The sequence below is a fragment of the Aedes albopictus genome, chromosome 1 (genome assembly GCF_035046485.1).
Source record: "Aedes albopictus strain Foshan chromosome 1, AalbF5, whole genome shotgun sequence".
Classification (NCBI taxonomy): Eukaryota; Metazoa; Arthropoda; class Insecta; order Diptera; family Culicidae; genus Aedes; species Aedes albopictus.
The window spans coordinates 95,335,807-95,407,895 of NC_085136.1; the positions used below are offsets into that span (position 1 = coordinate 95,335,807).

At 42.9% G+C, this 72,089-nt stretch overlaps 2 protein-coding genes across 2 annotated transcripts; one reads left to right on the forward strand and one right to left on the reverse strand.

Moving 5' to 3' along the window:
* Positions 1-1,070: 1,070 nt before the first annotated feature.
* LOC134288756 (nucleolar protein 58-like) lies at positions 1,071-48,486 on the reverse strand. Its single transcript, XM_062854593.1, has 5 exons — positions 48,351-48,486; positions 47,268-47,414; positions 42,532-42,621; positions 21,930-22,217; positions 1,071-1,603 (listed from the first exon to the last, which is right to left on the reverse strand). The coding sequence occupies exons 1-5, from the start codon at positions 48,484-48,486 to the stop codon at positions 1,071-1,073; spliced, it is 1,194 nt and encodes a 397-aa protein (XP_062710577.1).
* Positions 48,487-49,326: 840 nt separating this feature from the next.
* LOC134285057 (uncharacterized protein K02A2.6-like) lies at positions 49,327-54,631 on the forward strand. Its single transcript, XM_062845057.1, has one exon. The coding sequence runs from the start codon at positions 49,731-49,733 to the stop codon at positions 54,321-54,323; it is 4,593 nt and encodes a 1,530-aa protein (XP_062701041.1). The 5' UTR covers positions 49,327-49,730; the 3' UTR covers positions 54,324-54,631.
* Positions 54,632-72,089: the final 17,458 nt, after the last annotated feature.

The window sequence follows — 72,089 nt, forward strand, 5'->3', positions numbered from 1 at the left end:
TTTAGGGGAGTTTCAGGCTGTTTTAAGAAGAGGCAGTACTACTTCAGGTGGTTTTAGGGGTTTAAGAAGCGTTTTTGGAAGCTTCACTGTGGTTTCAGTAACATCGTAGTGGGTTTCAGCGGGTTCAGAAGCATTTTGGGGGTTTGTAAGGCGTTTCGAAAGGTTTCAGTGACGTTGCAGGGTATACCAAAGGGTATAGGATGCGTATTAGTGGGTTCACGGCTGTTCATGGGGTTTTAGTTACGTTTCATAGAGTTTCACGAGGTTTCGTGAGTGTTTCAGGAGGTTTTGAGGGCATTCTAGGCAGTTAAGTGGGGTTTCAGAAGCGTTTCACGGAATTACATTGACGTTTCATTGTATTATAGGGATTTTAGAGGGTTTAAGAGCTTTTACCGGAATCTCAGAAGGGTTTTAGAAGCATTATAGAAGGCTTAAGAGGTTTTCGAAGATGTTACGACGTTGAAAGAGGCTTAAGAGGGTTTCTATGGGTTTCAGGAGCGTTTTAGTCGGTTTCAGGATTGTTTTAGTGGGTTTCAGAGGGTTTCAGTACCGTGTCAAGGTGTTTTAAGGTATTGGTGGATTGGTTTATGGGATTACAGAAGTGCCGTAAAGAATTTCAGGGGAGTTTCAGGGCTACAAGTTTCAAGTGGTTTCAGAGCTGTTTCATGAGAGTAGAGCTTCAGGGCAGTTGTGATGCGTCCAGGCCCTGGAGTCCTTTTAAACTCCGCCTGCAACCCTTGGAATTCCAAAATGTTGGGGACCCGAATTACCTCCACCTTCTATAGTTTCCCTTTGTTGTTGGCTTTCCAACACTCGTAGGATATCTTTCCGTTTCTTCCTAGGCGGCCAATTTGGTTGGCTTACGGTTACAAAACACTAACACCCTGAAACTAGTTGAACCCTCTTGAAACACTTCTGAAGCTACCAAACACGCCCTAAAACATCCCTTAAAACATCTTTAAACCCCCTGAGACGTCCTCAAACGATTTTTATCTCTTTAAAAGTACTCTGAAATCTCCTAAAATGCCACTAAAACCCTTGAAATTGCCCTGGAATCCTTAAAGATAGCCTTAAAGAATTCGTTTATCGTGTGTCGTTTGTCGTTTGTCGTTTGTCGTTTGTCGTTTGTCGTGTGTCGTTTGTCGTTTGTCGTTTGTCGTTTGTCGTTTGTCGTTTGTCGTTTGTCGTTTGTCGTTTGTCGTTTGTTTCGTTTGTCGTTTGTGTCGTTTGTCGTTTGTGTCGTTTGTCGTTTGTGTCGTTTGTCGTTTGTGTCGTTTGTCGTTTGTGTCGTTTGTCGTTTGTGTCGTTTGTGTCGTTTGTCGTTTGTGTCGTTTGTGTCGTTTGTCGTTTGTGTCGTTTGTCGTTTGTGTCGTTTGTCGTTTGTGTCGTTTGTCGTTTGTGTCGTTTGTCGTTTGTGTCATTTGTCGTTTGTGTCGTTTGTCGTTTGTGTCGTTTGTCGTTTGTGTCGTTTGTCGTTTGTGTCGTTTGTCGTTTGTGTCGTTTGTCGTTTGTGTCGTTTGTCGTTTGTGTCGTTTGTCGTTTGTGTCGTTTGTCGTTTGTGTCGTTTGCCGTTTGTCGTTTTTCTTTTGCCGTTTGTCGTTTGCTGTGTGTCGTTTGTCGTTTGTCTTTTATAGTTTGCTAAGGCATTTCACCTCACTCATCCCGCAAACCCAAGTGGAAACGAAGAAAACTGAAAAACACAACAAATGACCGTACAATTGATTTAAGTTAAAAGGATACACCTCTCTCGTTTCGGGCAGTGAGTGGGGAAAATTGTATGCCTCAATGGGGAGAGGCGAATGGAAAGACGGGGGAAAAGTGATGATTGAGGTTCGGATCCGGGTTTTGTTTTTCAAGTGGTGCTGCCGGGTCGAAATCCTGGCAGCAATGCGAAAAAGGATATCACCATCATCATCGTCGTCGGACCCGCCCGACTCATGATCTCCAGAATGGAAATAAGTTTTCCCAACTCGACTATTTCGGGTTGGCCGGAGAGTGCCAATAAAGCCGGCGTGCGGTGGAGGTGGTAGAAGTTTCCAATTGGCTCTTGAGTGTGGAGAGGAAAGGTGAATAGAGGGTACATAAGTGAGGGAATTCAAATCATGTTCATTCAATTCAATATACGTGCTGCAATAAATAAGATTCCGATCTCGAGATCCATTCAATTCTATCAAACGATGAAATTGAATAATTGGTTGAATATCAGAGAAAGACTGACTTAAAGGATTAGAGTCGATTCAGGAAACTGAAACTCGGTTGAGGTGGGGATCGTCTTCGTAGTGCTTATGTTTGGGTTTATAGAACCTTACCTAGTTTTTCTTATTTCGTCGGAACAAATCTGATATCATTAGCGAAATTATTTCGCATTTTCAGCGAATAAAAGTAATTTCCACGTAGTGGATGAAGCTTACATCGCCAATAACAGCCGTTCCTGGGCGAGCTCATTAGTAAAGTGCAGGCATTTAGTTTCACTTTCTTCCACTTACCCTGCGAAAGTTTTTTTTTCCTGGCATTTCAGAAGAGGTTTTCAAACGGAGTTGAAAAATTTCGTTTATGCATGTTGAGGAGGTGAAATAGTTTTATTTTTAGTTTCTCTGGGGGTCGCCTATCCTGTTCGCTATTTTAGTCGAATGTTAATCTTTATCCTTCAGTCGTTACCCCGAAATAAACACTCATTATGGAAGTGGAACTTTACGAGAATTTAATGAAGTACTTCACGCTAATCGTAGATTGAAGTCAATATCTATGGAGGTATTTGGAACACTGGAAAGATTGCAAAAAGCTACCTCACAAAATAAAAAATATCTTGTCGAGAAAAATGCGCCTTGATTGTGGTTTGCCTAGGCTGCCGACTGTTGCCAACCTAACACAGAGTAAGCATCATCCGATAAGAAAATGTAAAGGAAATGAAGGAGATCAAGATATGCAAAAATGTTCCTAGCAATGTAATCTCCATGCCTTGGGTACAACACTAATTTGCTAATTAGTTCTGCGTTTTTATCACCAAGCTCGAGCTTGGGAAAAATGTCCCAAACAGTGGCAATTGAATTAAAAACAAAAATGAGATTATTCTAGTCTGACGATAATACTTTGAAGTAAAAAAAAACACCGATAATTGTTTCGAAATTAATTTCTTTATTACCGTTGAAATTGTTATCAACAGGTGAAATCGACAGCTCCCTGACAAGGCAAACATGCAAGCATAAATTATTTCGAAATTCCAAATGAATAATTGCTACAGGTGGCGCGACGAAACAATGAAATGGCTGGGAACGGAAAATCAATTGTAGCTCGAGCAATAAATCATTCGTTCTAGGTAGGTAGATAAAGTTGGTGGGGAGGTAGCATTTGTTGAAGCAAGTTTTTAAAACTTTTATCCACAATTGCGTGCGCGGAAAAGTGCGGTTGGAATTTGAATTCGTGCGCGCGATTTTGTACGACGTAGACATACAGGGGATAGACGAAACAGCTGGTACTTTTCGGTCAAAATTTCATTGCTTTCGGTTAATTGAATCCGGAGATATAACAGCTCAAAGTTAGCTATCGGATAATTATACCTTTTTCTCTACAATCTTTATAACTTCGATCAGAATGACCCGATCTTTTCCAAATTTTGTTCACTGATACACAACTAGTTGATCAACTTACAGTAAAAATTTGAGAATATTTGATGACTTTTTCGAAAAGTTACAACTAATTGGACATTTTTTGAAAAGTGAAATTTTTGCCTGTCCCGATCATTTTGTCTATCCCCTGTACCTAGTTTTCAAACTGTAGATAAAACGCGATAAAAGAAAAATTGAAATCTCAGCAACAACCCGTACCGAACTCGTTATCTTGTTATCATGCATAAAACTTTACAACCTTCTCACTTTTATTACACTGCACTTTGATGCTTTGATGGTTCGCTAGCACGACTTGACATTGAATAACAATCGTAAGAATAGATGGTGAAAGTGCAATTTTGAATGATTGTAAAACCTTGGAAGTTGCTAGGAGTGGTAATAATAGAAAGAATTGTTGAGAATGCAAATGTGCGTTGCATTGATGGGCTGATAGATATCAGATAGCTAGTTATCGACACTTTTCATTCCGGTGGAGGAAACCCGAGAAGACTTCCTAAAGGAATCCCTACACTAATTCCTGAAGAAATCTTAAGATGAATTTCTAGAAGAATCTCGATTTGTATCCATAGAAAAACCCCGGGACAAATACCTGGTGGAATCTTTTGAGCAACCCCACGAAGAACCTCGAGTAAGGTGTTTGGAAGAACCCTAATAGAAATCCCAAAAGTAATTCAGAACGGAGTTCTTGAAGAACTCCCTGGGGGAATCTCGAGAGGAGTCCTGAAAAGAATTGTTAGAAATCCTGGATTAAATTCCTGCAATTTCTGGTACCTGCAGATACTGGGATACTGGGGCTTCGTGGCCGTGCGGTTAGCGGCGTCAGTCGTTTAGGCGAATTGTGAGTGCCACGGAGTGAGGGTTCGATTCCCGCTCCAGTCGGAGGAAACTTTTCGTCAAACGAAAAATTCTTCACTGGTTCACTGGGTGTTCCGTGTTGTCCATTGCCTACCCAGTCAATTTTCCGGCTGTTCGAGTCCGTATGAAGTTGATCATCAATATTAACTTCTTTTCTCGATCAGCCTAGATAGCTGTGTAGTGTCGGTAGCGATTGTCTCAATTGGCTAAGAATAACACTACGGACCGCCTGTTCCGGTGGTAAGAATCCACCAACAGGTGACCCCTAATTCATGGTGTGATGCGGCTTTATGCTTACCGTGCCTAGGAATGAATGGCTAGGGGGGTCTAATAAAAACCTAACCGCTAACGGAGCCTGTGGACTGTGGAGTACCAGGGCGCCCTCCACAGTATGTAGCCCTTACTGCGCTAACCGGAGCAATGGTGCAGTGGACCTTGTGTTTCTCCGAGACAATCAGCTGCCCTTCTTTAGTTTCACTTGAGGCTAAATAAGGGCGGGATTTTGAAGATGTTGTTAATTAGTTTAAATGTTCACCTATATGGTTTCGCATTATGCGATTTACACAGTGTATTCTGTGTATCCTCGCCTTTGGCGTTTTCCAATCGATATCGATTTGGTTTTATTGTTGCTGTTCTTTGTTGTGCTGTTGTTGCGAAGAGTTTAATTTTACCTAGTTTGGGTAGTGGCTACGGTTAGGACAGCTCAGATCAATCTTCAGCATAAAAGAACAGCAACGATCAATCTTTGCAGACTTATGCAAAATGGTACATCCCAAGTGGCCTTGGTACATGAACCTTACTTTCGTAAGGGAAATTTCTATCTAGGAAACCTTGTGAACCCGGTGTTTGCCACTTTCAGTAAACATGAAATGGCAAACTCGCGTGTCATGCCTCGAGCCTGTGTGCTTGTCAACAACGCAATAGTTGCTACACTCATCTCTGAACTAACCACCAGAGATGTATGTGCTATCACAATTGATGTATCTGTTGGAAACCTCAACAGGAAATACGTCTATTGTTCTGTGTATTTACTGCATGATGAACCATCCCCTACGGATGCTTTCAAACAAGTCATCGCATACTGCACTTTAAAAGGCCTTCCGCTAATTGTTGGCAGTGATGCTAATGCTCACCATATCATCTGGGGCATCTCAGACATTAACTTGAGAGGCTCCAGTTTGATGGAGTACTTAAGTAGTACAGATCTTGCATTACTTAACATAGGCAACCGCCCAACCTTCATGGCATCTGCTAGAGAGGAAGTGTTAGATATAACGCTCTGCTCTAGCAGAATTAGTCACGAGCTGACCAATTGGCATGTGTCAGATGAAGAATCTTTATCTGACCATCGCTATATCTTTTTTGAACATTTAAATGTTACTTCGCAAACATTGCGTTTCAGGAATCCTCGGTCAACAAACTGGGATCTTTATACTGATTTGGTTGCAGCCAAATTTCATGGATATTCACCATCCATTGACACTCCAAGTGATTTAGATGATGCCGTTGATACTACAACGACCTTCATCATGGAAGCTTTTGAAGAAGCATGCCCTCTACGGTCTGTGAAGATCACAAGAGGAACCCCTTGGTGGAACTCTGATCTGGCGAAACTCAGGAAACAATGTAGAAAGAGTTGGAACAGACGACGTTCGGCTGGTTCGGAGGCTTTCAGGTCGGCTCGCAAGGCCTACAGGAAAGCTCTCCGGTCTGCTGAACGATCCGGCTGGAAAAACCTTTGTACAAATGTTTCCAGCTTGAGTGAAGTCAGTCGGTTAAACAAAATCCTTGCGAAATCTAAGGATTTCCGGGTGAACGAACTTCGTTTGCCAAATAGCGATCTGACTTCCTCTGATGAGGAAGTTCTGGAATGCTTATTCAGCACACACTTCCCTGGATGTGTGGATATTACATCTTCGGATGATCCTGATGTCTTTTCTTGTAGTTATGATTCTTTAGCTTCGGCTCGGAGTATTGTAACTATAGAATCGATTGAGTGGGCTCTTAATAGCTTTGCTCCTTTCAAATCTCCTGGGGCAGATGGGATTTATCCTATTTTGCTTCAGAAGGGATTTGATTATTTCAAACATGTTTTGAAAAAACTACTTGTTTGCAGTTTTGCTACAGGGTATATTCCCAAATCCTGGAGGGATATTACTGTAAAGTTTATTCCGAAAGTGGGTACCCTCCCCCTGGATATTCGATCTTGACGCGATGGGAGGGCTTAACCCATTAGCACTTTAGCGCCAGGTCATTCACCACCGCTTGGACTTAGACCTAGATATATCTATCATAGTTAATTTTAATTGGCTTTTTTCGGTGATATGAATACTACTCGGAGTAAGAGGGAGTAAGGAAAGTAATGAAAGAATACGATGGATAGATACGCAAGCGAGCGATAAGAGAATTTGAACAGAAATTGAAATTAACAGAGGGCCATTGTTGAGCAACACAATCACAACGACGATCTTCTTGCCATGCGTTCTCGAGTTGAACGGCTAGGTAATAGACATGAATCTCTGAACAAGTACCACCGATCGATAGAACCGAAAATACCGCCGAGCAACATTTAACAGATCACAACCACGATCTTTTTGCCAGTCTAGGGATAGTAGTATTCATCTAACTACTATTACCTAGCCGTTCAATTCGAGAACGCATGGCAAGAAGATCGTCGTTGTGATTGTGTTGCTCAACAATGGCCCTCTGTTAATTTCAATTTCTGTTCAATTTCTCTTATCGCTCGCTTGCGTATCTATCCATCGTATTCTTTCATTACTTTCCTTACTCCGAGTAGTATTCATATCACCGAAAAAAGCCAATTAAAATTAACTATGATAAAGTCATGCGGTGATTAAACCTAGTAAATACTAGATATATCTAGTTTACGAGTTGAGCGCAAGTGAAGGAATCGCCGTAAGTGCTAATGGGAACCAAAGGAGTATCCGTTGTGCATTTATCACAAGTCAAAAACAAGTTATAATTCAGCTTGCATAGACCTAATCTTTGCATTCTTTGAATTTTCTCAAATTTAACAACAATTGTTAAATTTAACGTAACGCAAGAGTGGGTAGGGGAGGTCTCTGCGTTACATTCATCGTTCATCACTTGAATTCGTTAGTACACAGGACAGGGGACGCTAGGATAAGTTGACTTACAGCCTTACAGATGAGATTCATTACAATTAGAAAATTATGGACTGATTGGGTAAAGATAAAACTGTTGATTTTAGGAGTTTATATTTGTATTTCTTATTTTTATAGGTTTTGTAGGGATGAATATATAAAAGTAGACAAATAATCTTTATCATTTTTATTTTTGACACAAAGATCAGCTGACTGAACTTTTTTGTTTGTATATCCTAGACGGTATTATAACACTGACCAAAAAGAAAGCAGGAATTTAGTTACATGTTACTTTAGGACTTAGGACGGTTGACAATGTAAAGGATTACGGTGGATATAATATTACTTTGGACTGAGATGATCACAGATATGCAGAAGACGACTAGCGAAATTAGGAACACAATTTGATACATTATAGACTATATTTTGACATAAACGGTTTGACTAATTTCTTTACAACATCGAATGGAAGCTCAAAAAGTGTTATCTAACACTAATATGAGAGTTATTTGGGGATGATGCTGGTACTGTCAATGACTAACATCGGTTATTGACACTATTGGTAATCAGCTTGAAATAATTTTCAGAATGTTTTAGAAAATAACTGAGGATATTATCTGATTATTGTTTGGGGAAGCTGTCAGAAAAACTAGTTGCCCATATCGGCTAAAAACACTAGCTCTGGTAGCTGTCTTCGAATAATTTTCAGAAATATCAAATCTTTAAAAATTAGCTACGACAAATTTGTTTGCTCTTTGTATATTTCTTAAGAATAGTACTCTGAAGGCGTTAACATAGACAGCCTTTTTTTCTCTCTGAATGTTGTCCAGTGACCTCGGAGATGTTCGATTATTGAAATATTGTTCAATTATCAAACCATCTTTGGAGCTTCCATTCGATCAAAACACTAGTGCGATGGGAAAAATTAAAAACAGTACATATTTTTAAAAACTACTACGACCCAATGCTAATCACTACACACTTTGCTCAAGTTGACGACATCGTCTAGTCCATCGTGAGTATTGGTCCTAGTAGGGGGAAAGTTGGGAAAGGGTCCAGGCTTTGCTATCAGCTGTCCTGCAGCTCCACCTGGTCACTCTACAAAAAAAAAAAAAAGTTTATTCCGAAAGTGGGTCGTGCGTCGTATGAAGAAGCAAAGAGTTTCAGACCTATCAGTTTGACCTCTTTTCTTCTGAAATGCTTAGAACGCATTGTGGATCATCACATCCGTGATGTTCATCTGGCCAACGTGCCTCTTCATGTGAACCAACATGCTTACCAATCTGGTAAGTCCACTGTGACTCTTTTACACAAGGTTGTTTACGATATCGAGAAGGCATTCGCTCAAAAGCAATCTTGTTTGGGTGTTTTCTTAGATATCGAGGGTGCCTTTGACAACGTGACTTTCGATGCCATATTGGAAGCCGCACGGTGTCATGGTATATCTCCAATGATTTTCAATTGGATTCACCAAATGCTCAAAAACCGATATCTCTTCTCGACAATGCGTCTAGCAGGGATTAGGAAATTGAGTGTTTGTGGATGCCCCCAAGGGGGAGTCTTATCACCGCTTTTGTGGAATCTCGTAGCAGATACGCTATTGAGGCAACTCAATAATAGCGGTTTTCCTACTTATGGTTTTGCCGACGACTACCTAACATTGTTTGTTGGTATGTGCATCAGCACCCTTTTCGACCTGATGCAAAACGCTCTTCAGGTAGTTGAGGGTTGGTGTTGCCAATATGGCCTTTTGGTTAATCCGAGTAAAACATCTATTGTTCTTTTCACGGAAAGGCGAAACCGTAATGGCGTTCGACCTTTGCGTCTCTTTGATTCTGAAATCGATGTGACTGAACAGATAAAGTATGTTGGGTTGTCGGGGCCCGTGGCGCAGTGGTCCACACGTTCGCTTCATAAGCGGATGGTCATGGGTTCGAACCCAGCCCTGGCACTTGAAATTTTTCGTCAGTTGCTCTTCCCCCCGAGAGCAGCTGGCACCTGACCCTCTTCGGAGCATATAGCTCTAACGGACCCGGAACTTGGATATCGGCGAACCGCAACTCATAATGGACGACTCCCAATTGGACTGGTAAAGGAACAGCAGCCAACCTCCAGCATCATCGTGCTCATCATTCTACCGTGGACAGGGTAGAAAAGTTGTAGCAGCACAAGGCACCAGTTCGATATAGTTGAATTAGAATAGAATACATGTAGGCGCTGTACAAAAGTGTAAGTGCAGCGTCCAATTGGAATCGCTCACGTAGTGCCCAAGTGGACAAAAGAGCTGTAAATTAGGTTAAGTGATTAAGAATAAAAAAAAGTATGTTGGAGTTATTCTTGATTCCAAGCTTTCCTGGACACCTCACATTGAGTTCAGAATCAAGAAAGCTTGTATGGCCTTCGGGCAATGCCGGCGTACTTTTGGTACAACTTGGGGTCTAAAACCCAAGTATATCAAATGGATTTACACAACTGTGGTTCGGCCAATATTGGCTTATGGATGTCTTGTGTGGTGGCAAAAGGGTGAAGTGAGAACGGTCCAATCAAAATTAGGCCATCTCCAAAGGATGTGCTTAATGGCGATGTCTGGAGCGTTCTCTTCAACTCCTACGGCAGCGCTCGAAATGCTCTTTGACGTTGCCCCACTACACATTCATCTCAAACAAGAAGCCCTTTCTTGCACTTACCGGTTACGGGTACTCGGTCTACTAGAGGAAACTCCTGTGAACCGCACATCAACACACACCTCGTTGTTTCCACTTTTGGTGAATTGGGACAAAATTGTCCTTGCTCCAAGTGATCTTACAATTGCTTGTTATTTTCCATATAGGACATTTTCCACGAAATTCCCTTCCCGGGAAGAGTGGACATCTGGTTATCTGGAAAGAAGTATTTCAGACGGCATCGTATGTTACACTGATGGCTCCCTTCTCGAAGGTCGAGCAGGTGCTGGTGTTTATTCTCGAGAGCTAAGGCTGTATCCGTCTTACTCCCTTGGTAGACACTGCACCGTTTTTCAGGCCGAAATCTTTGCTCTTATGTGCGGAGTGCAATCAGCACTTCAGCAGCACGTAATGGACAAAGTAATATACTTCTGTTCAGATAGCCAGGCTGCTATTATAGCACTTGCTTCGGCCAACTCCAGGTCGAAGATAGTTATCGCTTGTCGAACTCAAATCGAGGAGCTGAATTCAGCAAACGCTGTTCACCTTCTATGGGTACCTGGTCATTCTTCCATCGCTGGAAATGAATTGGCTGATGAGTTAGCTCGCTCTGGAGCATCACATGACTTCATTGGCCCTGAGCCAGCTATTCCGATATCGAAGTGTTGGATTAAGCTTCAGATTCACACCTGGGCTGTCACTCAACACAGACAATATTGGAATAGTTTGGAATCATGTCGTCAAACCAAATTTTATAGTGCTGAGCCATCTCTACGGGTGGCGAAGTATCTAACTAATCTGTCTAAGCAGAATTGCAGCATGCTGGTCAAAGCATTGACTGGCCACTGCCGACTCAGCTATCACATGGCGAATATTCAGCAAGCTGATTCATTTGCATGTGATAGCTGTGAATCCGATTATGGAACTTCGTATCATTTGATATGTAACTGTCCAGTTTTCGCGCAACTGAGTTTCCGAGTATTCGGTAAACACTTATTAAGTGAAACTGATTTCAGAAACCTGAATCTTCAGGATATTCTGTTGTTCTTAACCCGCTGTGGTAAAGAGCTATAGGCTCTCTTTCGCTTTATGCGTTATTACAGTGCCCTTTTCAGGGCCCCGTTTGAACCCATTGTGGTACGCTTGTGCGTTAGTACCCTCTTCCAGGGTATTTTTCCTATTTCCGTACCTGTCCCTATCCCCATCCAAATCCTTTTTCCTTCCTTTTCCCTCAGGTAGATGTTGATATAGGCTGTTATTTTGGCGATGGCACAAATGTCCCAAATGGAGGATAACGTGCCTCTGGAGCCGGCCTTCTGATACCTGATACCTGAGGGTTCGATTCCCGCTCCAGTAGGAGGAAACTTTTCGTCAAACGAAAAATTCTTCACTGGTCCACTGGGTGTTCCGTGTTGTCCATTGCCTAATGTTAGTGATTGTTCAGTCTGTGCAACCTCTGGTTGCAGACGGTGTAGTTTCTTTTTAACTTCCTGAGAGACGTCCTGAGGAAATTCCTTCAGCAATCACATCATGGAAGGATTTCATGAATGAACTACATATAGCAGAGATTCTTGGTTCTATAGTGAGAGGAATATCCGTCGAAATTCCTGGAAGAATACCTGGCGAAAACCCGGAGGGATTACACGCTGAATACCATGAGAAACCTCGAGTACTAATCCACAGCAAAATCCCTGGCGGAAATCCTGGTGAAATCACGGAAGGAATCAATGGAATTCTAGATGGAATTTTGGATGTACATATCATAGATGAAATTTCAGTAGCACCCTATAAAGAATCTGGAAATAACTAGAATGCATACCCTGAAGGAACCATAATGAAACTCCTGGAGTTATTATAGCATGACATAGCTACATGGAGGAATTTAGGAATGAATTCATGGAGGCAAAATTCTGGTGAAATTTCAAGATGATTCAGAAGATTTAAACTTTGGCGCAACTTTGCCAAACTGAGGACTAGCGTTGGGCAATTTTGAATCGATGTTCGCAACATCGATGTTTTTGTTCCAAATAATCGATTTTTTGAATCGATGTTGAAGCCCCACGAAATCGATCGAATCGATTTTTTACATTCGATTTTTCTTTCGATTCACAAATAATGAATTTCTTTTTTAAGAATGCACTGTAGAATTTTTCCATTTAAAAAAAATTACCTAAAATCGAGGTAAAATGTACATAAAATCGAAGTTCATTAAATCGACGGTCTATATAATCTAGAGTCCACTGAATCATATCTGTATATCTCAGGTTTTTATGGAAACCTCTCCCAGGAGTCTAAGTGAGTCTCAGGATTCTGGAGAAATCCTTTTTATGGTCGAGACAGTCCCTTTCAGGGTTCTAGCACATCCTTCTCAGGACTCTAGGTCAGTCCATCTCTGGATTTCATTTTTTTTTTTCTGAGAATCCCTCTCACGATTCTAGTTGAATTTCCCTTAATAATGTGGAAGATCCCCTCTTAGGGTCCCTCTCAGAGTTCTGGGGCTATCTGATTCATAAATCCAATGGGATGTCTTTCAATACTGCAGGAGAATTTCTCTCAGGGTGAGTCAATCCATCACAGGATTCAGGAAGAATCCATCTCGGGAATCTGAGGATTCTGGAAGATTTCCTCTTCAATTCTGAGACAATCCATCTCAGAAAACTGGAGTAATCTCTCCCCGGATTCTAGGGAAATCCTTAATAGAATTAAGGGAGAATTCTTACTGGAAGCAGTGAATCAAAATTCAACCAACGCGCAACAATAATGACAATGTCGCAACCTGTATTTGTTGCGACAAAACAACCCATGCGACATAAGTTTGTCCCAACTAGAAAATAATGGGATTAACATCGTACACCACGAGTTTAGAGATTGTTAAGCCTTGCATTGCGATTTTCGAACGGTAACTTCGAGTCGGTAAACACTGCAACTCTGGTGAAGCTCTATCATCAAACAGTTTCGACTTTGGGTTAGTAATAATTGATTATTCACGAGTTGAAAAGTACATAACAAATTCAGTTTTCGTTTTGTCTGCAACAAAAATTTTTGAGATCATATCATTATCTGTCACCAGTAGGGATAAAGACTAATCGTCGCACCTTCTTTGTTGCTTGTTTTGTGCCTCTTTTGTCTGACAATTCTCTTCACTGACTGGAAGACTTTTTCTCTCCTTTCTGGGATAAGGTCTCTCAGGATGATGGTGTGATAATTTTCGGCCTTTTAGAGCAACCCTCAGAATTAAGGAAGAGGCCCTTAAAAAATCCAGGAGGAATTTTACTCAGCAGTATTATAAAGGAATACCTACCAGAATTGTACAGAATCTCTGAATTCTAAGAAAATTCATTTCAGGATTTTGGGGTATTCCCTACCAGGGGTCCGTATCAAGGGTAAAATCCCTTCCAGGATCTAAGAAATTTCTGGATGATCTGGGTTGATTCTTCCAAGGATTCTGGAAAAACCTCACTTAGGATCCTACTCAGAATTCTGAGGAAATTTTTCTCAGCATTCTCAAGAATTCTTCTCAGATTTCTTGGAGAATCATACTCAGCAATCTCAGAGTTGTGGCGAAATTTCTCTTGGAATTCTGGGGGAATATTTCTTAGGATTCTGGGGGAATCCCACACAGGAATTCTGCGTAAGATCCTTCCTAAGATTCTCTGAAAATTCGGCTTTCTGGGGGAATTCCAGTCAGGGTTCTGAGATCCTTCGGATTCTGGGGCTATATTTTTCAAGACTCTAGGGCACTTTCTTTCAGAATTGTTAAATTTTGAAGAATCTCTCACGAGATTGGGGGCAGAATTTTCTAGAGGAATTTGGATTTTGGAGAATCCTTTGCATAGATTTTGTGATTCCTCTTAGGGTTCGAAAGAAATCCTTCTCAGCATTCTATGAGAATCTTAGTAGAATTCTGATTTCTGTATTCTGGAGCAGTTGCTCGCAAGAAATCCCTTTCAGGATTCTGGAAGAATCATTCTTAGTCTTAGTAATCAGGGAAAATCCCTGACAAGATTATGGGAAGATTCTCTTGAGGTTCTGGTGTAATTATTTAAAGTATTCTAGAGGGATTACTCTCAGAGTTCTGGGACAACCCCTTTCAGGAGTTCAGGAGAGCCCTTTCAAAGATTCTGGGGGAATGTCTTTCAGGAATCTGCGGTAATTTTTTCTTTTTATGTGGGGATACCTCTTAGAATTCCAGGGAATCCTACTCAGGATACTGGGGAAGTCAGTCCATTCTAGAAGTTTTCGTAATCCCTTCCAGGGAGAATCCTCATCAGATTTTCGGAAAATAACCCGCTTAGGTTAATAGATATATTTCTCTCAAGAATGGAAGAAACCTTCTTATGATCCCTCTCATGATTCTGAAGAAATCACTCGTAGAATTATGCGGAATACCTTTCGGGATTCTGGCAGAATTATTATCAGCGTTCTAAAAGATTCCACCCAGGATTTTAGGGGAATTCTGGGAGAATACTCAAAGGATTCTGGAGGAATTCTTCTCAGGATTCTGGGGGAATCCTATCTTCCAGAATTATATGAGAGTATAATTCAGAGTTTTCAGGATACTTTTAATTTTCTTGGGGAATTCATCTTAGAATTCCGAAAATCTTTTTTGTGAGAATCTCTCAGTATTCTACATGAAATTTATCTCAATAATGTGAAAGAACCGTGCTTGGAATTCCTCTCAGCATTCTGGAATAATCGTATTCAGGATTCAGGGATAACCCCTATTAGGATTCTGGAACATTTTGGGACACTCCCAAGAGAGAACTTCTCTTAGGATTCTGAGACAATCTATCAGAGGATTCTGGGAGAATTCCTCTCAGAACTCTGAGACAATCCGTCTTATAGATATGGAGTAATCTCTCTCAGGGTTCTAAGAATATCCTCAATGGAAGTCAGAGAGAATTCCTACCAAGCGTAAGAAAGGTGAAATTCCTACAGGAGTTCCTCAGCAATTACTTCAAGAACCTTTCGAAGAATCCAGCAGGAGTTCCTCAGGAATTTTTCCAGGGATTCCTTCAGAAACATTCCCAGGGATTACTTCACGAATTCCACCATGGACTTATCCAGGAATTCCTCCAGAGCTCCTTCTGAAATTCATTCAGGATTTCCTCCAACAACTAATCCAGGGATTTCTTAAGAATTTCCTCAAGGGATTACTCCAGAAATTCCTCCAGGGATTTGTCCAGAGTTTCCTCCAGGAGATTTCTGTGGGTGATTTTTACAAATAATTTTACCGGGTAATTTATCCAGAAGTTTCTCAAGGACTTTCTCCGGGAATAACTGCTAATTCATCTAGGAATTCATCAAGAGACTCCTCCAGAAATTCCTCCACAGTGTCCCCCAGAAATTGTTCCAGGGGGTTCCTCCAAGTATTCCTCCACAAATTCATCCCGGATTTCCTCCAGCAATTGCATCAGGGGTTCTTCCAGGAATTCCTCACAGGGATTCCTCCCGAAATTCTTTCAGGAATTCAATCAGTAATTTCTCAAGGAATTCCTCCAGGAATTCCTCCTGGAATTCTACCACAATTTACGCCAGGATATATTCCATAAATTCCTCCAGCAAATACCTTGGAATTCCTTCAGGAATTATTCTACGAATTCCTCCTGGAATAATTGCAGGAATTCCTCTAGGAATTATTTCGGGAAATACTCCAGGAATTCCTTCAAGAAGTTTTCCAGGAATTCATCCAGGAATTATTTCAGGAACTCCTCCAGAAAAACTGCAGGAGTTCCAACAGGAATTGCTGTAGGAATAACTACAGTAATTTCTCCAGAATCTACAAATTCCTCCAGGAAATACTCCAGAAATTCATCCAGGAATTATTTCAGGAATTACTCTAGAAATTGTTCCGGGAAATTTTCTCGCGTGCATTCCTCCAGAAATTACTTTGAAAATTCCTCCAGGAATAACTCCATGAATTACTCCAGGAAGGAAGGAAATACTCCAGGAAATTCTCCAAAAATTCCTCCAGAAATGAAAATTAAAAAAAAAATAACTTCAAAAATTCCTCCATGATTTCCTCCAGGAATTCATCTGCGAATTCCCGCAGGAAATTCTTGAAAAACAAACTACTACATGAATTCTTCCAGAAAGTACTCCAGGACTTTTTTTCCAGAAATTTCTTCAAGGAATTCCTGGAGAAATTAATAGAGAGATTCTTGAAAGAAGTCTTGGAGATATTTCTGAAGGAATTCATGAAAAGAAATTCTAGAAGGGATTGTGGGAGGAATCCTTGGCGGATGCCTTGGAGAAATTCATGGAGAAATTTTTGAAGGATTTCCTGAAGGAATTCTTGGATGAATTCCTGGGGTGATTCCTGTAGGCATTTCTGGAGGAGTTTCTGAAGAATTTCCTGAAAGAATTTCTGAAGATTGTTTTTGAAAAATCCCTGGAGATATTTCTACAGGAATTTATAAAGGAATCCCTTGCCAAGTTTCTGGGTGGAGTCCCGGAGGAGTTTTTGAAAGAACTGTTAGAGCAGGTCTTGGAGAAATCCTTATTAAAGTTCCTGTCGAAATTCTTGAAAGAATTTCTGGAGAAATTTCTGGACGGATTCTTGGAGGAATTTCTGGAGATTTTTTGGAGGAATTCTTGGTGTAATTTTTTGAGAAATTATTAAAGGAATTCTTGGAAGGAGTCTCGGTGCTGTTCGTGGAGAATTCCCTGAAGGAGTTCTCGGAGGAATCCCTGGAATTGTTCCAAAAGTCTTTTCTTGAGAAATTTCTGAAGGTTTCCTGAAGAATCTTGGAGGTATTCATAAAGGAATTTCTGAAGGATTTTTTGGATGAATTCTTCAAGGAATTTCTTGAAAAAATCACTGGAGGTAGTTCAGGCGAAATTCCTGAAGGGATTCTTGGCAGAAGTCTTAGAGGAACTCCTGGTGAAATTCTTGGGGAAGGGCGTGTAGGATTTTTTGGAGGAATTCTCAGAGGGATACTTGGAAGAATTCTAGGCAGATGTCTTGGAGGAATTCCTGGAAGTATTCTTGGAGAAATTTCTTGAGAATTTTCCGGTGAACTCCTAAAGGCGTTCTTGAAGGAATTCTTGAAGATATTATAGGATGAATTCCAGGATGAATTCCCAGAGGACTTCCTGAATGAATTTCCCAATTAATTTCTGGGGGAATTTCTAGAGGATTTCCTGGTGGAATTCCAAGAAGAATTTATTTAGGAATTCATGAAGGAGTTCCTGGAGTAATTTCGGAAGGATTTTTTGGCGTAATTCCTTAAAAAAAATGTACAAATTTCAGAGGAAATCCTTGAAGGAATTCTCGGACGAGTTCTTAGAGTAATCCAAGGAGTATTTTCTTAAGGAATTTCTGGAGGAATTCTTGAAAAGATTTCTTTCAAAATCCCTGAGGGAATTCCTGGATGAATTCTTCGCGGAGTTCCTGGAGTGATTTCAGAAGATTCTTAGAAAAGTGTCATCACGAATTCCTGGAGGAATTTCAGGAGAAATGCCAGAAAGTTATCTCGGATGATTCCCTGCGGTATCTTTTGGAAGAATTTGTGGGCTTCTTGGCCGTGCGGTTAGCGGTGGCAGTCGTCTAGGCGTATCGTAAGCTTTGGAGTGTGGGTTCGATTCCCATTCCAGTCGGTGGAAACTTTTCGTCAAACGAAAAATTCATCACTGGGCCACTGGATGTTCTGTGTTGTCCGTTGTCTAGTGTAAGTAATGTGTTCAGTCTGTGCAGCCTCTGGCTGAAGATGGTGTGAATTGTCTCTTTCGTCTTTTAATTCCTAGAGGGATTCTTGAAGAACTTCCAAGAGGAATTCTCGGGGGAATTACTGACGATATTATTGGTGGAATTCCTGGAGGAATGCTATGAGGATTTCTTGGCAGAAGTCTTGGAAGAATTCCTGGAGAAATTCTTGGAGGAATATCTAGAGGGATGCTTTGAGAAACTCGTGGCATATTTTTTAGAGAAAAATGTAAAGAAATTCTTGGAGAAATTTTTGGTGGAATTCTTGAAAGAATTCTCGAAAAAAAATCCTACAGGGATTTCTTGGGGGTTCTTGGGGAAACCTCTGGAAGAATTTTCGAGGAATTTCTTGAAAATTCCTGGAGGAATTCTTGAAGGAATTATTAGCAGAAATTCTAGGAGGAATAGCTGGAATGATTCTTTGAGGAATTCTTGGTGAAAGTCTTGAAAGAATTTTTGAAGGATTTTTTGTAAGAGCTGCACCGATGAAGTAAAGAGATACAAGGGAGGTTTTAGGAGCAAATATTGAATGAATTTTTAAAAGATTATTTAATAACCCCCAAAAGAATTTCTGAAGAAAACTCTGGACAAATTTATGAATGAATCACCAGCGAAGTTGTAAACGAAACTCATGGAGAAATTTTCCAAGCAATCACTAAACGAGTTTCTGAACCTACCCGTGCAAGATTTTTTGGAAAAAAAAATCTTTTAGAATTTACAGGAGGAATCCGTAAGGAAATAACTAAAGAATTCCCCAAAGAAAATGTCCATGTAAATCCTTTGATTTTTAAAGGAATTCTTACAGAATTTACCGAAGAAATCCCTGGAGGAATTACTGACGAAATTTTTAAATGGTTATTTGATAATCCTCAAAAGAATTTCAGAAGGAAACTGAGGACAAATTCCTGAAGGAATTTCTGAAGAAACTCATGAAGAAATTTTCAGTATCAATCGTTGGAAAATTTTTGGAAAGAATCCGTGAAGAACTGCCTGGCGGAATGCTTGAACAAAATTTCTGGGATTGTATGGAAAAAAATAGGAATAATATCTAGAAAGTTTTTTGAAAGAAGCCAAAAATGAATTTTTGATGAAATCTCTAGACGACTTCTGAGAAGAAAAAAAATGTTGTAATTTCGACCAGCGCAGAATATTGCGGATTATCCGACGCACAAACCGTCAAACTTAGTAGGACCAAGTCGAAGTGAGTACACTGAGAAAAACGTGACCACGAAAATCTAGAATTAACTATTGACTCTTCCAGAAACAGACCATTTTTTCATATGACATTTTCACGTTATACAAAACCAATCTTGACGAAAAAACAGTAGCAAATCGGTAACTTGAAGTCAAATTATACCAATGTAACATTATTTTATAATACGATAATTAAACTTTTTTAAAACCCTTGAAAAAGATCCCAAACGGATCGAAACGTCGGGAAAGATTTAAACAACTAGTTTTCAATTTCCTCCAAGACTGCTAAGCCATCTCCCAAAGTAATTTCTAAAAGGAATCTGCACTTTTTGTTACAGTTAGGTTGGCATTTCATTGCTTTTTATGATATCCTAACATTTCTTCTCTTAGTTTTGAATTGTATCTCACTTGTATCTCCGATTTCTCTTAAGTATTTCGTGAAATCTGCCATGTGATGTATGTCATCAACATTAACGCCCACTCCATAAGCCAAGCTGCTGTATCTCAGATCTCTATTGACCGCTCTCTATGATATCAATCTTTCCATTCCTTGCATCACATCTACGATCCCTCGAGAACGTCTATCGCTATCGACCCGTGGCAAAAAAAAACACTCCATCCTTCTCAAAAGCATATAATCTCCCTTGTATCAGCTATTTTTCAAACAGATTTCCGTTCCCATCCCAGTGCAGTGCGCCAGAGTCCGCTGGGGATACACACTCACGTTCGTGAGTGAGATATTCATCTTCTTCCGTAGAAAAATCCGGAGCAGAGGGAGCGAAAAATGAAGATTTCTTCCTTCCTGTACCAGTGTACCACCGCCGCCCGGTATAGTGCCGTGGTGTGCCAAGGGAGATTCAGAATGGTCCAGTAGTGCTAGCAGAAGACCTCGACGACCAAAGACGACGACGACGGTCTTTCGGATGATTAAATCAGATAAATTGACTCGTTGTCGGTCGTGACGAAATGTTGATTCTTCTCCGCATCTCCGTTTCGGTCGGAGTGCGGGCCAAAGATTTTTATCCTTGGGCTCACATAATTGAGACAGAGGTTGAAATCAATCACTCGTGTGATGGCTAAATTGAATCAACTTTCTCCGTCCGGGTGTCTTCATGTTCTCGTTCGTTTTGTCTGTGACTAACGCCTGAATTTATTCTCACAATCACATTCCGTGTGTTCATCGTTGTTGCATAATAGTCACATGTTTAGCCCGGGATTCTTGGAGGGCTCTTTTTTTTTGCCCATCTGAGCCGGTAAATAGTGAAGCTCGTTTTAAATTAAATTCTACTCCCGCGTTATGTTGCGCTTTTCTTGTTGTGAGAAAATCCGACTATTTCGCTCCTCTGGAGCGCGCAAACACGTTATCTTCCGGCAAGCAGAAAGGCTGTATGTATAGCTTTGGCTGTGTGCACATCTGTTGCTGAGTAGGCATAACTGCAGCAAGCGAAGGCGAATGCGAAGGGTTGTGAGACCGGTTGGAAGGAGTGTTTCGCGAACGCCTGCTGGATATGCATGCCACGTCACAGCAACAAAGACGCAAATCCTGTTATTATATTGTGTAGTAGAAGATGCAGAGGGATGCTTGGTGGAGACAGCAGACAATGGAATGTAACGAAATGTAGTTTTGAAATTGGCTTCAGGCGAAAAAAAAGAGCGGCAAAATGAATTCCTTAACTGGGATCTGATTTCCGAAGCAAGAGAAGTTGCTGCCACTGTCAATCAGAGCATAATTGTATAGAGTATATACAACAATATGTTTGTATGTTATATGGGTTGCCTTAATTTGTAATTTGGCATATGTTACTATCATAATTTCATTCACGTGTAAATATGGAATGTGCAGTTTTGTGACTTTGCCTTCTTGAATTCCAAGGTAAGTTAAAGAAGATAGGTTATCCAGATCGCCAATGTTGCATGGCGGCCATCTTCGATTTTTTGTTGTTGCAACACAACATTGTCCGTTGTTGGGATGCGATGTTGTGGTGTTGTGGCACTTTTCACGTTGTGATATTGTTGGCGTTGCCGGGTTGCAACACCAAAACAACACCAAACAACACCAAAAAACGCCAAACAACACCAAATGATCAGACAACCTATCTTTTTTAAACAACCTTGCTTGAATTGTTGCCTTGTTGCCTTGTTGCTTCGTTGCCTTGATGCCTTGTTGCCTTGTTGCCTTGCAAGATTGTTGTAAGAAGATAGGTTATCTGAGTTGGTCATTTTATTGGCGAGGGACGCGCGGGGGAGGGTGGTAGGTGAGGTAGGTTGTTGCTGTTGTTTGTTATTGTTGCTTGGTGTTGTTTGTTGTTGTTGGAGTTGTTCGATGTTGTTTAGTGTTGTTTGGTGGTGTTTTCGTGACGTTTGGTGTTGTTTTGGTATTGTTTGGTGTTGTTTGGCGTGTTTTTGGTGTTGTTTGGTGTTGTTTTGGTATTGTTTGGTGTTGTTTGGCGTGTTTTTGGTGTTGTTTGGTGTTGTTTTGGTGTTGCAACCCGGCAACGCCAACAATATCACAACGTGAAAAGTGCCACAACCCCACAACACCGCAACCCAACAACGGGCAACGTTGTGTTGCAACAACAAAAAAATCGAAGATGGCCGCCATGCAACATTGGCGATCTGGATAACCTATCTTCTTACAACAATCTTGGTTGCCTTGTTGCCTTGTTGCCTTGTTGCCTTCCCAACTAACATTTTTGCTGTATAAAAGCTTAAACGGGCTTTCTTCCAAAAGCGTTTGCTCCATAAGCTTTTATGCAGCTACTTTTGTAAGTAGGGTTGTTGCCTTGTTGCCGTGTTGCCTTGTTGCCTTGTTGCCTTGTTGCCTTGTTGCCTTGTTGCCTTGTTGCCTTGTTGCCTTGTTGCCTTGTTGCCTTGTTGCCTTGTTGCCTTGTTGCCTTGTTGCCTTGTTGCCTTGTTGCCTTGTTGCCTTGTTGCCTTGTTGCCTTGTTGCCTTGTTGCCTTGTTGCCTTGTTGCCTTGTTGCCTTGTTGCCTTGTTGCCTTGTTGCCTTCTTGCCTTCTTGCCTTCTTGTCTTCTTGTCTTCTTGCCTTCTTTTTTTGTACATCAATTCATTGCCGGGAGTGAATTAAACAGTGGCGTGAGAGCAGCTATATTCGAGAAATTCCCCATCTGAAGTGAGTTGTTAGACGTTTAGCGTAAGTGCATCTAGATTCCTTCCCGGGAGCGAATTGTTTGATGCAACAACCCAACAACTAGAACTAGATTCGGAAGAATCCATGCCATGAGTTTGTTGTTCGAAGCAAAAAGGGAACAGTGGAGTGAGCGTAGCTAGATTCGGAAGATTCCATGACAATAACATTAGCTTGAATGCGGCTAGATTCAGAAGATTTCTTGCCGGGAGTACGTTGCTCGAGGAAAAGAGTAAATATTGGCATGAACACATCTAGATTCAGAAGATTCCTTGTCGGAGTGAGTTGTTCGAGGTGAAAAGTAAACATTCACGTGAGTGCGGCTTGACTTGGAAATTCTCTTCCCAGGAGTGAATTGTTCGACGCAAAAAGTAAACAGTGACGTGAGCACGTCTAGATTCGAAAGATTGCTTGCCGGTAGCGAGTTCTTCGAAGAAAAAGGTAATTATAAGCGTTAGCACGGTGAAATTTGGAAAATTCTATTGCCTGAGGAAATGTGGCAAGATGTTTAAACTATGCGTTCATGGATAAATCTGCTTGGCATTCCATGGCTTTGGTAGCTGTTTGAACACTGGGCAACGTTTTCTCACAACAAAAGAATCACACCATATTTGTACAAGGATGACAGCGACAGCCTCAAGAATCACATGCTTCCTCCCAAAAATGCACTTGAGCGACCTGTAAAGGTTTGAACTGCTTTGGTAGACTACCACGGCAATCGCATATGCTCAGTGGTATTTTCACAGATGGATAGATTCTTTCAACAACAAAAAAAACACTCAAAGTTCCCCTATCCTTAATTTACCAAATTGTCACTAATCCTACAAAACAATATTTTTTTTACATTTTTAATAGGAATCTTAAGCAAACTGGTAAAAGGGCTCAAGACGCTGGATAGGTGGCCCGAATGTAGATCAGGGAGCAATCCATGAAACAATCTTAAGAAGAGTCCCTGAGAGAATCCTGGAGGCATCCCTGAAAGATCCTCGTGAGAAATTTTGAAAAGAATCTTGAAAGGATTCCAGGGACCAGGAGAAATCATATCGGAAAGATTTCCTCCATGCACCTTGGGGAAAATCCATGAATAATTCCACTGTCAAATCCCTAATGAAATTGCAGGAATTACTGAAAATACATCGGAAGAATCCAAATAAAATCCTCGAAGGAATCTCCAAATAAATCTCCCCGAAGAATGCCAGAATCATTCCTGGAAGACATGAACGATTGAATCCCGGAAAAAATCTATAAATAAATCCTGGAGAGAATGCTTGAAACTCCTTAAAAGAATCTCACGAGAAATCCCTCGTGAAAATCCAAAAAGAATCAATGAAGGAATCCTGGTAGAACGCAGTGAAGGATTTCTGGAAGGAATTCTTGAAGGAATCCTGGATGGAAGCCCGGAAAAAGTCTCTGAAAGAATACCTGAAGGAACCCTTGGAAAAGAAACCAGAAATAATTCCACAAAAAAATCTAAAGCAATCCCGCCTGGAATCCAAAAAAAAAATGTTGGAGTAAATTCTGAAAGAATCTCAAATGGAGTCCCTTTCAATTTCTTAGAGATTCTAAGATTGATACAATCTTAGAAGAATCACTGAAGAAACCCTAGAACAAATCATTGAAAGAATGTCTGAAGGAATCCCAACAGGAATTAGTCTTTGGAGAAATCCCCGAAGGAACCTCAGAAAGAATCCTTGAAGAAATCCCTAAAAACGCCGCGATAGGAGTCTCTGGAGAAATCTCTAATTGAACCGGGATAAATTCATGGAGGAAACCCGAGAAGAATTAATGAAGAAATCACGGGAGATATTTCTGAATGAATCCCTGAATGAATCTTAAGAGGAATCTTCAAAGAATGCAACATCGGGAAAAATCCATGAAAGAATCTCGGAAGTGAAGCCGGGATGAATCATTGAAGAAATCCCGGGAGCGGTCTTTGATGCATTCCAAAATATATCTATGAACGAATCCCGGAATAATTCCCTTCAGAAATCCCGTGAAGATACCTGGGAGAAATTCCTAACGGAACTCCAGAATGTATTCCTGGAGGAATTCTTGATAGAGCGCTGGAGGAATTCCTGAAATAATACTAGGGGATATTCCTGAAGACAACTCAGGAAGGATCCATGAAGGAATCCTGGAAAGAGTACTGAAAGGAATCGCGGAAAAAATCCCAAAAGGAATCCAGAAAAAAAAATGGCGGAAGAAATCCATTGAGAATTTAAGAATCAATGAAGAAATCGCAAGTGGAGTGCAAGAGTCTCTGAAGTAATTCAGAAAAGATTCCCCGATAGAATCCCTGAAGGAATCCTTTAGGGAAACCCGGGAGGAATTTCTAAAGAAATCATGTGAGAAATCAATGGATTGCTCCTGGAAAAATCCATGAAAAATTCCCAAAAGTATGATACAATCTAGGATTCAATGAATCTCTCTAAGAATGAATACCTGAATGAATGCAGGAATAAATCCCAGAAGAAACCCCTGAAGGAGTCCTCGGAAGAAATCTCAGAAAGCATCCCGAGGGAAAACCCAGGAGGAATCCCGAAGGAATTCCTGATGGAATCTCAGTCATAGTTCGCAAAAGAATCCGCAAGAAATCCTGGGAGAAACCTTTGAAGAAATCACCGGAGAAATCAATGAAGGAATCCCGGGAAGAATTCGTGATGGAATGCCGCAAAATATCTTTGAAGGAATCCCGGGAGGAAACAAAGAGAGAATCCCATTCTCTATAGTGTTTCAGTAAAAAGTTAGACGCCGGCACCACCTTTACTAATAGTATTACAAAAGATCTAATACAGTCTAGACTCCTACTACACGGATTCCTTCTACACGGTCACCTATTACACGGATTCCTACTACACGGCAGATCGTATTGTAGGAATACCAGAGCTTATGAGATTTGGCCTAATTGGGGATGCGGGCGAATATCTCAAGCTTATTCCAAGATAGCGCCATACTTTCTTGGGCAAAGTTGTAGTACTAGGATAGCTCTGTCATACAACGGCAACAAACATCCAATAAGTTGGTAATTCGACCGATAGAGGCGCTATGCAGAAGCAATTGCGAGCTTGCAAGGTACACTCTCCAGTAGAAGCCCTCGTAAGTTATCGTATGCGGTATCTCAAGATCTAATTTATTTAGAATAATACTGTTTTAGCAAAGCTGTTCAGAAGGTTCAAAGCAATCAGGTGATCTACCAATTAGTTGATCATTTTACCACAAGGAAACGTTCTTTGAGAAATCAAAAGCAATCTAGCTATGCGCAAATAACCGCTACCTAATGGTGAATTCACAAACTTATTGGTGCATAGCCAAACCGGCTAACTTTTAATTTCCTGAAGAACTTTGCCGAAGACGACACTTTTCTATCTGCTTTGGATCCCGAGATATAGCAGTTCAAAAATTCACTTGACAACTAGCACCATCTAGCGGTGAAATCATCAACTAATTGGTGAATCACCCGATTGTTCCAAACCTTCTGAATAACTTTTCCGAAAACAGCATTATTCCAAATAAATTAGATCTTGAAATATCGCATGTGATAACTTACGAGTGTTTCTACTGGAGAGTGTACCTCGCAATTACTTTTGCATAGCGACTCTAACGGCCAAATCACCAACTAATTGGGTGTTAGTTGCCGTTGCATGATACATAGATCTATTCAAGTACTATAACTTTAAACGTTAAAAAACACAGTAGGCAAAACAAAGTTTGCCGGGCACAGCTAGTTTACTCCAAAAGCTAAACTTCACAGGCGTGAGAAATTGTCAAATTGGAGTGGAATTTGCGAAAAAGTTACTCTTCCTCTTGGTGAGATTCGAACTCACGACTCCTACTCACTAGACAGGCGCTTCCCGAGCAAAGTCCAACAACAAAATTACAGCAAATCGAAAACATGATTTGTATTCAGCAACAAATTGATATCACATTTTGATATCATTTTATCTTTACTTAATTTGATTTCAAATTTTGCTTTCGGTTTGCTGTTATTTTAAATTAATGGAAATATTTGGTGTTACAATAGTTTTTAAATCTTTTAGTAAACTATTTAAAGTAATTCTAGGGATATATTATTAGTGCAATTGTATTATTGCATTCATGATTTTATATCAGCCGAAAAAACTCTACATTAAACGATTTCCCATTTTTCTTGCGCTGATAACAAAAACAGTTATCAATTTGCTATCATCGATAGCAGGAATTGTTTTCAATTTGCTGTCACAGGAACATTTTTCTGCTCTCATTTTTGATGTTTTAACCGTTAAAACGACCAAAACGACAACAACCTGAGTTATCAAAATTTGCAATATCACAACATCAAAATTAGTTTTCAATTTGCTATCAGACTTTGCTCGGGTTTACCACTACATCACGAAGAGACTCAAAGATGCAATGATTAACCTGAATTCAAGTTCAAATTGAAATTCTGAGGTTATCTTAATACCACAGACCGCACTTCTTTCGGATGAATTGAAGCGTAGTGTGGATGGGCATTAGAAGGTTAGGTGTATGGAGATGAGTGGATCTATGGTATTGTAGAAGCAGTGAAATCTGCAATAGCAATAGGATGTTTTCATCTTTGGAAATCCGCCTACGATTTGCACAAGTATTCATGCTTTGCTATATGCTCGACTTTGCTAGTTGCTAAGAGAGAATTATAGAAATCTTAGGGGAGCGGAATTTCAAGTGCGATTTAAGGGAAGACAGGTTGTTATTAGGAGGACTGAAGGAAACAGGTCAACGGTAGCTCCAAGGGGGTACAAGAGAGTTTTTCGATATGGGGAAGGTGGGTTGCAATTTGAAAGTTTCCCAAAATAAATAAGATTTACCAGATTGGTTTCAGATGTGCTTCTAATGCCGAACTCGGCGATGAGATGATGAGAAGCAATAGTGCTTTCAGTAAAAATGTAAGGGTAATTCTGCTCAAATTCCGTTCGAATCAAGGTCAAATACATCCAGAATTCACTCCAGATCCAATCGAAATTTAATCCACGAATTATTGCAATTATAATTCCTAGCTATAAAAATTTAAACTCGGAAGCAAACAATAAACACCCATCTGTTTCTTACAGCTTAATTTTCAGCATGCATTGCCCGAAATTCAACCACCCCAAATATTTTCCTCCGGATGTACACTCGTAACGAGGTATAAATTTCAAACTCAAAAGGTACAATTTAACCTTAAAACATTAATTACTACGTTATTGCGCTCCGACGCCCCGATGCGATGCATTGGACCCATAGCTACACTGCACTACACAGACTGGAAACGTCCGTCCTCGGTGGAAAGCTGTTAGCCGAAAACTGTCGGTACCGTCGGTACCTAGTACTGTGGAGGTTGGGTGCACCGGTTTGCATAAACCAAACAAATATACACTACTCGGTCGAGCAGCGTTGGTGAAGCAGTACCATCCCTGGATCTAACCTACCCTGGTGTTAGATGCAATTTAGAATCAAACGCTTTGGAGCTACTACTTGGAATGGAACCTGTACGGTAGATAAGTGTGTGCAGCTGCATTAGCATTACCCATCCAATGAGACACAGTAGTGAAACAGTAGCGTCAAACGTGGCACCACCCAGCTTTCGTTTGTTTTGCAAATGTTGGCATTCAGCTGGCTTCTCCTGGATCCTGGTCCAGCGGAATCTCCTCCACTGGACTGTATGGAGTGCATCCATAACACACCTGCATTACTAGGACGATGACGACCAGAACCAGCACCAACAGCCAGTTGTGTGTCTTCTTTGCGGAAATAACACGCATTTACCTCTGGCCACCGTGCGTCTGTCGGCTCTTCCCTAGGGGTTTTCCATCCCCAGTTGTCGGTGGAGCAGTTGCCACGTTCAGGATCAGCAGTCGGTGTGTGTTTGAACATAATGTTGCATTAAATAAGTAGAAATCTGCTCCCGGCCCGTGTTGGAAGGCGGATGGGTGGTTTCGGAAAGGTGCGTTCTACTGTAGTTAGAGGTCCAGGCACTAGGCAGACACAGTACGACGATGATGATTTCGTTTGCCCAAACCAAAATGGAACATTACAGGTCTATTTCCTCTGCCATGCTGGTTGTTGATAGAGGCAGTGATGGTCGAAAATGTCGAGATAATTGGTGTTCATTCAATCCACCCATTTATAAACCGTTACGTCTCTCTCTCTTCTTGGCGTAACGTCCTCATTGGGACAAAGCCTGCTTCTCAGCTTAGTGTTCTATGAGCACTTCCACAGTTATTAACTGAGAGCTTCCTCTGCCAATGACCATTTTGCATGCGTATATCGTGTGGCAGGCACGAAGATACTCTATGGCCAAGGAAGTCAAGGAAATTTCCTTTACAAAAAGATCCTGGACCGACCGGGAATCGAACCCGTCACTCTCAGCATGGTCATGCTGAATACCCGTGCGTTTACCGCCTCGGCTATATGGGCCCTTACATCACAGTTATAATAAAACTGCATCAACAATTTATCGCCAAAACACTTGATTCGTGGCTGCAGCCTTCTATCCTCGGCCGTATCCCACATTCGTCATATCGTTCTGCACCTGGTCCTCCTATCTTGCACGGTGCCCTCCAGGTCTTGCTATGCCAACCGGATCTCTTGGAAACATGGCATTCTCACAACATGTTCTGCTTATCGTATCTTTACAGCTTTTGCCACCTTCCAGATGCTAGGTTCTTTGTCGCCACACACCGTTCTCCTGCACCGGACGCTTGAACACTTCGGGTGCTTGTTAGCATCTAAGTTAAAATACACAAAAATAAAAACTAAAAAAAAAAAACTTCGGGTGCTTGCCTGTCCTCCTCCAGTCCAGGCGTCCGTATAGAATCGCCGGTCTCATCAGCGTTTTCTATATAGTACATTTGGTGCGAGAGTGAACGCAAGTTCTTGTGGAGCCCGTATTAGGCCCGATGTCCAATGATGATGCACCTTCGTATTGCACAGCTAACGTTGTTGTCTGCCGATGATAAGGATCCGAGGTCTTTCGTAACACTGCTGCGACCTGTCGTTCGCCTTTTCGTCCATGATTTTCCATAGCTCTGTGCCGTACGCTGTCTTGCAGTCGGTGCTCAGTACATTGCTGGATTTGCCGCACGGTGAAGATCTGGTCCAATGTCGAGCGGCCGTCGATGAAGTCAGCTTGATAACTTCCCACAAACTAATTCACTTTATTTTATAAGACGGAATATGATCTGGAACTTTTTAAATGAAATTCAAAATTGTATTCGTTCAGAAATTTTTAGTCTCACACTCCAACTTGTCACCTTTTTTCCATTGTTCTATGCGGCGGATACTGCTGTATGTCGCCTTTAGAAACGAAGGTGAATATTTCCAATCTGCTGACGATGTGACCCACAACTGGTGTGATGGACCTCGCGTAGATGCCGATCATGGTATAGGTCAGAGACGGCCCAGAATAACTACATGCGTGAAAATTGTGGCTGAATGCTACCTTACAAACAGTAGCTGCGTTGGTAACTGACGTTTCGGAAAACGATCTACTGAACCGCTTCTACAATCCCAACCGTCCAGCTGAAGAGGTGATCGCCGACGAGATCACGATGCCGAGCCACCGATGGAGTAATCGAACTTTTCCTGCAGACACGAACATTGTCAGTTGCCCAGAATCCTAACATTTCAAAGAGAGAGATTCCAGAAGAGATCGTTGACTGGATTCGGAAGCTTCCAAGAACAAGAAAAGGAGGGAGCAAAAACCCCAACCAAGACTATCCCAGTGGCAGTGACGAAGCTGAAGTAAACCGAAGAACGAGTTTCCAAAAAGCAACGCACACAAAATGAGAAAAAAATAGGGCTGCGAATAACATTCCGAAGAAAGCCTAGAGCTACCACAAACGAAGAATCCGGAGACACATGAAGTAGCGGAAGTAGTGGAATGTTTCAGGTAGTCACAGTTAAGATATTCCCCGTTAAAGAGAAGCAGTTCTGACTAACGCAGCAGGAGAATTCAAGCTTGAATCACCAGAACATCCCGCAATTCATTGAGTGTGAGAAACGCGTGAGCTGAACAATACGGACGATTGGCTGATCTTGGGCTAATGAAATTACATGGGTCAGATTTACCTGAAATCGCACACTTGTATTGCCGCGATTACAAATGTACCACGGGTTGATACAACCACATGAGAAAATTCAGGGCAGCATGACTTATTAGGATCCCAAAATGGTCGCCACAATGGCCGACTTCGTAAACAAAACCAGTGCAGCTGATCTTCCTATTTATGGGCGTAGCCAGAGGGGGGCTGGAGGGGGAGGTGTTGTGCCCCCCCGCCAACAGATTTTTTTTTTAATTTGCACCAACTCAAAGATTATCAACAATCCAGAATTCCAGAACAAATATCTCAGGAAAAAAATCTCTTCTAATAATTAAGGTTATTATTCATAATTATATAACTTTTTTCATTCGAAAATGACAAGAAATTTCACTTAGGATTCCATCAGGAACTCCTCCTTGTATTCTCTAAGAAACTCCTCCGGGAATTTATTTAGTACTTCCTCCACGAACTGTTTAGATTCCTCTAGAAATTGCTTCCGGGATTACTTCTTGAGTATCTTAAGGAATTCCTCTAGGGATTTCTTCAAGAACTTCTACAGGGATTCCTCGACGAACTCTTCTAAGGATACCTTCAGAATTTCTCTAAGAATTCTATCTGCGATTTTTTCGGGAATTACACGTGGTATTCCCCTTCGAATTTTTTAGGAGATTCCTCCAAAAATTTCATCAGGAATTCATCCAAAAATTCTTCCCGGAATTCCTCTGGAAGTTCCTGCAGGGATTTCTCTAAAAATTCTCAAGGAATTCCTTCCGACATTCCGCCAGAAACTCCTCTAGGAACTAGAGATTTCTCCAAGAGTTCCTCTGGTGTTTCCCCCAGAAATCCCTACACTCCTACAGGCATTCCTCTAGGGTATCTTCTAGGCATTCCTCCGAGAATTCCTACAGGCATTTTTTTAGGAATTCCTCCAAGAATTCCTCCAGGGATTCTTCCTTGGATTCTTGCAGAGATTTCTCCATAAATTCTTCAGCAATTCCTGCAGATATTCCTCCAGATATTCCTCCAGGAATTGCTTCAGGGACTCCTTCAGGAATTGCTGCAGGAATTCCCCAGGAACACTTTCAGGAATTCTTCAAGGGATTCCTCCAAGGATTTTTCCAGATATTCCTGCAGGAATTTCTGCAAAGATTTCTCCAGGAATTAATTCAGGGATTTCTCCAAGAATTGCTCCAAGGACTCCTCCAAAATTTATCCAGGAATTTCTCCAGGGTCTCCAGGAATCTCTCCAGAAATAAACCTGGGAATTTCTACAGGGATATCTGAAAGAATTTCACCAGCAATCAAACTGGGAATTCCTTCATAAATTCTGTCAGCAATTCACCCAGGAATTTCTTCAAGAATTTTTTCATGGATTCCTTCAGAAATTCGTCCAATATTTTCTCTAGGAATACTTTCTGAATTTTTTCTAGGGATTCTTCCAGGAATTCCACCAGGGTTTCCGCTAAGAATTCCTCCAGGAACTTCTGCAGTGTTTTTCCAGGGTTTTCTCCACGATTTTTTCCAGGGATTCTTTCACTAATTACTTCGAAGTTTTTTCTAGGGATTCCTCCAGAAATTCCTCTAGAAATTTCTCCAGGAATTCTCAAGGGATTTCTTCAGAAATTTCTCCCAGAGGTACTCTAGAGAATCCTCCAGAAAACTCATCCACTAATTGTTTGAAGGATTTCTCTAGAGATTCCTCCAGCAATTCCTTCAGGAATTCTTCCAGCAATTCCTCCAGGTATTCCTCCAGGATTTCATTCAGCCAATTCTCCAGGAACTCCTCCATGAATTTCTCCGGAAATTGATCCAGGAATTGCTTCTGGACAACCCTCAGAAATTTGTCCATCAACTTCTCCAGGAATCTGTCTAGGAAATACTCTAGAAATTTCTTCAGAAATGCATCCAGGATTTTTTTCGGGAATGCCTTCAGGATTTTTTCAGAGATTTCTCCTGAAATATTTCCGAAGCTTCCTTCAGGAATTGCTCCAGGGATTCCGCCAGGAATTTCTCCACGAGGCATTTTCCTAGGGATTCCTCAAGGAAATCCTTCAGAGATTCCTTCTGGAAATCCTCAAGAAATTTCTCCTGGAAATCCTCCAGAAATTCTTCGAAGGATTCTTCCACGAAATCCTCTAGGACTTTCTGCAGAAATTGTTTCGAGAAACTCTCCAGGTATATCTTCAGGATTTTTTAGGGATTCCTCCAGACAGTCCTCCAGGAATTCTTCCAAAGATTCCTCCAGGAATTGCTTCAGGGATTTCTCCACAATTTCCCAGGGGTTCCTTCAGGAATTCCTTCGAGGATTTCTCCAGAAATATAGAAATAATATAAAAATAAATCTCTCAGAATTCCCCTACAGATTCCTCCAGACATTCATCCAGTAATTCTTTCAAGAATTTCCCTAGAGATTCTTCCAGGAATTTCTCTAGGAACTCCTTCAGGAATTACCCCAGGAATTTCTTCAAGAATTCCACCAGGAATTTTGCTGGAATTGCTCCTAGACATCTTCCAGAAATTATGTCAGCAATTTCTCCAATAATTTCTCCAGGAAATCCTCTAGGGATTTCCTCAGAGATTTGATTTATCCATGTATTCCTCCATGAATTCCTCCAGATATTTCTCCAGGGATTGCTTCAGGAATTGCTTCAGGGATTCGTCCAGAGATTTCTCCACGATTTTTTCCAGGGGTTTTACCAGAGATTCCTCCAGGAAATCCTTCGAATATTTCTCCACGAAATCCTCCAGTAATTTCTCCAAGGATTCTTCCAGGAAATTCTCCTGGAACTACTCAAGGGATTTTTTTCCAGAAATTTCTCCCAGAATTCCTCTGGAGATTTCACCCAAGGATTGCTGCAAGAATTTATCCAAAAATTTCTCCAGGAATTTCAGCTGGGTCTCATCCACGAATTGCTCCAGGGATTACACCAGAAATTTGTTCAGAAGTTCCTCCAGGCATTCCTCCAGGATTCCCTCTAGAGATTCTTCCAGGAATTGCTTCAGGGATTCTTCCAGGAATTCCTTCAGGATTTTCTCTAAGAATTCCTCCAAGGATTTCTTCAAAAATTTCTCCGAGATTTCCTCAAGAGTTCTAGGGATTTCTTCTTGATTTTTACTCCAAGCTTCTTTCTGCACTTCGAAGATACGAAAAATTCGACGAGGATTCCCAACGCTTCGTTGCCATCCACACCGATGCGTGTGTACTGGTGGAAACTTTTCTGCTATCCTACCCAACCACCGGTAACAGGTACAACTCAACGCCACAACTGTCAAGATACTTCACTACCAAGCGTACACCACGCCGGCGTATCAAGCGATTTCGGAGTCGATCGCCGTGTACAACGATGGAACAGCCCAGACGCGATGGAGTGGCCAAGCACGTCATCGCCGGTAGAGCTACTACCATTGCCATTCCCACCGGAAGAGATGAAGACGAGTCTAATTCTCACCAAATCAATGCAGTCCGAGGAGGTTCCTTTTGACGATACAAATAAAATGTCCGTATCGTGGAAGAATTGGAGAAGCTTCAAAACCAAGTACGTGGAAACGAGCCCATCCAACCGAGTTTCGTACATGTGAAGCAGTATGGAGTACCAAAGATTATATTCCCGGCTTTTGTTTCGAAGCCATCCACATCAGCGTTACGACTCTTACGTTTTTATAGGATTTTCATACAGAAAGCATTACGGAGGGGAGGGAGAGGGTAAAAATGACGATTTTAGCGTTAAGTAATAAATGGATGCTGGGACGATGCCTACAGGCTAGTCATTAGGTTGTCCCAAAATTACACATAGTTAAAAAGCTTGGGGGCTCACCCTGCGAATGATAGCTAAGGGTGTTAGAAACAAACTTTTGTATGACGGCAACTTTCAGAAATGACGTTTAGAGGTCGCCCCGGCGAAATTTTTGAAAAATGACCATTTTTCGTAATAAATTTCAAACAAAAATTTTCACCGTACAAAAAATATCAATACCCACCATTTTTATATTTTTTGCAGGTTGATATAGATCTAAACTACTTGGAAAAAATAATTAACGACATGTTTTGCAGGTAACTTTTTGATACTGAATTTTTGAATTTACTATAAATTGTCATTTTTTGATATACTTTGCATTTTACCCTTCATAAAAAGTAACTCATCCTAATGCTAATTTAATACGACTTCCATAAAAAGATAGGAAATTTTATGAGAAAAAACTTTGCCGTTTTAGAGTTATTCACGATTTCCTTTTTGGTGAAATTTCAATTATTAGGTATATTTTTAAAATTGTTAAATAAAAACTGCCCAAAAACACATACAAAGTAAAAAACCACATAAGCTCAATAAGTTTTGTCTTCAATGTCTTAAGAAATTATGGTGACATTATTTATTGAATGTTTGCTTCCGTTGACATATCCATTTTCTTTGATTTAGAAAGACACCTACTAGCTAGTAACTTTATCATTAGGTACCATTTTGAGATGCCTCAGTAGGCCATGACATTTTTAACAGTTATGAACTGACAATGGTTTATACGAGCATAATACACAATCAAATGCACGGCACATTTTCTATAACATTTAGAAGGTGATACATTCCGCAAAACAAGCCGTTTTTGTTTTTCAATGATGTTGTTCAAATCGTTCAAAGGCATGAATAAAACGATTTAATAGTCCCTATCAATTTGATCAACATATAGGACTATAAAAAATGACGTCACATGTTTACGTCCAAAACTTTTGTTTACCTATAATGGCCTGCCTTGTCTTATTGTATGCCGTGTATGTGTTATGGTAATCAAATTGTTCTACACTGAAAATATTTCACACGTTCGAGCCACATGTTTCAAACATGGATTCGCACCACTTGGGAAACATCTGAATTTAACGTGTCAAACCAATCATAGATTCACTTTTCGAAATCATGTGTAAAACACGTTAGTTTGGCATTATTAATGTAAAATTTCTTAGAATATCAGTACCAGGAACCCAGTCGCGGGTTCCTGTTCACCCAAAAATAAAGTATGTTAAGGCATACTTACCACGGGCGAGTTTGATGATGTACATTAAGTTATAGGCGAACCATTTCCATTATCGATACATAAACACACTGTTAAACACGGTCAAATCATGTGTAAAAGACAGTGGTTTAGAACCTAAACTATTCAACATCTGATTCAAAAGAATTCCACGTTAATATAGCTATCTGTTTTAAACGATAAATTAACGTGAAAAAGAACATGAATGAGGCGTGTCGATTATTTTCAGTGTAACCTTGGAAAACATTAGGTTAGCTCGCTAGTTCATCTCATCCCACCCGTTTCAATTTGCATCGGTGTATCTTATGCCGTTTTTCTTTATTAACCTGGGTTCGAACTGGATTGGCGGAAAATGTGTAAACAAACAACGTCAAACAAACTTTAGTACAAGCGAAACCGAAATCGGGTTGGGGTTGAAACTGTGATCTCATCCAGTTCCAACCCAGGTTGGAACTGGATCAAAAAGAAAAACGGCATTATTTTCGGTGTTGATAAGATAGCTCAAGTAAGTAAATGTCAAAAAAGACATTCTCTGCTTTTTAGAATGTCTTGAATTGGAACTTATTATTTAAAAATTGGTATTCTTACGAAAGGGTTTGTAACCGCTATTTGAATTTTGGATGGATCGGAGGATTCACCTTTTTTTCGCTTTGTCACTGTTTCCTGGGCTGTTTCACTGGTCCAAGACTAATACGTCTTCGTGCGGAGAAATAATTGAGAAAATCGTCAGGAAAGCAAAATAATCGCGAAAGTTTGGCTCAACATTTAGTGAAGCATATCGTTAAAAAATCAATAGGCAGTACAAAGCTCTCGAAAAGCTAGAAATCTATGCTAGTTCATATCTGTATGAAGGGGTTGAAAAACAAAATAAAAAAATCAATTAATGATGTCACCATAATTCCTTAACACAATCAAGACAAAAACTTGTTGAACTTACGTGATTTTTCACTTTGTATGTGTTTTTGGGAAGATCTTATGTGACATTTTTAGAAAAATACCCAAAAATTCAAATTTCAACAAAAAGTAAATCTTGATTAACTCTAAAATGGATAGAAAAAACGCCATGCTGTCTTCGGCAAAGTTTTTCCTCATAAAATTTCCTATCTTTTTATGGAAATGGTATTAAATTAGCATTAGGTTGAGATACTTTTTATGAGGGGAAAATGCATGTATTTAAAAAAATGGAAAATTTTAGTAAATTCAAAAATTCAGTATCAAAAAGTTACCCGAAAAACATGTCGTTAATTTTTTTTTCCCAAGAAGTTTGGATCTATATCAAGTTGTAAAAAATATAAAAATTCTGGATATTGCCAATTTTTGTACGATACAAAATATTTATATGAAATTTATTGCGAAAAATGGCCATTTTTCAAAAATCTCGCCGGGCGACCTCTAAACGTCATTTCTGAAAGTTTCCGTCATACAAAAGTTTGTTTCTTACACCCTCAGCTATCATTTTTGCAGGGTGAGCCTCAAGCTTTTCGACCATGTGCAATTTTGGGACACCCTACTTAGTCATGCACAACACGAGGCTCGATGGCATCTAAGGATCGTTCGCCTGAGATGCTGCTGAGGATTGTGAAAGTACTATTCCTGCATCACAATAGGCGACCATGGGCTCCTGTTTCAGCCAGGTCATCCCAATTCCAAATGAGGAACTCATCGCAATAGCGAAATCACTTAGGATGAATAAGGCATCGGGTCCAGATTGTATTCTGAAACCTAGCTATTCAGAGGTGCCTGGACCGAGGCGAATTTCCGAAGAAGTGGAAAAGATAAAGAGGGGGTCTGTTGCAGAAACCTGTGGCTGTGACCCTACGACGTACAAATAATCTGTCTGCTGAGAAGTTGTTGAAGCGGGTTAACCTATCATGATTACGGTCTTTACCATGGGGACCGGCCTACCAGCTTGGTTTCCGGAAGGAACGATCGACGGTGGACGCTATAAGGTCGGTGACCTTTGAGGAATAGGCCATTAGAGTGATTGTCCCGTTACACGTAAAAATGCGTTGAACAGCGTTGGCCTCCACAGCCCAGCCAACACAAATTCCTATACGATGTTGCATAGCATGCTAATGCGTAGGCCCCATGCTTACATGCTTATCTTGGTTGGTTCTGAGTAACTCTACGGCTCTAGCGAATACAATTAGGGGTACATTCACTTTCCACAATAATTATCTTTGGACATAGCGTGAGATATGCATATTCTTAAGTAACAATACTTACATCCCTCACTGTTTCGAAATTTTTCGAAAGCCACCGCACATTGAGGTGTTTATTTCGGACTCGAACAGCTAGCTGGCTGCTGGTGCTGTGCTGCCGAGTTGACCACCTCAGACGATTGACTGCACCCGCCAGACCAGTCCGTATCCCAGTCCGCCCAGGAGCGGCGTGTGGAGATGCTAAATTGAATGCAGAGACGATGCAGTTCAAGAGGACAACAAACAAATGGTTGATTTTCAATTTATCCTTTAAACATATTCCAGACATTATTTCCAAGGAACGGGCCATGAAAAAGGCCTCAGATCTGTCCAACCCCGAGTTAGAGAAAAAGGCGCAACGGGAGTAAGCTCTTTGCCATGGCTCATTCAGTTTCCGCATGGTATCTATCTACCTAGACATGGAACAGGAGCAATGATGCGTATTTATTGAAATTAGAGCTCCGTACCTTGTTATGAAATGCTCTTTGCTGTGTTCGGTTTCCAAACTAGGGATATTGTTACACTATCGTCATTAGTACTAACAGAAACATTGTGAAACTGTTTGGTAGGTACGCACTGAATACCCAGCTCCATGTTCGATCGAACTGTATCCGTATCCATGCGGTAGCGTACCACACCGGTCCGGTCGCCTCGTAGACCGTAGAGCAGCCCAAACAATTACCTTAAAATGCTTTCCCATTATGCTCCATTTAGGATACCGAACATGAAGGCCCATTAGTATCAATTAGACACAATATCGATAAGGCAGTTCAGCCTGTCAAACTTGTTGGAGCACAGAGTGTACCGATAGAAAATGGCAAGACCAACAAGCTCATCAATCATTGTGAATTTAGTTTGCAGCAAGGTTTGCAGTAAACCTAGCGTTATGCAGTTAATGTAAGACTCAAAGATTGTATACCGAACGGCATAGGTACAGAAGTCATTGCTCAGAAAAAAATACTATTTCAGTTCTCCGAGTACTATAACAGTCAGGACAGTGCAATATGGTACGTGTTTTCATCTCTTCAGCGATTAACCTGTTAGGGGACATTAATAACTTAATTATAAGAAACTTGTAGCGGTCAGGAGAATTTGTATATATTTTGGAAATAAGTCTGTAAATATTTAGGTAAGATAGATTGTAAGAGAATACAATCTATATAACATGGTTAAAATTTGTAAATATCCCTTAACTTAGGCAAACGAAAGGGCATCCATTGACAAACGCTTCTCGAGGTCGAGGCCATTTGTTTTCTGGATAAGGTGGGAAAGAGAAAGCAGCACGACTATCGGTCAAGTTATCCACATAGCGGTGTAGTCACGATTGAACACGAAGGGTTTCGGGAAATGACGTACTTCCGGGTACGTCCGAGATCATTCACTTTCCCTTATCTGAGGCTACAAAGACTCGATCAGTTCGTCCGTGATAGCTCAAAGAGTTGGAAGTGTCCGCGTTTGCTCGTTAGTTCTTCGTGTGCCTGAAGTAGGTGTTCTAAGTGATGTTAGGTATAGTTAAATAGATTAATTTTGTGTTTTGTTCCATAGTAGGCCAAAGTGTGCGTAAAGAACTGTGTGCGATTGTGAGGTGGTAGAGATCTCACCTGAACTCCTACGATCCCACTAAAGAGAAGTTCTCATCACGGGCAGATTCTCTCGTCTCGCCACCAGATCCCTCACTGAGCTGGAAGACACTCATAAGACAACCCAATCAAACTCGACATGTGGAGGACGGGAAACGAAGCTACAACAAACCGCGCAGTGTTAAATACAATTAAACAATCAAATTTCTAGGAAGGAAACTCAGGACACATATTTATTTGGGGTTTTAACGAAACGAAACGATTTATATGGGCTTAATTACTAGGGTAACATACAAGTTTATTATAATCTTTACTCATAGTGTGCGTGTTTGTGTTCGTTCTCTATTTCCATCTTCCTAGCTTGTGTGCGATTTTAGCCACTCCCTATCTCCTAACCTGTGCTCAGTGCTCTACTCTCTACGTGACGTCACTTGATGGAAGCTCAGCTTCGTATGTGTCTGCGCTCCTGTGACAAACTTTTCTGCTGTGGTGGCGAAACGCACGCATTTTCACGGAACCGGGGCTCCAAGACGATGTCGGAAAGATTTCCGCATACCGAAACGACGTTGTTTGGCTCTAAAGGCGCTTCATTTCTCAGTCTTCGACTGGCAAAAAAGGTTCTCCGCGGCGCCCTCAGCGGACGCCGCACTTCTGAACAAAAAAAGGATGATGGATGACTCACCGATTCGTTCCGCTTACTTAACCTCAGCAGTCGATGACCTATATGCCGGGTCGTTGATCTCTCCGGCTTGGTTGATTGATGGCGGCGTTCGTTGATCGGTTCGTCAACTCGGTGATCGCAATGGCGGTTGCCGATTCGCAGTGGCGCTTTTTCGGCTGTTGACAGCACCCTACTGGTCAATTGGCGTACCAGCGCGTGGACTTCGTCCACCTGAAGGTCCCCGGGCCTTCTCGGACCGATGTGGTTACGGATCCGTCCGCTTCCGGCTCTCTGGCGGTTGCCGGGTATTCTCCGTCCGTTGGGAAAGGAAGCTATTGCGCTTGGGTGCGCAGATCTGCGGGATTGAGATTGGAGCCAAACTGGCGGGACAAAAAGCATAAGCACTGGCACAACGAGCACATTAAGAGCACAATTTCTCACCTTGATCTTGAGATCTCTACCACCTCACAATCGCACACAGTTCTTTACGCACACTTTGGCCTACTATGGAACGAAACACAAAATTAAACTATTTAACTATACCTAACATCACTTAGAACACCTACTTCAGGCACACGAAGAACTAACGAGCAAACGCGGACACTTCCAACTCTTTGAGCTATCACGGACGAACTGATCGAGTCTTTGTAGCCTCAGATAAGGGAAAGTGAATGATCTCGGACGTACCCGGAAGTACGTCATTTCCCGAAACCCTTCGTGTTCAATCGTGACTACACCGCTATGTGGATAACTTGACCGATAGTCGTGCTGCTTTCTCTTTCCCACCTTATCCAGAAAACAAATGGCCTCGACCTCGAGAAGCGTTTGTCAATGGATGCCCTTTCGTTTGCCTAAGTTAAGGGATATTTACAAATTTTAACCATGTTATATAGATTGTATTCTCTTACAATCTATCTTACCTAAATATTTACAGACTTATTTCCAAAATATATACAAATTCTCCTGACCGCTACAAACTCCAAAAGATACTTTTGCAACAATCCTACGATTTGCAAAGAATATTATTCATCTGTAAAAACTTCAACATGTAGAAAACTTTTTCAAGATTCTTTCCTAAAGATTCTGGAATGTGTGAGTGCAAATGACCGCTCTGAAGTTTTCATAATCCAACTTGCCACCTTTTTTGTAGATGGGGCATATGACCTCTACATTCCACTTCTTCGATAGCTGTGCGGTCTCCCACATCCGGACTATTAGCCGGTGCAGGCAGGTGGCCAGCTTTTCCGAACTCGTTGAGTTAAGCTCTGATACCAAAATTTCCCGCTAATTTAATGTTCTTGAGCTAGCATCTTTAATTTCCCTCAATGTAGAAGTTAGCTCTCTGGTGCTCCTTGCTATAATGACGTAATGTCTCCCGCTGTCTTGGTCCTCCATGTCTGCGTTCCCCACACTATTTGGGTACTCATCGAAGTGCTGCTTCCATCTTTCGATAACCGCACGTCCGTCTGTTAAGAGGCTCACGTTCTTATTCCTGCATATTTCGGCTTGTGGCACGAAGCCGTTGTGGTATGTGATGAGCTTCTTATAGAACTTCCGTGTTTCTTGAGAACGGTACAGCAGTTCCACTTCCTTGTATTCCGCTTCTTCCAGGTGGCGCCTTTTCTCCCGAAAAAGACAGATCTGCTATTCTCGCTTCTGTTTGTATAGTTTCACATTCTACCGGGTTTCATGCTGCAGCATTGCATCACGCGTTGCATTCTTTTCCTCCGAAATTACTATGCACTACTCATCTAACCATTTGTTCCGTCGATCCCTTTCCACGTATCCGATGGTGCAGTAATACCGAAATGGTTCTTGTGAATGGGATACATTACCTCTTCCTCCAACTCCTCCGATAGCTATTTGGTATCCCAGATCCTGACTATCAATCGGTACAGACAGATGGCGGGCATCTTAAGGAGTTCAGTTGCGTTTAGCTCCTAGTGGGACTTACATGATTCTTGGAAACGGTTATTCCATTTCGTCACACTACGCTTCTTCCGGGCTGCGCTTTTTCTCCTGATAAAGGTAAATTAGCTGTTTCTACCTCTGTTTGAAGCGTTCGACATTCTGACGGATGTCTTGCTGCAACATTACCGCCCGCGCTGCGTTTCTCCCCTCCCAAAATCGCGCTTCACTCCTCGTCGTTTCATTCGTTTCGTTGACTTCCTCCCACGTATCCGATTGTGTTTAGGCTGCGTCGATGATGGCTACCTTTACTGTACTCTAGCAACTGTACTGTACTCTAAAAAGGGTCTCATCGAGCTGGCCCTCGTCTGGCAACGCTGCCTCGATATTCTATGCTTATGCTGAGGCGATATCCGATTGCTTCAGTCACTCAAGGTTATACCGTGGCGGTGGCAGGTTCCGTACATTGTTGATGTCGGAAGGGTTTGAGCGCAGTTTGATCATCACCAGATAGTGGTCAGAGTTGATGGAAGCGCCGCCATGACAGGTCCTGACGTCGGTAATGTCGGTGAAATAAATGCCACCCATCAATCAGAACGTTTCAATTTGCGATTACTATGCTGTGGTGATCTCCAGGTGTATCGGTAAAAGATGCTGTGCTGGAAAAGGTGCTACGTATGACCATGTTCTTGGAGGCGGTGAATTCAATGAGTCGTAGGCATTTTTTTTTGGCAGCTGGAAGATTGGCAAGATCATCGACTTTGCGGCCACCAACATTAGTGCCCACAAGGCTAGGCGAATACTTACCCAGAAGGTCGGCAGCAATGCTGGCAAGTCGGACTACAGCCAGGTGTCCCGGAAAGCTGGGAAGGGTGGGCCTGAGAAGGCTGGCTCGTCCTGGAAGGAAGGGAACAAGGGGTTGCGACCGTTGGTTGGTAGGCCCTCAGCAGCCACAGAGTAGGGCAAACCAAGGGGAGCCCCCCCCCCCCCCCTTTCCGTGAAAGAAGGTATAGCGGAAGAAGAAGAAAACGAAGTCGCAGGTAGAAGTAGTGAGGGACGCCCAATCAAGGCGTAAAAGAGTAGGTGCCAAGCGCGAGAAAGGCGACGCACTCGACATCAAGGCCGAACTGTCGAAGTAATCGGACGTCTTGAAGGCGATGTGGAGCGACACCAAGCTCGAGGGTGTGGGAGCTGACGTGCCCAGTATCAGACGTACTCGTACGGGCGAGATGATCCTGGAGCTGAAGCGCGATAAGGAGCGCAAGGGCACCTCCTACAAGAGTTTGGTGGAAGAGGTCCATGGCGTAGGAGTAGAGATGAGGGCTCTCACACAAGAGGCGACTCTTAAGATCAAAAATCTAGACGAGTTCACCGAAGTGGAAGATCTCGTCACGGCACTGCGGCAACAGTGCGAGGTGCAGGTGGCCGCCACAGCCGTTAGGCTACGGAAGGGGCCGCCAGGGACACAGATAACTTTAATTCAGCTACCTGTGGCGGACGTCAAAAACTAGTTCTTTCAGTGTTTTCCTAGTAATATGTTCTCATTCTCACGATTAACACACTTTCAAATTTATAGGAGCCACCTGTACGCCATCGTGGTTCATGTGCTACTTTTTATCATTCCAAATGAGACGCTTTTTTGTCTCCGAAACCGTATTAAAACGAAAAGCAACCTTTTAACGTCAATTGACAACATTTCGGTGCGAATTTATCACCATGCCATTGTACAGGAAAGAGGGTTCCTGTGACTGCCCAAACGGCACACCGTTGGGACTTCCAGCAGGCATTAGTCTCAGCTTAATTCCAAGACCTGCGCGTCCCCATCGCCGCACCGAACCCGGACACATGGAAAAGAAAACGGCGAACCAACCGGCCTCGGGGAAGCATAAATTTTGGCACGTTGAAGCACTTCGCGCGCCGGAGACAGCATGAGATAGATTAAACTGTATTATCTGCGCTGTCCCCCGAAGACATGCCAGAGCTTCCAACAGCACATCATTCACCGCCGCCACCGCCCCCTCCACCAAAACTCAGCAAGTCAGCGCCGCCACCACCACAAACGACGAGGGAAGGAACAACTTTTTGCAAATTTCTCGCTCTCATCTTGTCATGTTTTGGGCAGCCACCGACGACGACGAAGACTTACGGTGTGGGTATCCCCATGGAATAGAGGAAACAGATGGAGCTGGAGGGAGGCTCCTGATGAAAGTTTTCACAGGGAACAGCCGCCACGCGTCGACATCACTTAGGGTTCAAAGGCCTAGTCCCACGCCTACCACCTCCGACGACGTCCCACTTCATCCGACTAGGTACGGGGTGACGAACAGAAGTTTTCGCAGCTCGTTTCATCCCAAATGGGTTTTTATTACAAATTATTTAATTTCCCACTGATTTAATATTTGCCGCGAGGATTGAGGCTTCAACTCGGTACCGCTTGGAGTGACGCTAGGGGTTGGAGGAGGAACAAACAAGGTGATGAATATTTATGGTAGTCTTGACTAGAAATCCTCTACATAGAGATAAGCGGAAGTTACATATGTCGATTCGGCAACGCTGTTCATTTTGTTTGCATCAGCTGCCAACACTTGCTGCAAAGCTAGATGTTCAAACTTTGTGCGTGACTTCGTAGTGGTTCAAGTTGTTTTGTTTACATTTTCTAATTATGATAGAATTTTTTTTTTCAAAATTTTGAAAAAAATAGCGGAGCAATCGATGAAATCTGAAATTTATTGAAAAGTGTTAAGCTAAACATATCGGCAGAACTAAAGCAAGAAGCAGCAATGAAAGTTTTTTCGAGAAGTGCAGCAACAAAAGTTTCGTCATAAGCTTGAGCTTTTGAAAGCAGAATTAATTAAATTCTATCTTTTTACTAAACTTACATATACCGTCAATTTCTCGATATTAAAAATAAATAATTTTAATTTATTTAGTTCGGATTGCAATACCGTTCAATCGACGCCTTCTTACGAACGATCAGCCTGTTCATTTGGCTCACACTTTGACAGTTCTTTCTGCACGATTGGCTTACAATGGCCGCCTCCGCAGATCTCTATAATGTAGGATTACTAGTCTTGACTTAGTGGAAACCGTGAATCTATTGTGCGGTGTGGTAAAGGGGAGCTGCCGCAGATGTGATGAATTTATTAGAAGGCATTCGCTGAAGATTCCTCCAAGTAATTTTAGATGCATGATTAACATGTAGTTGGGTTTAGATTGGTCTATATGCCGACGGGTTTCCGGGTGGGTTCTCCGCCTTTGGCAATAGTACCTGGCTCTACCGCTTCCAAACCACTGGGAAAATTCCCTTGCCCATGCATTTTCGCATAGCAGATGTGTATATCGAGGGAGCCTCTGCGAAAGCTACTTTCCAGGCCAGGTTCTGAACTCCGTCCGGGCCTGGGGCCTTACCTACACTAAGGGACTTTGCAATCATCACAAGTTTCTCATCGGTGACCCTTCCGTCATCGCCAGCCACAGTCCCCATCGGTACTACGAAAAGAGGCCAGAGACAAAAATCATGACATGCAAAGTGCCCCTCGATGATCCCCTTCAACATCTCTGGAGACCGCTCTGTAGGAGCCATTACACTTCTTATTTTGGCCATCATGGCCCTGTAGGAATCACCCCACGGATGCACATTGACACCCTGACAGAGACCCTCAAAGCAGGCATTTTTGCATGCCCTTATCTCAGTTTTCAGCGTGACTTTGGCGGCAGCGAACACCACCCGCCGTTCGTTTCGCACCGCTACCAGCTCGTCGCCGTCTAAACCAAGTAGGTTGTCCTAAATACCCCTACATCGAAGTATGATGTCTTCCACCTGCGAGGGTTTGGCCTTGGCCTAGCCACCTCTTCCTCTACCCGCTGCCTGCTGTTACTATAGTCGATACTGTAAGTGATCGCTGTGAGTGTAGCAATCGTCTACTCTCCAGTTCGAACTATGTACTTGTTAGGCCAGGACTACAAAATGTCACGTCAATAATCGACTCCGCACCGTTTCGACTAAAGGTACTCATGGTATCGACATTAGCCAAGTCGACATCTAGTATGGCCAGTGTCTCTAGCAGGATCTGACCCCGCTGGTTCGTGAAGTGGCTTCCGCATTCCACGGCCCCAGGCATCAAAGTCACCCGCTATTATCACCGGCCTCCGCCCTGTTAGCACGATCGTCATGCGATCCTGCATCTGCGTGAACTACTCGATCGGCCACCGCGGAGGCTACAGAAGAAGACCCCTTATTTTGGCGACCAAGAAGCCCTCATTTGAAGTAGACACCCAAGCAACACACATGGTTACAAAACAGTGACGGCAGCGTATGCAAGGGTTGCGCAGTAAGTCACAATGACTTCTATGCAACCCTTATATACGCTGCCGTCACTGTTTTGTAAGCATGTGTGATGCTTGGGCATCAACTCCTGGACGGGGTATTTACCCGTCGTCCATCTCGCCGCCATTTTTCTAGACCCATTCGCGACCTCATTACCATTGCCGGCGGGTACTCGGTATGGGTCCGCTATAATGGCGATATCCGTCCTCCACTCAGAAACCGCCTGACAAAGCAGTTGCTGAGCCACGCGTGGTCACAGTTGTTCAGGTTCAGCTGCGTTACCTGCACTGTAATTTGTTCACTGCAGCTTTCTTGAAGGCCGGGCACCTTGGACCACCCTTAGGATACCTGTTGCTAACGGATTTCACGGTACCGATCATACAAATGGGTGGACTCGTGCAGCCTTGTGCCTTATGACCTTCAGCGCCACATCTCCTACACAGTTTGCGCCTGCCAGGGCCTTTGCAGTCCCATCACTTGTGTCCTGGTTCCAGACACCTAAAGCAAACCTCCGATGGCTCGTGGAACGTCGGGCGATATACGCACCAGTCAACCTTTATCTTCCCCACTTTAACGGAGCTTTTCACGTCCGCCACAGGTAACTGAACGAAAGCTATCTGTGTCCCTGCTGGCCCCTTCCGTAGTCTAACGGCTGTGGCGGCCACCTACACCTCGTACTGTTGCCGCAGTGCCATGACGAGTTCTATCACTGTAGGTCTTTGACCTTAAGAGTCGCCTCTTGTGTGAGAGCCCTCACCTCTACTCCTTCACCAAGGACCTCTTCTGACAACCTCTTGTAGGCGGCGCCATTGCGCTCCTTATCGCGCTTCAGCTCCAGGATCATCTCGCCTGTTCGTCTGATACTGCGCACGTCGGCTCCCAGATCCACGAGCTTGGACACGCTTCGCATCACCCTCAAGACGTCCGAGTACTTCGACTGTTCGGTCTTGATGAGAGCGCGTAGCCTTTTCCTCGATTGGCACCTGCTTTCTTACTCCTTGGTATGGCGTCCCTCACTTCTACTTGCGGCTTCAGCTTCTTCCTCTTCGGCTCTACCTTCGTCCAAGGGGGTCCTCCCCTTGGATCGCCCTGCTCTGTGGCTGTTGAGGGCCCACCAGCGGTCGCAACCCCTTGTTCCCATCGTTCCGGGACGGGCCAGCCTTTTCAGGCCCACCCTTCACTGCTTTCCAGGAACCCTGGCTGGGGTCCGACTTACCGGCATTACTGCCGACCTTCGAGGTAAGTACACGCCTAGCCTTGATGGCACCGCCAGACAGCTCCTCACCTGACGGCTGAATCGCCCGTTTCTGCGAGTGCTTGTCCCGTTTGTCGCGAGCACTCGCTTCCGGCTGTTTAGGACTTCCTGCGAAGGAGAAGGCCTCCGTTTGGGTAAACTTCGGCACTTTCTCATTTGCAGGCTCCGCTGCTGCAGCAGTCAGCAACGCGAGCGCCGCGTGCTCCTGCTTGGCATCGTCGATCGACACGCTAAGTCGAAGCAAGGCCGTTTTCAGGTCCTTGCTTATATTCGACTTAGTGGACGCAAAGTCGATGATTTTGCCAAGCTGCTGCTCAGCCACCTCTATTGCGGACCGTCCTTTGGTTTCTTGGTTGACGGCCCTCAACAACCACGCTCCGTCCATAACCTCCACCGGCTGGCTTGCCGGAAAGTGGACTGGAACACCCACGCTTGAGCTGCGTACGCAACTCTCAGCGCCTATCTCCTCACTTCTCCTTGTCGGAGGCCTCATCAACCCGCTTATTGCGAAGGGGTTGATCGCATCACTGCTTCCACCTTGATTTTGATTTTAAAGATTTTTGTTCATGATTCATTCCCCGAGTAGCACGAGAAATAAGGTCCACCACGCCAGAGCCCTACATTAACGCGGTAAGGGACAGCTTACTGTGGGAAGTGCCCAGGTACCCCACAGGCTCCGTTAAAGATCGAGCATCTTTTTCACCCCCTCGATCACTCATTCCTCAGCACGGGTCGCTTGACACCTTGAATTGGGGTTAGTTGTAGTCCTATTCTTAGCCGGCGACTACGCGGCTGACTCGCAAGCGGCGGGTGCGTCAGGCCCCAGGACTTTCGTCCCTGATGCCCAAAACTGGTAAGTCTAGATCGGTTCATCAGGCAACTTGCACCCCAGAATCTGCTGCAGCTGCAACTTCTGATCTCGAGGACTCATGTTGATCATTCAGTACACATTTGCCACATCGGACACAATGCCGATGTAATGCAAGCGGATTCGTGTTTGAATCGATAAGACGTTGTCTTGGACTAATCGTCAGGCCGTTGGGCCATCCTCTTCCTTCTCCACCTGCTTCAAGTGACTCATCGATTCGTATTCTCCCAAGAACTCAAAGTACTGCTTCGTCAGCTGCGATTTTGCAGCGAATTTCTTCTCCAAACTCATGAATTTCCTTTCTGCGCTCATCCTGAAATCGCCCAACTGTAGTGCTTGATTTCGAGTGAATTTGAGAAATATGATCAGTCATCAACGCAAATCACCATTACGAACGAACGCGCAAATGGAGCAAAGAGAAGCCGAACTAATTGCGACCGCTGTTCTTCATTTGTCGTTTGGCTTGTGAAGCAAACTGACTGGAGACCATTCGGTCTTACATGATTTACTCAAATTTTGTAAAAACAATCATTTAGTCAATAAAGATTTGTCGATATTTATTGTCGTAATCACCGGTGAAGAGCGAAAGGTTCAGAAAGCCACACAACGCTGAATCATCGTTCCTTTCAGTAATAATTATTTTTGCTCTTACTCTCACTTGCTCCAGAAACATGTTAGCCAATGAAGACGTATTTCGCTTTGGGTTGAAAAGCGCCGGTCAATGAAGAGCAAATTTTGTTTCGTTCAGGAAAAAAAATGCTTCACTTTTCAAGCACTGTCCAACTGTTAAATGACGCCCTACTTCCTCGGCAATGTCACCACGATTCAACCATCTCGGTAGCAGACGGTGGTTTGCCTTTACCTATAGATTTTTTTTTCTCACGTGGATTCCCCGATTTCTACAGATAACGTGCTAGTGCGGCGACAGCTCTCAAGGCCCCACAAACATGTGAGTTGCTCTTAAAGCTCCACTGTAGAAAACGGCGTGGTGGCATGGACACAGTAGATTCGAAGATACGACCTGACACGTGTAGAGTATATAAACACTATTGATGTACCCCGCGGTGATTAGATTTGTATTATGTTTAGGATAGAGACGAACCAGCCAAGGGCTGAAAGTCTCTTTAATAAAGACAATCAGATTTGTATTATATTTGTGTTGTGGACAACCCGATTGCGGTGTACCGCGCCGCTGAGCTCGCACAAGACAGAGCACTACTGTCGTGCGCGATGCAATAGAAGCGCATCAATGTATTTTAATTTGGTTGTCGTTTGTGCTCTATGTCTGTGTATTGTTGTCCATTAAGTTAGTTATTTGTTTACGTCTCGCGAATAAATATGTTGTACCCCTTTTAACGTGTCGCGAATAAAGCTGTTTTAATTAGTTAAATCGTGCGCGTTATCATTCCCTGATGTAGGGACACCGGTCCGAACACCGTCCGGTTACCGCGGTACAAAAGTGGCGACGAGAATTCGCGAGTGAGTGTTTCCCCGCAGTGCAAAAATTCGATAGCACAATTTCATCACCGCCGCGAAAGAAACGCAAACGGAGTGCGATGGCTGACGACGAACGTGAACAGAGTGGAAGAAATGGTGTCGACCCCCCGGGAGTGAATAATCATCGGCAGTTAATTAATCAGCCGACCAACCCGGCGCCGGCGACGGTCCACCATCAGCAGCAGCAGCATCCAATCTACGTTCCCGTCGTGTCAACCCACCAGCAGCAGCCGTTCATTCCTGTTTCCACCGCCCAGCATCAACAGTACGTACCCTTCCCACCCCACCAACCGCAACCGCAAGCCCCCCACACCGGCAATGAAGCTCTGCTCATTCAAATTGTGCAGATGATGCAGCAGCAGTTGTCGCAGCATAATGAGTTGATGGCTCAACTTGTTCAGAGGCAAAATCATACCGACGACCAGCAGCAACAGCTCCTTCGTGGCATGACGTCGCCAATCAACGTGCAGGTACCACCCAACCCGGAACAAATCCTTGACTCCCTAGCGAGCAACATCAAGGAATTCCGGTACGAAGCCGAAAGTAACGTCACTTTCGCGGCGTGGTACTCGAGATACGACGATCTCTTCGAGAAGGATGCTGCTAGGCTCGACGACGAAGCAAAAGTACGCCTACTAATGCGTAAATTGGGCTTAGCGGAGCACGAAAGGTATGTGAGTTACATTTTACCTAAATTTCCGAAGGAATTCACCTTCGAGCAGACGGTGACTAAACTCAAGTGCCTTTTCGGTGCGAAAGAATCGGTAATCAGCCGACGATACCGATGCCTGCAAATTGCGAGGAATCCCTCTGAGGATCACGTGGCTTTCGCATGCAGGGTAAACAAAGCTTGCGTCGAGTTCGAGCTTGGCAAGCTCAGCGAAGAGCAATTCAAGTGCTTGGTCTACGTGTGCGGCCTGAAGTCGGAGAATGACGTCGAGATTCGAACGCGCCTCCTCACCAAGATTGAGGATAACAACGACGTCACACTAGAGCAACTCTCCGAGGAGTGTCAGCGGCTTTTCAACTTGAAGCATGACAGCGCGATGATCGAATCGGCGACTCCTTACGGCCAAGTCCAAGCAGTGCACAAGTTTGGTGGGAAGCGGTTCAACAAGCATGACCGAGAAGTGAAGCGTCCTTCCAGCGACACCGGGAAGAAGCCAAATACTCCGTGCTGGCTTTGTGGTGCGCTCCATTACGTCCGGGACTGCAGTTATAGGAATCACAAGTGCTCCGATTGTGACCAATTCGGACATCGTGAGGGATACTGCGAGAGTGCCAAGCCCCGGAAACCAGGACACAGACGCTTCAGAAAAACCGACGTGTCGAGCAAGGTGGTAGTCGTCGACGTATGCAGCGTGCAGCAGCGCCGCCGTTTCGTCTCCGTTGGCCTTTCAGGAACGGACATTCGGCTGCAACTCGATACCGCCTCCGACATCACCGTCATCAATCGAGAAACATGGCGGAAACTCGGCAGCCCGGCTCTAACGCCGGCCACAGTGAACGCGAGGACAGCCTCCGGCAACATCCTATCGCTCGATGGAGAATTCGAGTGCGACGTCACCATCGGAGAAAGCACGCGGCGCGAAGTGATCCGCGTCACCGAGAAACAAATTCTTCTGCTCGGTTCCGATCTGGTGGACAGTTTCAACCTCTGGTCCGTTCCCATGGACACCTTCTGTTGTCACGTGTCAGGCTCTCCCACGTCTACCGCTGCACTCAAGTCGACCTTTCCCAAGGTTTTTAGCGACCAGCTCGGCTTGTGCAGTAAAACCAAAGTGAAGTTGGAGCTGAAAGAAAGTGTCCGACCCGTCTTCTGCCCGAAGCGTCCGGTGGCGTACGCAATGTACGATGCCGTCGACCAGGAGCTTGACCGACTGGAGAAACTCGACATCATCACTCCGGTCGACTATTCCAAGTGGGCAGCTCCCATCGTCGTAGTCCGCAAGGCAAACGGGTCGATCCGAATTTGCGGAGACTACTCCACGGGTTTGAACGCCGCTCTCCAACCAAACCAATACCCGCTTCCACTTCCGGACGATATCTTCGCCAAGCTTTCCGGCTGCACGGTCTTCAGCCAAATCGATTTGTCCGACGCTTTCTTGCAAGTGGAAGTCGATGAACAGCACCGCAAGTTGCTCACAATCAACACGCACCGTGGCCTCTACTCCTACAACCGCCTCCCGCCGGGTGTGAAAGTTGCACCTGGTGCCTTCCAGCAGCTCATCGACACCATGCTAGCCGGCCTGGAGTGTACTTCCGGCTATCTCGATGACGTCATCATCGGCGGTAAGACAGAGGAAGAGCACGATCGCAACCTGCGGGCCGCCTTGAAGCGAATCCAAGAGTTCGGCTTCACAATTCGAGAGGACAAGTGCACGTTTCGGAAGCAGCAAGTGCAGTACGTCGGGCATGTCGTGGACAGTCGCGGGCTCCGTCCGGATCCAGCCAAAATCGAGGCGATCACCAAGCTTCCGCCTCCCACCGACGTTTCCGGAGTACGGTCCTTCCTGGGGGCTATCAACTATTACGGCAAGTTCGTCCCCAACATGCGCAAGCTACGATATCCGCTCGACAATCTCCTCAAAGCAGACGCGAAGTTCAAGTGGACTCCGGAGTGCCAGCAAGCGTTCGAGCAGTTCAAGCGAATCCTCTCCTCGGATCTTCTCCTCACGCACTACGATCCGAAGCGGGAGATCATCGTTTCCGCCGACGCTTCTTCCGTTGGGCTAGGGGCAACGATCAGCCACAAGTTCCCCGACGGCACCGTCAAGGTCGTCCAACACGCATCCCGAGCACTCACGAAAGCAGAGCAAGGCTACAGTCAGCCCGACCGTGAAGGTTTGGCCATCGTCTTCGCCGTTACGAAGTTCCATAAGATGCTCTTCGGCCGGCATTTCCGGCTCCAAACCGACCATCAGCCTCTGCTCCGAATCTTCGGGTCCAAGAAGGGAATACCAGTCTACACTGCCAACCGCCTTCAACGCTTCGCCCTCCATCTGCTGCTGTACGACTTCGACATCGAATACGTGCCCACCCACAAGTTCGGCAATGCGGACCTGCTCTCCCGGTTGATCAACCAGCACGTGAAGCCCGACGAGGACTACGTTATCGCTAGCGTCAACCTGGAAGAGGATCTCAGGTCAGTTATTTCTAGTTCCCGCAAAATGTTGCCTCTCCATTTCAGAGCCGTCGCGCAAAGCACCCAAGCAGACCCACTGCTCCGCCAAGTCTACCACTACGTCCAAAACGGTTGGCCCCAGTCCAAACTGGCCGAGCCCGATCTGCAACGGTTCCAATCCAGGCAGGAATCGCTCTCCGTGGTAGATGGGTGTCTCATGTTTGCGGAACGGCTCGTCATCCCGTCGCTGCATCGTAAGCGCTGCTTGGAACAGTTCCATCGCGGCCATCCCGGAATGCAGCGAATGAAGGCCCTCGCTCGAAGCTACGCCTACTGGCCCAGCATGGACACCGACATCACCGACTTCGTCCGAGCATGCCAGCAGTGTGCGTCCGTAGCAAGATCACCTCCTCACTCTCCACCGATGCCGTGGCCCAAACCGACCGCTCCGTGGCAACGCGTCCACGTCGACTACGCCGGTCCGATCGAAGGCGAGTACTACCTCCTCGCAGTCGACTCGTTCTCCAAATGGCCAGAGATCGTCCAGACAACCCGTATCACCTCAGCGGTGACAGTTTCCATTCTCCGTGGGTTGTTCGCTCGACTGGGTATGCCCGCTACGTTGGTCAGCGACAACGGTACCCAATTCACCAGCGCTGAATTCGCCGAGTTCTGCACCTCCAACGGCATCGAACATCTCACGACGGCCCCGTTCCATCCGCAATCGAACGGCCAGGCGGAACGATTCGTGGACACCTTCAAGCGGGCCGTGAAGAAAATCCGAGAGGGGAGAGGATCGATGCAAGAGGCACTGGATACCTTCCTCCTGACGTACCGAAGCACGCCCAACCGGGCTCTTCCAGACCAGAAGTCGCCATCCGAGGTCATGTTCGGGCGCAAAATTCGCACGTGCCTCGAACTTCTGCGTCCTCCGCCGGTACGGACACCGGTGCCAACATCGAACGACAGCAAGCAACCGAGATCCTTCCACCGAGACGACCCCGTTTACGCCAAACTCCACGTTCGTAACGGTTGGAAGTGGGTTCCCGGTAAAATCATCGAGAAGATTGGAGACGTGATGTACAACGTGTGGGTCGAGAACCGCCGAATGTTGCGCTCGCACATCAACCAGCTCCGGAGTCGTATGGCCACTGACACGACGCCGAAGCAATCTGCTGGTCAGGTCACCTCTCGCCAGCATTCGCTACCACTCGACATCCTGTTGGGTGCCTGGAACTTGCCAAGCCATTCGCCAAGCACACCGACGTCAGCCACACCTTCGATCGCGCCAAGATCTGTGTCTGTCTCCAGTCCCGAGCCTACCCTGATAGGTTCCGAGCCGGCTTGTGCCTCGTCTACGCCACGGCACGAGCTCCCGGCAGTCCCGTCAACGTCATTGTCATCGCCAACATCAACATCGACCGATTTCGAGTCCGCTATTGAAGTGGAACCGATGGTAGAGCTACCTAGGCGTTCTTCGCGTACCAGAAGGCCGCCAGTCAGGTTCGACCCCTACCAACTCTATTAAGAGGGGAGATGTTGTGGACAACCCGATTGCGGTGTACCGCGCCGCTGAGCTCGCACAAGACAGAGCACTACTGTCGTGCGCGATGCAATAGAAGCGCATCAATGTATTTTAATTTGGTTGTCGTTTGTGCTCTATGTCTGTGTATTGTTGTCCATTAAGTTAGTTATTTGTTTACGTCTCGCGAATAAATATGTTGTACCCCTTTTAACGTGTCGCGAATAAAGCTGTTTTAATTAGTTAAATCGTGCGCGTTATCATTCCCTGATGTAGGGACACCGGTCCGAACACCGTCCGGTTACCGCGGTACAAAAATTTGTCATTTGTATGTCTATTGTCTGTGACGCTTTGGTTCAAGCTTTGGTCGTCTATTTGTCTATGGAAATGTCATTATTGAGAACTAAAAATAAACAATAATAGTACACTCAGAAATAAATCAAAACTAATTAGTTTAAATCCAACACTAAAATGCTATTCGCCTGGTTGACCGTATAAGCTCCGTTTATATGCAAGCTATACCGGCCTAGTATAACTTTGAAATATTGGTTATCTAGTATAAATGGGTTATATTGAGGATTGTATAACCTGGATTTATCGTAAAACATGTTTAGATTTGAAGGATTTTGAATGTTTTTGTTTTGAAAAACAAAACAAAAATAAAAGAAAATCAAAAGATTTGTATTTCATATCGTTTTCAATAAAAAAAAAAAACATGGTCTACAATCTCACTTATGGCAGAAGTGGCTAAAAAGGTAACTTCTGCAGAAACGACAGACATCTGCATTCACTTCCACTGATATTCTGGTCCTGGTAATGTGTATGAGCCTCTTGCCAAACTTCCTTCGGGTCGGATTCATCTTATTGTCCGGGGAAACGGTGTGATCTCGAGCGATGGTAAAACTGTGGTCCCTGTAAGATTGCAAATCGTTGTAAACATGATCTGATGTCTAGTTCTGGACCAATTTACATTGAAAATCAATACATACGTTGTTTCGCCGATGGTTACTGACGGAGTCCGACGGAAATCTGGATGAAAAGAAATGCTTCTTGAAATGTTGATTCGCTGCTGGAAACCGCGCTGGAAACGATGAAAACAGGTCCGCGCACAATTCTAAATCACTTTTGCGTTTGATATAAAATTTAGCAAAGAACGTGGCGCAAGGCGTGGAGCTAACGACGAGAATGGCTGAAGCTAACTGACAAAGATTATTTTTGTTTTATTTGGAAACAGTAGCTAAGCTTCAATAGTAATAGTATACTTACAATACTGAGCTAAGTGTAAATGTATAAAATGTCGGAAAAGATTATAATTTAAACTTTCTTTGATTTGGAATGTTTCTGAGTGTAGAAGTGTAACCACATCGGAAAGCGGAGTGACTAATAAATCGCTGTTCGTAACTTGAGTGAGGTATGTGGAATTTCTGCAGCATCCGAAACTGCACGTAATCCGGAGCGACTCGACAACACGATCCATCCAAACTGTGTTTTGAAACGTAGGTCCATCTAAACAGGTTGCTCAGTTCCCTCTTGCTACAGATGAAAGAAGTAATCGGTACCGTCGATCATGTCGATGTCTTACGTTTGATAGAACTCAGGATCTGCTAACAGGATGTGATCTGGTAGGCACCTTCAGCATAATTATCCCAAATTACATAACAAAGTATATGTTGTCTATATATCTGAAAATTAGCCGCATCGGCTACATGGAGTTCAAGTATCAGTAGATCGGCTCCAGGGTCACGATACTAACAACCGCACGGTAGTTCGGAGAATTAGCCCTGCTGAGGACATTCATTGGTCTTATGCAGGGAACCAGGTATTTGTTTCTGCAAACTTGGGTAGTTTTTCTCTGGGTTAGGAGCAGCTCAAATCAGTACTGATTATTGGATGTCGGAGAAAGGTTGCGGTGACACTGGTTTAGCTTTGCATAGCCAGATGTCAATATAAATGGAGCTTTAATTCAATGGGATGAAGTTTTATTTCTATTATATAGATAAATTTAAATGCTCTTTCCGCACTATTCAAATTTTTCGACTCTAACGCTGGCTTATTTTGTTCGTGGGTTGAATGAACTCAAGAACCTTCACAGAAAGAAATTCATAAAATTACACTTAAATATTGGATCACAAAATAATTTCTTGAATGCAAAATTGTAAGCAAGCTCCATAACAACCTGTAACTTTACAATCGGATGGAGAATTGTACTGAAAGCGATGGAGGTCATTTTGTTACAGTGAACTCGATGAGACAATTTTGAACTGAGCTTCCTTTATATCGCCCCCTTAATGCTAGAACTAGGTAACTCGTTTTTGGAAGTGCGGATAAAAATAGCTGGTAAAACTAATCCTGGTATAAACAAACACTTTGTTGGTCTTAAAAGATGACTCATAATGTGTTTTTGTATATCCAATGGATAAACTTTTGTTTATTATGGTGTATGTTCAGATATAAACAAAACTCTCGAAATTTCGCAAAACCAGTTACCTAGTTCTTGCATTAAGGGGGCGATATATTTACTTTGAGAATCCCTCCCCATGGATATTCGATTTTGCCGCGATGGGAGGGCTTAACCCAATAGCAGTTAAGCCAGTTTCTTCAACCTCCGCATGGATCTTGATCTTAGCGGTAAATCTGGAGTTGAGCGGTAAATCGATTTTGCCGCGATGGGAGGGCTTAACCCAATAGCAGTTAAGCCAGTTTCTTCAACCTCCGCATGGATCTTGATCTTAGCGGTAAATCTGGAGTTGAGCGTAGGTGAAGAAATCGGCCGTAAGTGCTATTGGGAACCAATGGAGTATCCTCTGTGAGCATATCACCATTTTCTAAGTCATGTGATAGTTTAGCTCGCATAGACCCTAAAATGTAACGCAGGAGTGGGTATGGGAGGTCTCTGTGTTACACTCGTACTCAAACTTATCATTAACGTTAGGAATCTAGGAGACAATGGACGATTGGTTAAAAATTGTCTTGCAGTAGAACGTAGACAAGTTGACTGTCAGTAGAAAATTGTGGACTTTAAAGTGTTAAAATAAAGTTTTTCTTGTTATTTATTTAGCTTCAAAACGGGTGAATAAAGTTTTGGATTATTTGGACAGAGCAAGAATTTTGGTAGACATCTATTTTTCATAACGACATGATCAGGATTACAGCATATTTAATTAAATCATGTTTGAAAAACTTATTATTTATCTATGATCTTTAACACATTTTTTTTTCTTTTTACCCTTCTTACACCCATAAGAAGGGTATAAATACCGCTCGAAAAACTGACTTTCGATCCGAGGCCCGCAGGGCCGAGTCTCATATACCAATCAACTCAGCTCGACCAACTGAGCAAATGTCTGTGTGTGTGTATGTGTGTGTGTGTGTGTGTATGTGTGTATGTGCGTATGTTACAAAAAAAAGTCACGCACGTTTCTCAGCCGTCTGATATCCGATTTGGATTCTCTTAGTTGCAAATGAAAGCTATAACATCCTAGTAGAACCCTATTTAATTTTATTACGATCGGACATTTGGTTACCGAGATATCTTTCGATGAGTACTTTAAAGTCATATAGGTTAGCTTTTTGAGAGATTTTTGACATTTAACATATTGATGAATATCTCAGCAGTCTGTCAACCGATTTGAGTTCTCTTGGCAGCAAATGAAAGCTACAACATCCTAGGAGAACGCGCTGAAATTTTATTTCGATTGGACATTTGATTACTGAGATATCTTTCGAAGAGTACTTAGGAGTTATACAACTAAACTTTTTGAGATTTTTAACAAAGTGTATCAAACTAAATATCTCAGCCGTGTGTCAATCGATTTGGGTTCTCTTGGCACCAAATGAAAGCTACAACATCCTAGTAGATTGCTCAGAAATTTTCTTAGGATTGGACATTTGGTTACAGAGATATCTTTCGAAGAGTACTTAGGATTTATACAACTAAACTTTTTGAGATTTTTGACCAAGTGTATCATAATAAATATCTCAACCGTATGTCAACCGATTTCGGTTCTCCTGGTACCAAATGAAAGCTATAACATCCTAGTAGAACCCTATACAATTTTATTAGGATTGGACATTTGGTTATCGAGATATCTTTCAAAGAGTACTTGGGAGTAACACAGGTTAAACTTTTGAGAGATTTTTGACCAACCCAAAAAACATTTTTGCTGTATAAAAGTGGAATAAACCACTCTTAAGCAAACTTTAGCTTAAGAAACTGCTATTCGGCTAGTTCTGTTACTTGGGAAGTGTATCATAATAAATATCTCAGCCGTCTGTCAACCGATTTGGGTTCTCTTAGCACCAAACGAAAGCTCCAGTATCCTTGTAGAAGGCCCTGAAATTTTATTTTGATTGGACATTTGGTTACTGAGAAATCTTTCGGGGAGTATTTCAATAAATTCCTTTTTTATTATTATATTCGTTTGTTATCTTGCATAAGCTTTTGACCAGTCTATGGGAAATTATTGTTCAATCAATAATGCTGACCTCATATAAAGTGTATGCTAGAAGATTATTGTTTTCAATAAAATTATAAATAACAAATTACAAATAAACAGGAATTCTATGAAAATTAACAATACATTAAATGAGAGCTTTGAATTTATATGTTGTGGGAAAAGGGCAAGAACTGGACAGCCAAAATAACTAGCTAATTCCAAAACTGATTAGCATAGTAGATATATTATTTTTGTCATTTTTACACCATAACCATGAATACCAAGTACTTCGGAGCTAATTTATTCGACTGATTAAGAGATATTAGACAAAGTGTATCTCGCTTATTTTCTTATCCATTTGTTTATCGATTCAAGATCTTTTGGCAGTTAACAAAAGATACATAATTCCAGAATAAGTAAGATATTTTTTTTGTCTGGCATTTCTGGTAGTTTAGTTCATGGTCCACGATGATATTTTGGAAACCAATCCACTAGATGCCAAATCCACAATATTTTCTAGAACTTTTGGTCCATCACTCAAAATGAATATGTTAAAGCCTGTATCCGCAATAATCGGGACACAGAAGTACGGCTGTAGCTCTGTAATGAATCGGTAAAATTGGCCAAATCATTGACCAAGAACTCTTTGGTGTATGTTAATTATGTGTGCCAAATTTCATAAAAATCGATGCATTACTTTTAACTGTGGATGAAAAACAAACAGACGTGGTTTTAAGCATTTTGTACAATCATGACCAATTTTCATTCGCATAATAGATGGTTCTTTTACGCTACAGTTCAAAGTTCTGTGATGATAATAATAAAATTTCGTTAGCAGTTATGATACTTATAGAGACACTTTCTTGCAAAATTTCATCAACTTTGATCAATTGGTTTGAAAGTTACTGGTGTTGATAGGGGTGAGTGTTAGTGAAAAATTTTCGTGTTTTTCATGTGTGATGTTTGCCTATTCATAACTTTTGAATTTCTCTGCCAATTTTCATGAAATTTTTACAGAAGATAGTTGATTACGTGTATATTATGCCTGCAAAATTTGATGATTATTGATATAGTACTTTCATTAGTACAATCGAAACAATAAAGGGTGCTGACTGTTTGCTGTCTGAGGGGCTAAAATCACGTTTAGTCCCAATACATGTTTCGACTATAAAATTGTTGATAGTGCATCGATTTTTTTTGAAATTTTGCCTATGCAACAAATGTATATTGAGAGGTTTGTGCTCAAAATTTCAGCCATTTTCTTCGCCAAATTCAAAAGTTACAGCGCTGGCAAGCAAAACTAGGATCTGTACAAAATTCAATGGCGTACATTTCACTCTTTCATCGCTACAACAAAAAGTACTACAACGATCCACATGAAATTTTGTAGGTGAAATGAACACATCTCAAGATGCTATGAGACCAAATTTGAGCAATTTTAATGTATCTATTGCAGAGTTACAGGTGTATTTCTGTGTCCCGATTATTGCGGATACAGGCTTTAAATACAAATAATAAACAATAATTTTAATAAGTGTAAGAAGGGTTCTGTTCACCATAGGTGGATTAAATCGGGTTTTATTAGTTTAAAATACATATTTTTTCTCATCAAATTTTTGAATTCAGAAGAATAGTTGGTGTCATATCATAATGTTTTGGCTTAAACACATTTCAGACCAAAATCAATATTTCATATTTTTTCTTTCACTAGTGTTTTATGTTTGGATTCGGTGATAATGAAATAAATTGTTAAACTTATGTTTCATTAAATTTCGCGGTATTATTTGTATTGTGCCACAAGTCTAATCCAATTCCTTTCCCCAACCTATACCTTTACCCTTCCGATGGTGTTCATGTGGTCCGAACGGACCATTACGGCCATTACCCCTCCCTGATCTTCGGCTTTGGATTGACTTGCGCTCTCATTGCCCCACCAAATGCTGCAAAATGAAAATGAAATGATATATTTACTTTGAGAATCTATTGATGTAGTATAAACACCCGATATTTAATGCGTAATAATTGTATTTCCCCGTGGTTTCTTCTGAAAATTAAATTATACTTTCTCGCAACAAATAGAAGTCTGCGTTCGTTATTCTACCAACCCGAATCCATCCCATAACCTCAGCAAACGCCCTGGCACTGTCTTCCGGTTACCACACTACCGAAACCAAAATTTAAACTAATTTCTGGTCAGCGTATTTTCTAATTCCGACTGTACGTATGGATTTCGGCTCTGCCACCGTCGTCGTCGGTGGCTGAGAGCTACTCTGAAAATCATCCGTCAGCGGTTTCCCATTCCTCCTAGAATGGGAAGTAGAAGTACTGTCTCGGTTCGTCCGTACCTACCAGAGAACCGGAACACAAATCGAAAGGAAAAGCTAATTTTGTGCTGCTTGCTGCTACTCGGGTGCTGCTGTTTCCTCTCATCATCCCTTCCAAGAGGGCAGAACCCGGACCGGAGAGACTAACGAATATTTGTCCGCTGATATAACCGTTGATTACCTTCCGCAGCCAAGGTGCAGCAGCAGCGACCGGAAAGGTACTTGCAGGTCTCGACATTGGCTGGGGTGAGCTGAACAAATATCACTCTGTGTGAACTTCCACCAGAAGAGTAAGGCACCTACGCTCGGCTGCGCACCATCGACTGAGCTAACTCGCATTCGTTCGACAGCCAGCCAGCGAGTGGAAATCCAATAAAATAATAAAATAAAATCTCGTTCTCAAATATTTATTCAAAATTTCAATATTTTGAATTTCAATTCCTTTCTAGTTGGCGTCGTCGTCGTCGATGTCGTTTCTCCAGGCCACTTCCAGAGAAGTGGTTACGAGAGACAGAGAAATCTAGGGAGTTTTTCCGACTGTGGAGGCCAGGGGTTTCCAACCAGGGATCGATTTCATCAGCAGACTGAGAATGCTTGAGAAGTCTTTCATTGGCCGAGGCTCGTTTTTTTCTGTTTTTTTTTTATTTTCATTGATGGCAGGGTAAGTGATTACTCCGTGGCTGCTCTTGGATAATTATCTGAGGCACAATTAGAGGTCTTACTTCTCAAAAAAAACGAGAAAAAAAAGTGGGAACCACCAACATGGAGCCGATTTTCCCGTCAACTTGCAATTTCGCATGGCAAAGCCTCATCTGTGCTCCACCACACCGAGGAAGGCGAAGAAGGCCCTCAAAGTGTGCAGTGCAGTTTGTAATCCTTTTATGCTGGGAGTTTTTCTCTGTCCAAAAGAAAAAGAGATTCCACCGCTTCACTACTATAGGTACTGACTGTGATGATGGTCTGTTGTCTTTTCGCCGTTTCGGAATCCTTTCTTCACAGAATAGTGTCCCATTGCATTGCAGACGAAGTTTCATTTTGTTGTCATGGTCGTGGCGGCGTAACCATCTCTTCGGCACACTCACCCACTTTGGTTCAATTGTTACAGCTTGTAGCGTAAGTGGCGTGATGCTTGAGATTGTTTTATACTGTTTTGCTCTCTTCAAGGAGGCACGGAATTGGATTGTGGCTTATATTTGAATCGAGTAGTTTCAGGCGAATTTTGAAATTGGTTCAGCGTCTCAATCGGTGTGCATTCGGAATCGGAAAACATCAAACCATACCATATACATACTTGTATTTTAATTGAGCAAACGCTTGTTCGACGCAACAAAATTTGAATTTTCAACTCAAATAACCCTCAAAGGATAAGGACAACCTTTTTTCACACTTTTACTCATACCTTTTGACCTGCGGGGTAGTTGACATCAATCGGACAAACCGTTTCCTAGATATTTTTTAATGAAAATTTTCAATGATTTTCTGCTTAGGCCCTTGACAACATGACGAACTGATGATGCAAATTGTCCTTTTTGGTCTTGAAAAATGTTTATGCAAAATATGAGACCTTTATTGAAGACCATTTAAATTCAAACCATGGTATGCATATATCTCATTTTCAGAATAGTTTAGATGATCCAAGAAGCCTCCGGGACGTGCACAACAAGTATCACGTGATTCAACTGATCCTTCTATTACCAAAACGCATTATACTGAATTAGATGTTTAACCAATGCTTTGTTACGAGTGTAGATCTGGAGGTCTTAACTATGAAATATTATATTTAAGTGTCGGAAAAGTTATTTATAGTAAATAGTAATCTCAGCTTCAAAATAGTATACATGATCTAGACTCCTATAAATTAAATGATATATGGTTAAACTTATCATGTATGTCAACTAAACTAAAAAGTTTTGGGTCAATTTTGATTTTTGTACACCTCTATCAATAGACCATTCCAAATTGAAACCATATTTCTCAACTTCAGATTAGTTTGGATAATTCAGGATGCCTCTATGATGTTTATAAATTATACAAGTATCATATGATTCAACTGATCTTCAATTACTACCAAAATGCACTCTACTAAGTTTAAAATGTGCCCGATGCATTGTTACGAGTGTAGATATAAAGGCCTTAACTCCAGAATGATTTGGATGGCCTAAGCAATCTTCATTGTTGTGGAGTCAATCTCGCATACTCTAATTTACAAGTATGGATCTGATGAAATTAGTTCTGACACGCATACATTAGTTTAGTATCCTATTACAAGTAAAAGCCTTACAATCAAAACTACAGAGCGTTTTATGTTGCCTACAACGACACCACCATCATTTCAAGTTTTAAAATATATATTTGAATGTAATGAATAAAGTTAAAGTGATTTAAAAGGAAAACAAAGTTATTTGTAGGTAGAAAAATGTGGGAATTTTCATTAAAATATATCACATTTACATAGGAATAGGTATTACCAGAAATCGAGTGAAAAACAAGAGGTGTACACACTTAGAAAAAATCATGTAAATTTGCGTCACTTTGGATGCACATATAAAAGCGGCACATATGACGTAAATTTAAACGCCCAAGTGACGTAATTTTCTGTCACATTTAACTGAATTTTTCGTCATATGAAACGTACTGACTCACGATTCACAAATTGTTTACGTCACCTCGATCTCAATTTTACAAGGATGACGTAAAATTAAGTCAAAAGACCTGTAAATTTACGTCATTAAACTGTTTACGTTCTGTACAGTAATTTTACGTCACGAGTAATTTTGATTTTTTCGTAGTGTGTATCTACACTTCATTTGCAGCTATATCTCCGAAATAATCTATCATAACATAACCTCCATATATGCATATGATAGCACAACTAACCTCCTTGATAAAACCGTTTTGATTTTGAAAATCCACCCATTGGGTCAAAACTGCGAGAAAAAGTTGTCCACATCCTTTAAGAGAAATGAAATCTGTGCTTCTGTACGTCAGTGAAACCTGGTGTGTATCAGTGGAGAACACTCAACGGCTGCAACGATCTTCTTCTAATGATGCCTGCGGTGGATCAAGCGGTAAATTCATAACGCGGAGTTCCATTGTCGATGTCATTGAAAGCCGATAGTGAAATAAATTCGAGAAGGATGTTGGTGGTGGGTCGGCATGGTTAATGCTGGTTATATCGTGCAATTCACATTCCATTGAGATCCATTAGCCTCTGCCCAGCAACTCCTATCCCTCAGCCTTAGCGTGGCACTAGTGGTTTCTGCTTTTAGTAGTGTTGCGTGTACGAACAAATAGTAAACAAAGATCAGCTGTTCCCAGCAAAATCAAATGGGCGTATTTTCAACCAGTAGATTTGCATTAGTGTTCGTGACACCGCGCTGCGAAACCACTCTGGCCGGGCAGCGAGCCACCTTAGGAAAGATCGGGTAATCAATCCCGGTGGGGTCGTAGGTTGACAGGGAAGGGGAGGTCTGCTTCTGCAAGCCTGAGTGTCTGTTCTCCAGGACGAGCGGATCACAACAGAGTCTGATTCCCATGTTAGGGGCGGCTGATCAACGTCCGAGTGCCAGGGAAGGACTCTAAGCTCAACTGTGCACTGTAGTCCTCCGGAAAGTAGGGGGTTGGTGTCCGGCCCTACAAGCCAGCCAAGTCATCGTAACGAAAAATCAGCAACAGAATAATACGAACCGAGACCAACTGCAACGACCCCAGCAAACAAAAAGGACTTGTCTAGTCTAGTCTAGTCTAGTCTACACATACACAGCCATTCATTGAAAGAATCCTGGAAAATGAAAGAATCGACTAATTCTACCATTTTTCTTGTCATTATTAATGTTTGCAGTACATTGGAAATGCATTACAAGCATTAAAGCGGCCAGGCCTACTGTGCAGCGTTATTGTTATTACAATAAAGCCATTAAGTGGGGACATCTCGTACCAACCACTCAGCTTTTGAGAAAGCAAAATAAGTGAAAATCGATGGGGGTGACGATGCTAAGAAAGTTAAGGTCACCCCTTGGTCCTTCGTTTCCTGGGATGGAACACAGGTATTTGGTCCGTGTCCTGGCACTTATGCCTAGGCTTAAGCGCCTTTACTCGCTCTCTGAAATGAAACAAACTGGGTGCGAAAGATATGTTGCGTAACTAAAAATTAGTTTTCGAAGTGAATGTCCCCTCAAGGGAAAAAGAAAATGTAGTTTGAAACGGTCTCACCGATTTATCTGGAATCTGCTGTTTCTCGGTGTCATTACAGCGCAGTCAGGCTTGTTCTTCGTCTCACCACCGCACTGTCGCGCACGCAGTCAGTCATCATTATAACATTACGCCGCTTCATCACTCACTAGTGAATCGTCGAGCTACTAGCTGCGGATGTTGCTGCGCTATCAACTCTAGATTGAGTTTAAATAAGGGCGAAAGTAACATGAGAGAGTTCTCTTCATCGATTCTCTCTTCTGCAAATTAAAGTGACAAGATGCGAAGTCAATCGAACTTTTTTACACTTAAACGCTAGATTGCATCGCAACCTACCGATTTATGACCAAAAAGTTCAACCATACTTGCATCTTGTCACTTTAATTTGAAGAAGAGAGAGTCGATTAAGAGAACTCTCTTATGTTACTTTCGCCCTTATTTAAACTCAATCTAGAACTGTTTCTTTCTGGACACAATACAAAACTATCCCTTTCACACAAAATCTTCTTTTTCGTACACGAAGCGTCACCGTGTTCTTGAACTCTGGCGAACTTTACAGTAAGAAGCAAAAGGGGGAGAAAATTGACGAGCGACGCGCCTCACAACATATGAAAATAATCGACGAAAAACTGAGCCCTCCGAAGAATCGATGAAACTGCTACCACCCACCGCCGCCGAGCACTCCCGCACACCCGCACAGCCAATGGATGCGCAAGTGAAAAATACGCTTGCCGGCGGGGATTTCACTTTTTGCTGGGAAATTTCCCTTGTTTTGCTGATGCGACACTTGACACTTATATTTCAATAGTTTTCGGTCGGTTTTGGCCAATATTTTCACAGATTTGCACTTGTTTGATACTCAGTTTCTGCTGTCTCACTTTTTACGTTTGCCATCCGTGGAAAACAGGCAATCCGGGTGGCGTAGCGCAAGCAAAATCACCATCGAATCCGCGGAAACGAGGAACACGAAAATAAACGCGACAAGGGAAAACAGACACCCAGCAAACAAAAAGGACTTGTGATTGGAAACTCGGTACGTGGAACTGCCGATCTCTCAACTTCATTGGAAGCACCCGCACACTCGCCGACCTACTGAAGGACCGTAGGTACGGAATTGTAGCGCTGCAAGAGGTGAGTTGGACAGTATCCATGGTGCGAACGTTTAGAGGTAATCATACTATCTACCAGAGCTGTGATAACACACGCGAGCCGAGAACAGCTTTCATCATGATGGACGATATGCATAGGCGCGTGATCGGTTGGTGGCTGATCGCCGAAAGAATGTGCAGGTTGAGGATCAAGGGCCGACTCTTCAAATTCAGCATAATCAACGTGCAGAGCCCACAATCCAGAAGCACTGATGATGACAAGGATGCATACTGGACGCAGTTCGAACGTGAGTACGACCGCTGCCATGGCGTCAAGATTACCATAGGATACCTAAACGCTCAGGTAGGCCAGGAGGGGGAATTCAGACCGACGACTGGAAGGTTGAGCGGCTCAGTGCCCAACAGCTGACGAACGAGAACGGCTTACGACTCATCAATTTCTACTTACTTACTTTCAGTCCAGAGCATACTCGGTGGTGCAGAGGGCCGAATTGAAAGATCTCAATCCTGTGGCAAGGTTAAATTTCTATCGACTTGCTAGATTTGGTCGTTGAGGCTGCGCCGCCATGAGCCTGCTGGATCCCAATCTAACGCTTGCTTGAAGACGTCGATCCCGCCCCTGCATAGAGTGTGACCGATCCACCTCCACTTTCGCTCCCAAATTTCTGTCGCTATTGGCTTTTGATGACATCGACGATGGAGCTTCACGTTGGAGATCCCATTGTGAGGCCGCTATACACGAATTGTATACCACAGACAGGCATCTATTGATGAAGATATGCAGCCGTTGAGTGTTTTCCACTGATACACACTAGGTTTCACTGGCGTACAGCAGCGTACAGATTTCACGTTCGAGTTGAAAATTCAGATTTTAGTGCGCCGACTAATCTAGCTGTTTTTCTATACATTCTTGTAAGCAGTTGTCACCTTCTTAATCCGTGCATCTATGTCGATCTTGGAACCGCCATCGGCCGCCAATTTATCTGCCAAGATATTGAAAGCTTTCAATATTCTGCAATGATTGCCCAGCTACCTTAAAGCTGGAAGGGTTGACCGTGTTTACATCCAACGATTTGGTCTTGTTGACGTTGATGGTAAGACCTGCAGCCGATCTTTGATCGGCTAGATCATCAACTTTACTCTGCATATCAGAGCGCCGTTGGGCTAGGAGAGCAGCGTCTGAGAACTCTGCACAAAAATGCCCTGTACTGTGCTTCAATGAGGCTGATGATTTTTTCAGGAACACCCTTGCGGCTGAGGGCTTCCCACATGTTTCGATCGAAAGCTTTTACGTAATCAATGAACACCAGACTCCTGGAATTCAGAATGATACGGAGTGTGACAATATGGTCCACACAGGATCGTCCGGCACGGAATCTTACTTGCTGCCGTCAGACTTATCCGGTTAAGGATTACTTTGTAGAGGACCTTGAGAACGATGCACAGCAACACGATGCTCCGCCAAATATTGCATACAGACAGGTCACCCTTTTTGGGTACCTTTACTGAAACGCGTTGCATCCAGTCGACCGAAAATGTCACAGTTTCTCATATATTGATGAATAATAGATGCAGCAGTTATGCAGATACTACTGGGTCAGCTTTGAGCATCTCGGCTGATATGTGATCGACCCATGGGACCCTGTGAGACTTAATACTACGGATGACTGTATCTATCTCCTGCAATGATGAAGCTATCGATTTGGCACGAGTAATGGGTCAAATCTTTGGTGGTAGAATCATGCTGAAGTGTTGATGACGTGGCTGACATTTCAAAAATGTTTCCAAAGTGCTTGAACCAGCGTTTCAGCTGGTCAGCCGGATCGGTCAATAACTGTCCAGGTGTGTCTTTCACGGGCATCGTAACATTCGTTTTAGTCCCACTAAGACGACGTAAGACATCGTAGAGGAGACGTATGTCGCCGATATTTGTCGCTTTCTCGCCTTCGTCGGCCAGGGAGTCCACCCACGCTTTTTTGGTCCCGCCTACATGAGCACTTCACTTCCTTCTCGAGAGCCGAATAGCGCTGACAGCTACGGCTTTGGCTCCTCGCGTTTTCGCTCGCTCTATCGCGGCTTTGGCGTTCCTTCGCTCCTCTATCTTCCTCCAGGTGCCATCTGTAATCCACTGCTTTCTCTGGGTGCGTAGCTCACACAAATTATTGTCACCGGTGACAATGGAGGCGTTCTTGATGACGCTCCATTGATATTCTACACTTCCACCTTCTGGAACATCCGCAGCACTGTTCTTCAGCTCCTCGACGAAGGACCTTTTCACCGCAACGTCTTCTTGTTGGCGTGTGTTGAACCGGTGCCCGATTTTCTCCTCCAGTCGAAGGATTCTCGCAATGTGCAGCAGGTTCTCGCCGATTAGGAGATGATGGTCGTACGTAATGACGGCACTACGTTTGTTCCATACATCAATTTTGCCACCGATTTGATTTTCCGTGACGTCAACGGGGAAATAACGATCCCCAAATCGCCATGTCATTGTTGCCATTAAACTCTGCAAACAGCTCACCGTTCTCGCTCATTTCTTCGTGATCATGTCGTCTTATGGCGTCCTAATAGTCCGAGTTGTCGGAACCAACCTTCGCGTTGAAGTCGCTCATGAGGATCTCGAAATCATCTTTTGGAATCCTATCTACGACAGAACTCTGTTGGCTATAAAAGTTCTCCTTGTCTTGCTTGGTGCGTAACATTGGATCATGGTATGGTTTCGAACCATTGTTCTGAATCTGGCTACAAGTATCCTCTCCTTAATAGGTTCCCACTTAATGAGCACAACGTGTGCGCTGAGCAGGAAACCAACTCCACGGTGACGAGGAGCGTGTTCGCCTCGTAGGCCAGACTTCAGCAGAATCTGAACCGATGCCAATCTTGTGCCAGTTTACACTGCTGGTTTTTTTTATTCTTCAATCACTTAACCTAATTTACAACTCTATTGTCCACTAGGGCACTGCGTTAGCAATTCCAATTAGAAGCTGTACATACACTTTGTACAGCGCCTAAATGTATTCTATTTCTAATTGTACTACATCGAACTAGTGGCCGTTGCGCTACTTTCACTTTCTACCCTATCATGGTAGAATGATGAGCTCGAGGATGTTGATGTGTTATGCCACAAAAGTTCAGCTTATTGGACGCAGTGGCTTAAATTCCCCAACAGGGGAGGAAAAAAAATGTTGATGTGTGGCTGCTGGTTGTTCCTGTGTCCAGTCCGATTGGGGGTCCATTATGGGTTGCCGTTCGCCGATGTCCAAGTATTCGGGTTCATTTGAGCCATGGGCTCAGAAGAGGGTCAGTGTCAGCTGCTCTCAGGGGGAAAGAGCAACTGACGAAAGTGCCGGGGCTGGGATCAAACCCATGAACTGCTAGGTTTGCGTTAATACATTCCAAGTTCCAATTCTTGTCCGTTGTTTTGCACAAAAAAAATTGTCGTTGACCCTAATAAACCAGTACCGTAAACGAACCGTAATGGAGACGGTTCAACAATACGGCATACTGTTCGAATTGTATCACGAATGGGTGGTTAAGAACATCTTATGGTTATCGTTTATGCGGGGAATCAGTTCGTAATCTTTCATTTTCGATTTCTGTAATGGATTTTGGGTTTTAGGAACAGTAGGTTGTTGACCTAATAGGGGATCCACCGTGGTGGGGCTGCTACCTTAGGTATTGTTTCCGGCGGAAGAGCATTTCATACTCAGCCGCCGGATGCCAGAACAGACGCTACTTGAGCCGCAGCTCATTGGTGAACAAACACTCGGGACGTACCTCCTTAATCTAGCTGAAGTCCGAAGGACAACATTGCTCAGGCTGTACTACCAGCTAAGCACACAACTCTTAGCTAGCGGTCTTCGTCATCGATTGGCCTGTGGAAACATGAGGCAGGGGTTTGTGAGGACCAGAACTATGTTGGACGTTCTCCTTATCGACTAACCGTTTTGCAGCCCAATTACTCAGATAGCTTATTGTATATACAAAGTAAGGCTTCATTTTGCCGATTATGAATTTGTATATGAAAATAATTTCACTAATATTCTAAGCAGCTCAACACAGATACGCAGTCACCTGCATTAGTAAACGAATGCAAGATTGTCAAAATGATAAAGTAAAACCAACGGTCAAAGATTGGAGAAAAAAGACCCCGGAAAAAGGTGTGTAAAACATTTTAACAAACCTTCACAATCCTTTAATCCTCCTAATTTGATTATAACCGACACAAGTCGTTATCATCTCATCACTCGTTTGGCACGAACACCTCGTCGTGCGACCATCCACACCGTGAGATCTTAGGAAAGATAGTACACAAAGGAACAGCATCCGGAGTGCGAAAAAAAAAGAAATCCCTCGTGTTCAACAGCTTCTAAGCAACTTTGTTGAAAAGATTCGCGTGAAGGAGTGGCAGGGGTTGGAAAAGTCCGCTGACAGTATTCTGCTTTGGGACTCTATATTATGCAATTTATTCATGATGCCTAGGAGTCACATTCTGCTATCCGATATAAAAGTGTAAAAATGTAATAATTTAACATATCAACATTTTTCAACAACTAAAAATATTTTTTTTATTCAATATCAAAGCATCAATAGTCGAAATACATATATTCACTGCATTATATTCTTTAGTCGGAATACATGTTCAAAGCAAAAGAACTAGGAATTTCAAACATGGAAAACGCATTTGAATTGTTGGGCGATGATTCCGAAGATGAAACGATCCACGCAATAAGGAAATTTTCTGATATTCAACTTATCTGAGCAATAATCTTAAAAGTTTTATAGTTTTCCTAATACTCAGACCTGATAATTGTTTTAAATAGTAACAACAGCACATAGACTATCAGGAAACAACACGGTCGGCAGTAAAATACATTTAATACAACTAACAAAGATTTATAAGATGGATGTCTAAATCATTCCAGTTATCGAACCGTTTGAGGAAATTTTAGTGTTAATCTAAAATTTCCTCAATCGGTTCGATAACTGGAATGATTTAGACATCCATTAGTTCACCCTCAATCTGATTCACGGCAAACATAACATTTTCTCGCTTCAATGACACCGTATACACATTCGAGCATTACGGCCCACTAACCTAGCCAGGAGGAACAACTCGAGATAAATTAGATATATTTGATGACAAATTACATTCAGATTTACTTTTCCTTCATCTAAAGCCTGTATCCGCAATAATCGGGACACAGAAATACACCTGTAACTCTGCAATAGATAAACTATCAGTTACTCGTCCCGGAAGGGGTTTTTAAAAAACGACTATTTCGTTTCACTGTTGAACTAAGACTGATTTTATTCTCTTATATTAATTATTACAAAGGCCTAACGTTCCCTGAGCTACCTAACAGACTTGCTAACCTGGCATTCCTATCTGTTGTCGACTCACGGGTGTAACTTGACCTCGGTGCCGGTGCTGGTGCTGGTGCTGGTCCACGTGCGTTGTCTGCTGATGTGCAAGTTGGTGATAATTGCGCGGGCTCGGCGTTAACTCCTCCCTCCTTAAGTTCGAGCCGTCTCGGATCGGTGTTTGATGGTTCCTGATGTCTTAGCCGCAAACAAGGGTTGATGCTCTTCACTAGTAGAATTATGACGATGAAGCAAGTTACCGTTGTCAGCGAAAATCCTCCGAACGTTGTTCAAAGTTTGAAGTGGAGACTGTCTTGTCGCAAATAAACGTGATCCAATTTCCGCCGG

What these genes read in the sequence shown, in the direction of transcription:
- LOC134288756 (XM_062854593.1), bottom strand. Translation starts at nt 48,486, where the DNA reads ATGAGCGCAGAAAGGAAATTCATGAGTTTGGAGAAGAAATTCGCTGCA. An exon ending in GGTGGAGAAGGAAGAGGATG is followed by an intron (nt 47,415 to 48,350) that starts GCCCAACGGCCT and finishes TCTCCTTCGCAG; the next exon opens with GAAGTCCTAAACAGCCGGAA. An exon ending in CAACAACCCTACTTACAAAA is followed by an intron (nt 1,604 to 21,929) that starts GTAGCTGCATAA and finishes AACGACACACAG; the next exon opens with CAAACGACAAACGGCAAAAG.
- LOC134285057 (XM_062845057.1), top strand. Translation starts at nt 49,731, where the DNA reads ATGGCTGACGACGAACGTGAACAGAGTGGAAGAAATGGTGTCGACCCC.